The sequence below is a fragment of the Choristoneura fumiferana genome, chromosome 20 (genome assembly GCF_025370935.1).
Source record: "Choristoneura fumiferana chromosome 20, NRCan_CFum_1, whole genome shotgun sequence".
NCBI lineage: Eukaryota > Metazoa > Arthropoda > Insecta > Lepidoptera > Tortricidae > Choristoneura > Choristoneura fumiferana.
Genome location: NC_133491.1, coordinates 6,418,454 through 6,490,542, shown reverse-complemented (window position 1 = coordinate 6,490,542; position 72,089 = coordinate 6,418,454). Strand labels below are relative to the sequence as shown.

Sequence of the window (72,089 nt, the reverse complement as noted above, 5' to 3'; positions counted from 1 at the left end):
GCGAGATAAGTCCTGTGCGTGGTATTTTGACTATGAGTGAAAATCACGAAAGTTTCAGACATTATAATTTGTATTTGTAGTTTTTTAGTGACACATCAAAGTGAAGTTCAAATATTTGGAATTCAGTGAGTAGACCCAGCACTGTCCTCAGCATAAACTTAATGTTACGCTAGTAATATTAAGTTTATGGTCCTCAGCATTTAAAAAAATATATTAAACGTTACTTTGTCTTACGGACTGATATTTATTGTATAGCACGTTGCCGCGTCGCGTACGGTCAAAGACTTTAATTCATGAGCCACTATGGAACCTTTTCAAAGGAAGAGTCGTTACAATTTTCTTGTTGATTAATGCGATGTTACTATGATGTTTACTGTGAAATGTTTCCATAGTGGCTCATGACCACCTAGTCCAGTATAGTCCTTGACCGTACCTATCCACATACGTACGGTGCCGATCACTGTCACACACCCTGTAGTTTGCATCTTATGATATGACGCATCGTAACGATAACGTGCTGCACTTCAGACTCCACGCCGTTTGACGTTACGACGCCGCGCCATGGTGCTGTGACCAGGATCATAGGTACTGCAGAAAAATCTTGTATCGACAATAAAAAAAATAACTAGACCTTATGCGACGCCGCGCCGTGGTGATGTGACTAGAATCTCTTTCAGCAGAAAAAAAATAGAACGACAAGGATTTTTTAACAAAACCTAATTCTTGGAGCCGCGTAACTCTTCAAACTAAACGGAAATACTGAGTGAGTAAATGCCATTTCATCAATTATTAACAACATCCTTTTCATCATAGCCGAGGGTGGACATTATGTGAAGCACGTTGTTTTATTATTCAATTTAACACCGCACCTAGTGGCGTTGAATAAATCTCCTGTAAACACTTAGGTACAATGTTCACGCCTCCGACAAAGTAGGTTTATGGTTGACATTATCACATTATGTGGTGCATTAAATATTTTAATATCATATCCTCCGCAGTGCTTTATAAACTTTGAAGGTCTTTAGAAAGGGTTGTTCTTAGGGCTGTCTACTTTACCGGTTTTTCTCATTGCCTTTTCTCTTTGCGTATTAATTTTCACGGAGAAAACGCGTTTCAATGATACAGATTATTAAAAGCCTCTTTTTCTTTGGTTTGTTGGCATTTTTCTAGACTTTAGGTACGAATTTCCCAGCAGTAAGTAATCATCGTCCATAATCGTAATCTACGCTCCAAAACAATTTGTTTTCAACATAAAAAAAGGTTGAGTTATTGACTTGTTTATCGCAGGTGGTGCAATTTATAGCAATAAGACAGCAATAAAACAGTAATTGAAAGTGATAAGAAAAATAGACAAAAAAACATGTATATAATAACAATTATAAGTAAAATACACACATTTACAACAACTTTGTCGAATGAGAACAGTTTGTTTTAGAATTTTTCAGAATTAGGTACTACAAATTTCGTTTCAATTACCTACGCCATAAAAATGGTTAAAATAACTTTATAAATTCAATGTGACTCAAATGTCAAAGACAAATCGCCTAATTTAGAAGTTTACTTTAATACTTTACTCTTTCTACATTGCATTGCATTTGCCAACCTTATTCGCCGAACGTTCATTAACAAAGTAAGGATTCACCAGCGCGATAAACAAAATATGCTGCAATGAAGGATTTACTGTGTTATCAAAGTTATAACAACTGTTCATTAATACAAAACCAAACGTGAAACAAATGTAGGTAGACCTATTACTTATTAGACATGAGTCTGTGTTAAATTTAGGTATTTGTGATGCCAGTCGAACCAATCAGACGGAAACGTTATTATAGATATTTGTCACCTAAAAGTGGTGAAACAAGCCAAACCCTCACTGTAGGCACCAGTAACCTTGACAATAGTATGGCATAGACATGATGACATGACACTATATAGACTACTAGAAATGAACCCTTTTACCACAGATTAAAAATAACCTAAATCAATGCAGATTCCCACAGCAGGTTCCTCCTCACAACATAAAGCATGTTGATATTTTTTTTAATAAGCTAATTGTGAAAGATGCAGATTAAAATATGACTTCATTAAAAAGTATTTATCAATAATTCATTAAAAAATAAATTTGTGACTACTCTGAAAAAGTAGGGATTGGAAATTAATTTCAGATAATTGGGTTTACTGTGCAAAAAATATAATTATATTAAAAGTAAGCGAGTATTATATTGAGACGATCCCGATTGCTATGTTTTTTAAAGGACTTACTGCTTTGCTCTAAATGGTAAGCAGCACAAACAATGCAAACTTAGAAATTGCTCAATTTCGTCGACGTGCAAACTTAGTATTTTGCATGAATTGAAACTTTTATCGGGATCGGGGCTAGCTGGACGTTATTACAGATAATCGAGACGTCTAGACGTGCTGTAAGCGTTATTGCAATTGACAGAGCGCCCCTAGGGCCGAATGTGTTAGCAGAAAGATAATCATGTTAAAAGGTATAACAACTGCATTAATCCATGGTACAGACATAACTTAAAAATAACCAGTTGCTTTGAAAGAAACTCTCGATGCAAATGGTTAGTCCTTTTTGCTTATCAACGAATTTCGGGATGTATTTAAATAATGTCGTTGTGATCTATTGTGCGGTGTCAATAAAGGATATCTTGGAGAATTTAATAATTAATTCAACTCTTTAATTTCAAAATTTCAATTTACTCTGGGACCGGTGGTCATTGGTGTAAACGCATTCAACGGTCGTCTGTAAAAGATTAAGTACTTACAAAACTGTTTAAATATAAAAGTGTTTTGTTTAATAATAACCTGAGCATTAATAAGAAAATGTTTTCGTGTCGTTTCATTTCAGCCGCCATTTGTCGCTTCTTGCAACGCTATCGAAACGTTGACCGTAGGAAAAAGGGTAAGCCAATATTAATTTTGTTTATCTCTAGTTATTCGTGAATAGTCCTGTAGTTTAAATAATGATGTACTTAGGTGCAATTAAAACACTAAATCGAGTGTCAGAGTTTCCACTCTGCAACCCTGCACCCTATTATCTACCACTGCAAATACCATGTCGTCTTCATTGCGTCTCCCTAAGAAATAATTGCGAAATTGATTGTGATTGTGACAAGGCTCCACCCCAGTACGCAATTTAGTTCATGGCATTTGACAGTCCTATTCCTGCTGACAACATAAAGTCACATTCCTATTCAATTCCATGATATCAAAATTATAAACTAGTCATGCATGATTAATGACAGGATGTCAAAAGTAACTACTATCTGAAACTTAGTAATGAACTGTAACAAAGAAATGTGTGCTCATGCATTTCATTCACCTCCACACTTTAAGAACACACAAAAACCCATTTATCACCACCACCAAACTACACCGACGCGTTTCGAACTCAACCAGCGCTCATCTTCAAAGCATCACAACCGTTACCATTACCGTTATACTACCTGATGTTAGACATTATTCACATAACCGCGGGTGAGCAAAGTAATAGTTTCAGTTCATTGACATGGACCGCCGCAAAGTAACGCCTGGTTCAATAAATTATCTAAACTTGGTAAGTTTACGGCAGTACATAAAATAAGTTTGTGATAAATAAAAAATAGAAGCTTCTTTACTGACCGTTTTTTTGTAACTGTACTTGCATTTATCATACAACTCGCACATATACCGGGTAAAGCCTGTAATGTGAGGAAATAATTAAAACAGATCGTACTCGTCAAACTGAACAACATTAATCCAGCAACTTTTTAATAGTAGATTATTGTCGTGGCCTGGAAGTAGGCAATTGCTGGCTGAGTATGAGTATTAAACGGACGAGCTTGCGAGTCCGTTTAACTAATACGAAGCCAGCAATTGCTATTCCAGCCGAGACTAATATAAAGCTTTTCTCAAAAATGGTGAATAATTTTGAAATAGAATAAACTTTTTCTCAAAATATATTGTAAAATTTAATTTTATTCAATATTTTCTTATGCTTCCCGTCTTTTTTCATTAAAAAATAAACTGCAGGTGTATTTTTCCACCGAAAACACCACAAGCTATTTCAGACCCAATAGAAAAAGTCCGGAGTTCCAACAAAATATCTGATACGGCCATTAGACTTGGCTGTATGTATACGACTTGTGCCAATATTGCCATGGCCTTTTTAACTTAAAAAAAATGTGACTGATTGCAGGCGCGCTAATTCATTATTGTCGAGCTAGCGCGCCTGCAATCGTTTTAACTTTTTAATTTTTCGCTGACCATAAACTATGCACTTCACCTTCTGATATGTAAACAATAATGTCAACTTTTACGGTCATTTTTGAGAAAATAATTAGTTTTATTGTTTATTTTTATTACACTTTAAAGTTTTCGAAGAAGCAATGTAAAGCAAAATACTTGATGTTTGTGATGGCGTACATTGATAACAGTATATAATTTGTGTGAAAAAGGGAATTTCACACAAAAAGAAAAGGAAGGGAAGGGAAAGGGGAGGGGATTTTTTGTGAGAATAGGTAAAGGTGGCTCCGAAGCGGTAACGTTTCGTGTGCTCTGCCTACCCCATTTGGGAATACATTCGTGATGTTTGTGTGTGTGAAAATCTAAAGACAACATTAATTTTAAAGGTCGCTGAACTAATGTTGTTCAGTTTGAGGAATAAGATCTATGTTTTAATTATTTGCTCGTATTGCAGGCCACACCTGGTATACCAAAATTCAAGTCAATCCGACCACTGGAAGTCAAAATGAACTTGTAAGATTTCATCCAACAACAACAAACAAGGCAAGTTGTAACCAACTTTCTGAACCCAAAATAGAATCGAGAACATTTCCAGTACCTTTTTCTCTTGAGGGTATAAACTTCTAAATTTCATTTCCCGCAACCGATCATTAATCGGCACGTTAATTAATACTACCATTAGGGCATTAATAGGAAATACCACAACCGGCCGAAATTTGCCTTCAATAAAATATGAAGGGAACGACGTTTCCAAATATAAGTACTCTACATTTAAATGGAATCTGGCAATTTTCTAGACATTTAAAACATCCTAACGTGGGCACACTTAATTATGAATGTCCATGTTGATGTGATTATAATCTAAAAGTTACCAAAAAAAGAAAAATAGTCACATCACCAAGGCGAACCTGTGTTCATATTAGTTGGCTGGAAGTGTCCAGGATTGTTAGATTCTATTAAATGGAGTTTATTTTGGTAATGTAAAATTCATTAATATTCATTAATGATAGATTTTTTAGCCCCTGACGCAAAAACAGGGGTGTTAATTGTTTGACACCGATATTTTATCTGTGGCATCGTACAGCTCAATCAAACGGTTCGATTTCGATGTAATATTTTTCATGTGAAAGCAAGTTTTCTTGCGGAGGTTCTTACCTATGTTTCAATAAAATCGGTTCAGCTATTTTTGAGATATTGAACTTCGAAATTACAATGTTGGGGATTTTTCAACTTTTAGATTATTAATTATTGACGGAGAATAGGACGGAGTGGAGGAGATTAGGAGAGAGTTACCTACATCCAGCAGTGGATAGATAAAGTCTGAAAAAGAAGAAGAGAGAGATAATTAACTAAAAATAATAAAATGGTTAGCACTTTCCGAATTTGGTTAGCAACCAAAATCAATTATAAAGATTTAGTTAACAATAAATAAAATAGGCTACAACCCTTGTTCTGCAAACAATCTAAAAATGGTGAACAATTGAACCTATAATGCTGCCAGCTTATAACATTTGTATCAGCTTAACCGTTGCGCTCGCAAAATCACGAAAATTGCTAAAACTTATGAAAACACAAAGACTTGCGCGCATCAGAGAATCTGCTTTAAAGATTTAGGTAATCTTTCATTTACAAGAAAGTTCGTATACTTTACAGACTTTGAAGTAACAAAACCAAATATTTATAAACTAGATAAGTAGCCAAACTAGCTTGCTTACTCCAAAACTTCAGCCTCATTATCAATAAATAACCCCTTATGTAAAGTTGCTAAAGTTAGTACACTACCAGCGCCAAGAGCCATTTAGTATTTTATTAATATGTTTCCGTAGTATAAACAGCCGTATGTAGCGAGTGGCTATTCTTGAAACAAGCGCACTCGAGAGGTTCCGCGCAAAGTAACGGACTTGCTGAGTCAAAGTCGCACGGTCCGAGTCATGAGAATAGGTCCTTAACTCGCTTAAACTTCTTCGATATTTGATTTAACACGTTGACGCGAGTAGGCAGCAGACTTCAAACTAAAATAAAATCTCCACCAGGTGACGGTAGGAGCCTACAGTTGGGGTATGGCGGACTGACGTAACTAGTACTTTGTTGTATGGCAAGCAAGGTCAGTCGGCAGTTAAATTTTTAGGATTCCGTACCCGAATGGTGACAAACGGAACCCTAGGTACTATCGCTACGCTGTCTGCCGTCTGTACATCTGTCTGTCACAGGGCTATCTAAAGAACTGTAATACACAGTCAGTTGAATATCGGTTGCCGTTACAGCAACAAATAATAAAAATAAAGTATATTTCAATACTAAGAGAGGTCCCCAGCTCCATACAAGAAACGTACTTATTTTGTTTGTTTATACTCTTATTTATAGTTTAGTACCCGGGCGACCGAGCTTTGCTCGGGCTAAAACTCGATTATAAGCGTTTTCCCATAGATAAGACCCAGCTAGATCGATTTTTCATCCCCGAAAACCCCCACATACCAAATTTCATTGAAATCGTTGGAGCCGTTTCCGTGATTCTAATCACATATATATATATATATATATATATATATATATGGAATTACCGTTTAAAGGTTATAGATATAGATAGATACTCTATTGTATTAAAAGGAACAAAAAGTTATAAACAAAAGTGCTTAGTATAAAGGTGGATTTATCCCTGAGGAGATCTCTGCCAGTCAACCTCTTGAGTGGTAGAGAAGAGCAAATTTTCATTTTTTTGTTGATCTAGATAGGAAAATGAAGAAAAATAAGCTGGCTACAAAATTCTGCATTTTTGTATTACACAGCAAAGCTCTTGTGCCTCAGGCGACGCCTTAAAGTCACGCTGTGGCGAACACACTAGTTAGCACTTTGCGTTTGTTCGTCCCGCGCGAACACTCGTTGTATTGTATATTTAAATTCTTTAACTCGCAAATTGGGGTTAACTGCCGCCATCACCGCACACTACATTTGAATTTCATGTTTGCAAATCGTAGTCCGTAATGCAATGGAATAACTGCGCAAATCACTTCATATGTTTTAGTAATAACCTGACCAACTAAAAAAAAAACCACCGACATTGTGATTCCATAGTTCAATATCTCAAAAATGACTGAACCGATTTTTTGGTGAAACAGCTAAAACCCACCGCAAGGCTACTCGTTTTCACCTAAAAAAACTGCATCGAAATCAGTCCATCGACAAACTTATAACATCCCTCTTTTTGCGCCAGAGGTTAAAAAGCGTCCTATCCTACCAAATTATAAATGATAAATCCTCCCACGAAGAATAAACAAACTCTTCGTAGACGAAGTCGCGAACAACAGCTAGTCTTGTATAATCTTTCATTCATTGTCTCCACCGTGTAAATGTCCTTCTGCTATGCTAGACATAATAGGTGTCCTCTCATCTTAATGGTAATGGAGTTTGAGTGTTTGTATCGTTTGCTGTTTCATACTGTCAAAAATTGCGAAAATCTTTGCTATTATCGATAAAAAGAATCAGCGCCGCATTTTTAATGAGGTCAGAACCCCTTATTTTCATATTTTTTATCATCTGTCGGCAAAAACTACCTACTTACCTACTAACCAGCGTACAACCTAAAAATTTCGAGCTGGAGACTTGAAATTTGCCAAATATTTTTCTTAAGGATGACAGCAGTGCACTACGACGAAATTTTTCAAAATTTTCACGGTATACAGATTTAGCTCATTTTAACCGACTTCAAAAAAGGAGGTTATCAATTCGGTTGTATTTTTTTTATGTTTGTTTTCATGGTTTTTTGTAGTCGGTTCATTTTTTTGTTATATTTTTTTTATTATCTCACGGGAGCGATGCCGTGGGTTAAAGCTAGCCACAACCTGACGTAACCCTCGCAGCCATATTATTTAGCACCGCACCTCATCATCAACTGATACCCAACTTCAACTTTAAAACTCCACTAACAAATTAAGAAGAATGGTGGAAGTTAAATTAAAATCTTGGCCAGTTCGCCGGCGAATTTATGCTTGTTGTATACTTTTTAACCGGCCCAACTTGTTTGAAGCCTTTTGGTATTTAGGCTTGTTCCAGCCCTCTGACATAATAACTTACGGCCAAAGTTATTTTTTAACGCCCAAAACTTGGGGAAATGATAAAAGTTGCCGAGTTAATGCCGAGTTTCCTGTTTCGTGCCTTTTTAAATGTCTTGCGATGATCATGCTTAATTATGGCCAGTGACGGTCACCTTGAACTTCCTAAATATATTTTATTGTCCCCAGTGCTTATTTAAAATGTTATCTCTGGTATCTCTTTTTTCTTACAAGTGTTAATAAGTTAGCTCGTTTGAACATTTACTGCATCTATGACTCTGGTACAAACCTTTGTTTTATCATACAAGAGGCTGCTGCTACCGGGAATGAACCCAGGACCTCAAGCTTCTCGGTCAGGGTCAATAACCTGGTCACTATCCTGGTCGTTAAAATAACCACTAGTGGTTCGGACCACAGTCAATTTAGTAATACTTAACTACTCCGTAATATCTATAGAACATTTCCCTAACGTCTAGCAAAGTAATTTACTCTACTTACATGCTCGCACTTGTCCGCTTTCTTCAACCACCATGGCTTTGCTATTAAAAAAAAACTGAATCGAAACCAAAAGACGCCCACGGCTGGACATGGCTTCCTCCAAGGCTCTCCACTCAGACCGGTCGACATATTCCATTATAAATAATAATCGAGCCTTCTTATAAAATTTCACGAGAATCGGTTGCGAAAAGCAAACTGTAGAAGAAAGCAGTCGGACATCCGTCGGGACAGACGTACGAAACCATTTTAGCCCAAGCTGACACGGAGACGTTTCGCTAGCGCTTTGCGCTACTCGATCAATTAGCATTAGACTCTTTTATTTATTCCTATTTAAGTACCTACTCCTTTAACGTTGCCTCTGTAGAGCAAACGGATAGAATTAATGAAAGCTCTTTTTATTCTCAATGGCGACGGAAAGTTTATCAGCGTGATTGTGTCCGTGGTCCATTCATTTGGTCACGTTTTGTGGTTAATCGAAAACTTTTCTAGTTTCGCATCCAAAAGGGATTGGATTAAGCGGGAACGAACCGTGAGCGGGATTATCTGATGCAGTTCGGATGCGCTGTGTGCATTGCCTCGCGATCTATTGTCGGTGTATAATGCTGGTTCGTTAATATTGAACCTTACAATACGGCATCATCGTCATTATCCCAGCCTATATAATAAACGTCCCACTGCAGAGGCCTCCTCTCAATATACGGCTTGGGCCGTAGATCCCACGCGGGCCCAGTGCGGATTGGGAACTTCACACATACCATTGAAATACTTCGCAGATTTGTACAGCTTTCTTCATGATATTTTCCGTCGCCGTAAAGCTCGTTGTAAATTTTCGAATGTAATTTCGCACCTGAATTTTGCAAAACTCAGAGGTGCGAGCCCAGGTTTGAACCCACGATCCTCTGTTTGAGAGGCCAAAGATCAAACCACTAGGCCACTACGGCGGCTTCAATACAATACAATTAGGTATTAACTACTCTTAGATACCTACAAACTACTCTAATTAAAAAAAATTAAAGCACCCCTAAGAATTCCAAGTTACATTACAGAATTAAATAAATGTTCAGATACTGCAACGGTTGAAACTACAAGGTTTATTCTTAAATCTTGCTAAATATTAGCAGTATAGTCCAATTGCTTTAAAAGCTTACATACTCATTAAGCAGTTTCTTCCATCCAAAGGCTAGATTTGGAATTAATTAAGGTTCCTAGAAATCTTGAGCCTCAGGCAGTTTTCAGCCAGTTGGGTGAATTTTAATTGAACGCTACTGAAGGCGTAAACAACCGTCGTCCGATACCTCCTACCCAATTAGATAGAGCACTAGTGATGTCTACAGGAATATTTTTGCATATCGATTGTGTAGCTTTTTAGCTGTCTTTACTCGTGGGAATTCCCAGAAAAAAAACAGTTATCTATAAATATTCAGTGTTAGTAGCGCCCTTCTCCTAAGCAAAATATAGGTAGGGTCATGTGTCCAACAATGAAACTTAGGTACACAGTGAAACATTGCGATATTTCTAAAGTGCCACGTTACCAGATCGTGCACTATATCGCGTAAAAACACCCTTGAGAACCCCCCACTGTACTCCAGTTTGCATCGGCGTCACATGGAGGAACATATGTCACGAAAGTAAATATTATTAGCATTTTTTGTACATTTTTCATTAATTTATGGTTAGAATTTCAGTATATTTGGTACTTTCCTAATATTAAACATTTTTCGTAGATTATCGTGGACTTGATCACGTGTTAAAGTGGCATAATTTAGGAGGCAAAAATTCGAGGTTAATATAAAATACCTTAGGTAGTCAACAATGAAACATTTACGCATGGGACTTTTAATGAGGCTGATTAAAGTTAAAGTAATTAAAACTGTTTTGATTATATCCGTGCATTTACATAAATACGTATTACATAAATACGTCTAAAATTATTAAACAGCTTATATTACTTTTCACGTTTCATTGTTAAATATGTAATGCTTCATTCTGTACACCACTGTGGGTGGACACAGTGACACATTTCCCATTTTTTACTTTTTATTTTTTTGATGACTTACTACACATTCCTAATAAATACTGTATATGTCAACCTAAACCCAATAAAATTACCTAAGTACCTACTGTAAAAAAATCAGACTTCAATGTGTCAAAACAAAAGGTTTATGAGATTTTTAATTTTATTTATTTCATTGTTGGACACTTGATCCTACTCACTGTGTCGGACTCCACACAAATAAAACGATTGATTGATTGAATGATAATTTTATTTATCAAAACACAGGTAAATTATAGTGTCACTATGTTGCACCATGAGGCATACAGTAATACGCATAATAATAGCAGGCAGGCGTCATATATAGGCATTCAATAATACGTCATTCATTTCGTCATTTGAGATGGTTTTTTACAGACAGAAATAAAAAAAGATCTTCACATTTTTTTATTCTTTGTACTGTAAGAGCTACTTTCATACCATATAATAATAATAATGAAATTTCTAGGGCAATCAGAAGTACCCTATAAGTTTTTCAGTTACGGCAATTTCTATGAAAAAAGCCTTTTTAATAAAAACTATAACTTTCAATTGCGTAAACTTACCTAGAAGTTTGTTTTTTTTACTGTTATTTCACAATGTTGTTGCAACGTGCAACATTGATAGGGAGGGAGCCAACATCCTCTGCAACAAAATAGAAAATACCCATTTATTTATCGATATCTTAAACATTAATCGACTTACACAGCTCTACGTGGTATTGTGTTTCATTGCGACGAGAATAATAATTTCATTTTGAACGCAATACTGTAATACCTTCAGTTTAATTTAGTGGTACACTATTTAATATAATTCAATCGTAAGCAAACGGAGCAGCGTACGAACGGATATTGTTCGTGTATTTATAGTTTTTAAGGTGCACCGAGACCGCTGCAAAACTAAATGAAAAAAACGTGATACCTATCTCATGTTCCCAAGACACTATAATTTCCTGTTAAACTTTTTCACAGCAATGCAAACCTGCAAACTTTCATATTTTATTTTGTTCTTATTTACTCGATATTTCTTATTGTACTCGATGTTGTATCTCTTTTAAAAACATAAATGTTTCTCGGTGCCTTTCGGACAGACAGCGGAGAGTTACAACTGAAGTTTATTAATTCTAGGACTGCAAAAACTGTTGAAACAAAACATGATCAGTTAAAAGTTGTAGAGGTTACTTCAGCGTCGGAGCTACAAGTTAGTAGCTGCTGTCAGAGGCGACTCGCGAACGTCTTGCTGTATTTGTGTTTTTGGTCTCGGTTTAGATTAATCCTGCACTGTTGCATTTGTTTACATTTTGTTGATTTAGCGCGCTTTGCGTCGTGGGTATATAGAGTTGTTTGAGTTGGCTGCTATAGTTTGTTAAATACCTGAATCGACTGAAATCCATTAAGATATATATATCCATCTGCGTATCCCATATGTTCTCATTTTACTTTGATTAGCGTTTTGATGCTCTGAGTTTAGCGCGAGATGTACGCCTATAAGGATGCCTTTAGCGTATTCCTGATTTCAGCGCTAACAAAATCGCGGGCAAAACTAGCGTGAAAGTAATTCTTTTGAAAATGGTACCTGGTGACATTGCCACGACTTTCCGTCAGAGCCCTAGACGATGTTCTTTTAGTGTTATCCCTATTGTATCATACCCTACAGCAAAAACATTGTTGTAAAACCCTTGTAAATTGTCCACCCAATCACGACCAATCTAAAAAGGCTTCAGCCCAATCAAAAGCCGCTGATGTCCACCGCTGGGTTGAACCCATGATCCCGCGTTATTGTTCTAACTCGACCTTCATTGAAAACTCCGCGCGGGTTTATTGCCGATTGGGAATAGCCTCCAGCGACGCCGGTGATCGGAAGCTGTAAAAATCTTTACGACGAATAAAACTAGGGTTGAGTCGGGGTTAAGTGTGATTAAAGACCGTCTGAGCCTGGGCCGGCGCATATGGGTTTAAAGTTCATTCAAGTCCAGCTGATGACTTATCTTTTTCTGGCACGTTTGCAACTCGTACTATTGTTGCAGTTTTTTTCTCAGCTCTCGATATTCTTTCAATGAAAGAAAAAGAAGAGGATCTCTAGTTTGACTTCAAATAAGTTGCTTTTAAGAAGCTACAACTGTTGCTTTAACATTTTACTTAGACCTTGGCTGCTGTGTGCTGTTATGTTTTTTTTATCAAAGTTATGTACTTTGAACTGTTTTTTTCACACGTAGTTGGTAAGAAGTACCTGTATATTCTAATTATAATAATGTCTATTTCTGGATATAATGCTTTACATAATATATGTTGCTTTGGATTTGATGAGTCCGAAAATATATTTTCAATATGATGAATTCCTCTTTGACCTTAGTAACAATAGGTACAAACAACTGCAGCAAATTTTTTGTTGTCCTACAAGAAAATTGAGTTTGTAATTTTCGTAAAAACCGTTGCTAATAGGTCAAGTCCTTAACAAGACCGCTTCTTACTCGAGCGCTTCCCCGCCAAACTTTGGAGTCCTGAAGAAAACTGTAAAAACTCCGTCAAACTCTGAAAACGACATTCTCCAACGATGATGAATAAATGTATTTTTTATAAACAAAATCCGCGTCCGAAAACATTACAAGGTGAAGCTAAAATAATTTACGAGGGACAAGTTGCAAAATGTTGTTCCCATGTCGTCCTGCCGTAAATCTCTATATACCGCGCTAATGTTGTTTGGCCGACTTTGTGTCAATGTTGATTACGCCACTTTTGTAACATAGGTGTCCCTTTGCCGCTACAATTGGAACTCGCAAATGTGAACGGAATGAGTCATAGCATAGTAATGAACCATAAGCCAACTTTGTATAAGGTTGGTAAGCTTAGAGCGTGATCATTGTTTCCTTTACAAATTGCAGGTTTCCTTAACTCTATTGTTCTTCTCTTTCATTCTCTCCGTGCGCCAAACCTCGATGCTAAGGCACATAATTATCATGCCGTTTTTCCCTGTCAGCTGTTTGAATGGCGTCATAGATTGTTGGAGCAGACCAATCTGCTCCAACCGGGTTACCGTTGATTGGTACCGTGATATCTTTTTATTACCTAACTGATGCAAGATATTGAGACTTTTTCAATCAAATTGACCACATTTTATGACAAAACTTTCACGGAGTAGTTACTCTAAACATAAAAACCGGCCAAGAGCGTGTCGGACACACCCAAAATAGGGTTTCGTAGCCATTACCAAAAAATTAAGTAATATTTTTCTGAGGATTTCGTATTTTATACGGAATCTTACAAGTTTAGGTATATTTTATACCTTAGGCTGCTATTTACTCATAAACTACTAATAATTCTCAAGCAAACTTAGCCGTTATAGTTTTCCTTGAAAGTTTGATATATTTTCTACTATCCTGAATTTTTTCAAATTTTTCCACCCACCGGTTTAGATTTTAGAGGGGGGGGACGCTCGATTTTAATGAAAATTTGCAGTTTAAAATTGAATATTTCGCAAAAAAATCACTGAATCGAAAAATCGTCTGAGCAAACCCCTAATGGTTTTTTAACAGACCATAGAGACATACGCTATGCACGAGCATACGGACGGACGGACGACAGACAGACAGACAGACAGACAGACATGGACGGAACGGACTATAAAGGGTTCCGTTTTTGCCATTTTGGCTCCGGAACCCTAAAAACCATTTCATTAAACTTATAAATAGACGTTAAATTGTATTTATTATTTCGTTTTTGCAGACGATATGACAGACCTACAGAAAAGTCCCAAAAATCAGTCGAGTTATGAAACAGAGGTGATTGTTTGCGCAATTGAATGTCTTGGTAGGAGTGTTTTAGCTCATACCTTCATTTATACAATTTATGCCGGATGCGTTGACGATATATACCCATACCTTACATGCCCTCTAATGACGTTCACGTACAGAAAAAAAGCTTGTTTATTAACAGACTTCAAAAAAGTAGGTACGTGTTCATAGATTTCTCCTTTAAAAAATACTTTGACAGGGTAACACTTTTATTTAAGGTAGATGTCCGATTTCTAGCCACTGTCTTAGTAGTGGTCATCTTTAATTTTTGACTGTATGGAGGTAATTCGATGTCTCCTTTACGTTAACAGGGTAACAACACATACTTGCTCACTTTTGTTGAAGGTAAAATAAAACCGTTTATTACAAAGAAAATAGCGTTAGATTACAGTATTAACATGATATACTTAGTAATCTTTTAGTTAGTAGTCCGAGTACCTACTGGTCACTGTCGTAGTAGTTGTCATATTTAGTGTAATTTCATTAGCAATAGATGTAACAAAAGGTTATTTAGACGACCGGATGGCGGATGGATGGGGTTAGAGAATCTCAGAATGAAGCTTGAGGTCACTGGTTCGATTCCCGGCCGGGGCACATATTATTATGAATAAAACGAATGTTTGTTCTTGGGTCTTGGATGTTTAATATGTATTGATGTATGTATTTATTTATAAAAGTATGTTTATCCGTTGCCTAGTATCCATAGTACAAGCTTTGCTTAGTTTGGGACTAGGTCAATTGGTGTCAAGTGTGTGTGTAAGCTAAAGATAGCTTTAAAACTTATTTTTTTTTTTGTAACAAGAGTCCAGGACACAATTGAACTCTCACCAGACGTATGTTTGTGAAATACCGTATTCAGTTGAACTTACTCAACCACTGGCTGAGCTCATTTTCTGATCCATTGTGTACCTTCAATTGATTCCGATAAAAGTGATGAATTTGACTTAGTTAACTACTATGCAAATATTTTATCAGATCGACTGTACAATGCAAATTGAACGGATTTTGTACATGGCAACCCCCAAATAGGAAGCATCTGTTATTTATTTGGGGTCCAATCGACGATGATTGGGTAGTTTTCCATTATTATTTTGTTTGTTTGAACACGTCAAATATGCGTTTTGTTAGAAATTTTTAACTTTTGCGATGAATCTAATTCGCAGTTTTCTTATATTTACAAATACAGGTTTAGGTCTAATGATTCATGGTTAGTTACAGGTGGTACAGTTATGGCGTTAAATAAAAGTATGTTTTTCCGTTACCTAGTATCCATAGTAGTAGTTTTATCAGATTTTTAAGCTGTTGTTATACTAATATGATAATAATATGGATTCGGTGTTGGTAGGTTGGATAGGAAAGGAAAGGTAGGATAGTTAAGGTATACTTCAAATATACACATTACGTAAGAGTTGTTTTCGAGCTGCAGCGTGGCCCCATATCAACTTGTTTCCGACGTTTGCCATACTCAATAAATAATACATGATGTCAGTGATGACAATTATTGCAAAGAAGTGACTAACCTATGCTTCTCGAACTTCCTGCACTCGCCGCTCCAAATAAGTAAAAAATATAACCCTCCTTTGGGCAGTCGGGTAAAAAGGTCCAAGTAAAGGTAAGAGGGAGAGAGAGGGAGGGAGAGGGTCGTGGGTTCAAACCCCGGCTCGCACCTCTGAGTTTTTCGAAATTCATGTGCGGAATTATGTACATTTGAAATTTACCACGAGCTTTGCGGTGAAGGAAAACATCGTGAGGAAACCTGCACTAACCTGCGAAGCAATTCAATGGTGCGTGTGAAGTTCCCAATCCGCACTGGGCGTGGGAACTATGGCCCAAGCCCTCTTGTTCTGAGAGGAGGCCTGTGCCCAGCAGTGGGACGTATATAGACTGGGATGATGAAAGGTAAGTGTTTTTTCTTTTGTCTATTAAAAAAAAATCACCATGCCACCGTTGCGTTGTCAACGCCAACGGCTGCTGTACCTTTTTTATAGTTTTTTACTATGTTTTTTAGTGTCTATTTTTTTCTAATTTTTGTTTTAGTCTTATTATCAATTGTGTGTCGTCTTGTCAATTATATTAAGTACCTTTATTTAAAATTCTACACAATAAATCAATATTTATATGCTAAAATAGCATCGAATCCATCTGCCCAGAACAAATAGGTACGCCTCAACTTCACTGTAGGCTAGTTAGAAAAAGAAGAAAGGAGAGCGAAGAACCTGAGTCTGACCGACGAAAATATTTTTTTTAGTTTCAATTTTCGAATAGCCATTAACCGTTTAGAAATTAGAAATAGAGCTCTTTGTTCCGCTTTTAGTTCTAGTTACATTGTAATAACTCAGCTCTTTCTGACCAGAACCGCCATCAATATGCAGCGGTCGTAGTAACGATTTTGCGAACGTTATTTCTAGCGTCAACTTTATCCAAGCATACCCGGCTGAATCAAGCTTTAGTTTAAATCAAGTTTTAAATATACTGAAGCATTATAATGCTGCTTTAACGCTGTTTTTATTAGGGATTCTGAATTTGAAGGGTGCCAATAAGACTACATTAACATTACTAACGTATTACCCTCTACATACGTTTGATGGAAGCAAAATATTTGAATGCAAGCGTCTGCGTCCGGGGAACAGCGACTTATAAAAATAAGTATAAGTAAGTACTTATTTATAACTTAATAGTACTGTACAGTTAATTGCCTTCAAGGTGTATAAATTTAGATAAAATAAGATTACATGTCATTAATTTGATAACATCTCTTGCTCTCGGTTTCATGTTGATTTTGTGGTGGCAGTGTTTTTACGTTACATTGATCCAAAAAATATTTTCACGCTTCTATCTAAGTTGATATTTTTACGATAAGAAAGCGTTGGTGCACGGGGCACAGTGCCCGTAATATTTGCTTGCTACATGGCTAATCCGCCACATAAGAAAAGTTCGTTTAGTAATTCAATGGTGGTAACTAGCCCTGAATGTAACTGCCAAAATATGAATTAAACATGAGTTTTGTGACGACCACTCGAATGGCCACTATTGGCTTTTCAGCATTTAAGGCTACAAAAAGCATGTTGGATTTAAGCCATAAATCAACCAATTCAAAGTTCCTTTTACCTTTGACAATATTCATTGTATTGCACATTGTTTGGAGTGGGTTAAAGCAAATTATAAAAAACTTTTATTTTGACTGCTTCGTTTTTATTGATGTCCTAACGGACAATTCGATTGGTAGTGGTAAAAACAGTCAAACTCTGTAATCTTTCATAAGCTTTACCTATTTAGACAATGCGAGCATTCGTTTGAGTCGCGGGACTTGTAGATCACTGTCGTAGAACTTCTATCACCTACAAATCAGTTGCTGTACAACGTTTTTGCGCTTCGTGTAAATAAATAAGGATTTACGACCTACCTATAGTTGCTGGTTTGACTTGTTATTGACGAGTGGTCTTGTAATCAAATTTTGGCAATGGTCACTGAGAAGAACGAAAATCTGACCTAAACCTGCATCAGTGGTAAACAACGGGTTGAATACAACCAAACGAACCCTGAGCATGTCGGTTTTACTTTAGAGTTTTTCATAATTTACTTCCTCTTCCTAGAAGAGTCTGAAAATTTTCCAAACAAATTTTAAAGCCGGAGGGAATATTTCAAAAACCTAGTTTTTATAACAAATGCGCCATTAGGTAGAAATATCGCTCGCCGTGCTTCTGACGGTTGTGTAAGAAAACTGAATGTAAAGTGAAAGACATCAATTCTGTTCCCCTCATGGGGAAAAGACGGGTATAATGTACTTATACAGTACATTAACTATAAAGCTCATAGGCAAGTGTGATGTAAGTCTCTGATTGGAGGTCCATTTTTGAAAGTACGGCTTTTGAAGCACGAATACAGTATAACTCGATTAGTGATTTTGTAGCAATAGGCACAGAGATTTTCATCGCATAATGCCAATAGGCTTCCCGAAATAAATATTCAATAAGAATATTTTAATATTTGGCCTTATAAATAATAAATTGTGCGTATGACAAGTCATATATAATGTGAAAATGATAGCATAGTTAAATAACTGTGTATAACACACCGTAAAAAAGCGTTTGTCTGGTATAAATAAATCGGACATCAGTCTTGAACTTTGGTATTTGATCAGAAGCGACGTCGCTGTGATGTGACGTAAAGTCACGTGAAAATATGGCTAATTATGTATTTTATACGTAGACTAGCTGTTGCTCGCAACTTTGTCTGCACCCTGTAGGAAATTTACACGTTCTTGGGATAAAATGTAGTATATCGTCACTACTTTGAAAAAAGCCCGTATCTCAAAAGCGATAATTTTACTGAGTGAACTTTATGAACATTATTTCAAGAGTCAATTTTGTTGACGTATTGATTTGAGATACGAGATGTTTTCAAAGTAGTGACGATATGTTACTCGCTGATAACTTGCTTTAGGTGAGTTTTTAAAATCGGTTCTGTAGTTTTGTATTTATCCATTACTAACAAACAAATACCACACACAGTTAAGTAAGTATTTCCTTTTATGTTATAAGTTTAGATTTGTTAATTCTCAAACTATACGCATAGGTATTACAATCATAAGGTGTTCTAAAATTTATTTGGGATTTTTCTGCAAGTGATTGAACTAGGTAAGTAATATAAATGACCTATCACGTGTATCGACGGGTGATACTTTGAATATCTATCCTGGAAAGTGTGTCAACCCCCGTGAATTATTTTTAGAGGTTTTTTGTCAAACATGCCCAATCGACAACCTCACCTAAATCCATACATAACTTCCCTGTCGAAGGAGTCGTTTCTGGGGACACGGCAGTGCCCGCCAAGACGAACAAAAAAATCTACCTGCCTGCATGCCACATGAGCTTATTTATAATACCTCAGTTATAAGGGGCGTAGTTTGGTTTTCCTGTAGGTAAACGAAATGCTCAAAAAGTTCAATATCTCAAAAACGGCTGAACTGAATCTGATAAAACATGTCTAAGAACCATCGCTACAAAACCTGCTTTCATATTTAAAAAAACTCATTTAAATCGATCCAACCGTTTAAGAGTTACGGTACCACAGACAGACAGACACACCGACCCACATAGCGGTCAAACTTATAACAAACTATTTGCGTCGGGGGATAAAAAGATCACATTTTGTAGTTAAATAAGTTCCAAAGTAGTTCCTAGAAACAATGAAAATCCAGGCCGAGTCCCTTTGTCTACAAGTTATCCCACATGTTTTATTTTTATCTCGTAATTCGAGATGATCAGAATGCTCCTGAATATTCCAGGATGCCCGCCGGGAGAACCCTTTGGCACACATAATATGCCGTAACAATGTACCGACGGTAAAACGGCGACGAAAAAATTAAAAAGTTTGTACTTTTTTAACTCAGGGACGTGATTAAATTTTCATAACGCCTGCATGTTCGGTGAATTATTTTGTGTTTAGCTCGTGGGGTGCACACTGTATCGTGTGGGGGACGACGTGTAATAGGGATATTGTGGACGACTTGCATAATCAACGCGATGTTAGGGTCCTGATGTTTTTTTTTTATTTTGTTAAGAGGTCAATACAGTAGCTCTTAAAGAAGTTGGAGTGATTGTTGTCAATTTTTTTGATTCTATAGTGAAGTGATTCAAAAGATTTCGCAGAAACACATTTTTTTAGTTTTTAATGTATTCTTGTTTTTAATGTCTTCTTCTGTTTTTTCCAACTTATTTCTTTTGTATTAGCGGCTTAAGGCACGTACGTTTAGACGACCAGATGGCCTAGTGGTTAGAGAACCTGACTACGAAGCTTGAGGTCCCGGGTTCGATTCCCGTGTCGGGGCAGATATTTGTATGAAAAATACGAATGTTTGTTCTCGGGTCTTAGGTGTTTAATATGTATTTAAGTATGTATCTATCTATATAATTATATTAATCCGTTGCTTAGTACCCATAACACAAGCTTTGCTAAGCTTACTTTGGGACTAGGTTAATTGGTGTGAATTGTCCCGTGATATTTATTTATTTATTTACATACAGCGGTCCGTTTTCGTATCAATTTATTTTTTTGGCGATGGCGATACATAGTATACCTACACATACACTGTAATGCACACTCGCAAACTTTCTCATTTATAATATTAGTATTGCCTTACCTTAATGAGTCATCGCTTGCATCGCAAAACTGCACCACTACTTCTAAGTCCATTCGCTATAATATTTCAGAATATTATTCCCTCAATATAATCTTTGCGAGTAACATTTTGACGTAATCGAAGGAATTACTGTCAAAATGCATTACCGATATGCCTAGCGCTATGAATGCTAATGTAAATACCGTAAGCCATTAGACGCTTATTCATCGGGCATAATTCACGCTTCGGAAATTATAGTATTATTTTAAAAGGTTTTTCAGTTCTCATGCTCATAAAACTCCTATTTATTCTGGACATAGTACCTATGCTTTCGTGCATTAAGTAAAATCTTCGTCTAAGATAAAAACAATCTAGCGCCAACTGCTACGAATTAGAACTTTGCAGATTCTGGTTTACTAAATTAATAAAACTGGCCAATGGAAATAGTAGAAATGCACGAAAAATAAAATTTTGTAAACGAACATTACAAGATGCTGCTTAGAAAACAGAGGGTAACTATCATACAAAAACCCACTTTACTCTCAATATAACTATCCATTCTCGCCTACGGCTCGGGTGAAAAAGTCAAAGATTCAAGTTGACAGCCACGTCTTATTATCAACATTTGTTTTTCTACATGCAAACAACTGAGTGGTAGACCACAGATTTGGGTAGGTAATGGTACAATCTACCACATTTTAATGTGCGAGTAAAAAAGTATATTTACCGGTGACGCTGTTCTTAAAAATAACTGAATACGATTAATGTGGGCTAATAACAATAAGGTTAAGAAAAGAAAGCACTGATAATGGCACTTTCTCGTTCGCCACGCAAGGTAGGTAAATAACACTAAACAATAAACAATTATAAGTTTTTTTTTTGCGAAGTCTCCTAAATTTTTATCTTCAGATCATGATGTTGGCAAGTCGATAAAGGCCCTCAACCCGAACGAAGACGGCACTTGTACGCACTTACTTTATGCCTCTTAAAGATTGTCCGATGATAGCTGAGTACTTTTGTATTTAATTTTATAGACAGGTTACAGGATGGTTTTTACGCCATGATGTATTTTTTTGCCTTGCGCAGACCAGACTTGCACTTTTTTTAAGTTAAAGAAATAGTAGGCTAGTGGTTTGGCTTATAAATGGGCACTCAAACTTAGGATCGTGGCTTAAAACCATATCTTGCACCACTTAATTTTTCGAAATTGTATTGATTTCGGCATTCTGTCAAACCCCCAGGCTACCACGGCTTGTAAAAAACGACTTAGGAAAAAATAATAACAAGCAGGTAATTTTGAAACATAACGTACGTGTTCAGACTAAAATTTGACACTATATGTTGAAAGAATTTTACTGCCCGGCTATATACGCGACTGGAGACGCCGGGAGCGAATCTCTTTGCATTGTGCATTCGAAACTCCGATCTGATCCCTCAATGATTAATATTGTCTATTACAATGTATCAAAAAATCACAATCGTCGCCGCACTCTTTGTTTCTCCGGTACATGCACTTTAATCTGAACGACACAGACAGTCCCGTTTACAGCAAATAATGGAAATAATTCCCTCCGAGATGAAACTATTCAGTAACAATAATCGAGAGCTTTACCAGATTAAACTGCGGCCATAACTCGTTTCCTCTGTGTAGAAATAAAGTAAAACGGGACCAGCGACTTGCAGAGCAAACTCATTTTCGATTTCTTTGATCATTTCTAACAAATAGACCGAAGCGAGCTCAAAAGGATACGGCAAATTAAATGCATTTCAATGTGGCATCAAGGAACCGCTCAGCGTACGATATTTTTAGCCTTTTAATTTTGAAGATGGTTTGTATAGGATTAAGTGATTGCAACCTTGTTCAGAAAAGAAATTAATTAAATTTTATGCGTCCATAAATTCTTTTATTTCTTTATTTCCTTCCTTATCTTTCTTTATAGGTAACCGTGTCAGCTTTTTTGGCATGCCATTTAGATTTAGTTACCTATTCAACTAGTTTTAATTTTAGTCCTTGTTAGTTTTTTTTTATTAAAATTTAGTTTTAAATGACAAAACACCAGGCCACCACGGGTTATTATTACGAAATCATCGACTATACCGCTCTATGGCACATCACTAGATAGATAAGAAAAGTAAACGTTTCAGCGCGAAAAGTGAAAAAACGCTAACGCACGGATTTAAAAGTATTTTAAGTACTCCAAGCTTAAGCGATACTTTATATGAACACGAGTTGTTTATTTAGTAAACCCAAATCATAGCAATATCGACCAGTTATAAACTTATAAGCCTTTAATTACCTGACCACTATCGGCCAGACACGAGAAAACTACACCTGTCACTCATAAATATTTACGTATGAAAACACAGCGCGCAACGCACAACCGTCTGCCAACGCAAACTGAATAATTCATTATGAATTTAAAGACCTTAATTCGACAAAACTTATCTGGAATTAAAACAAACCGTGCAATTAAATTTCGCAATGCCGTGGATTAAATTTTGGTTAATTGTGCGGAATAATTTGTGAGCCGGTTTCATTGTTTATGATCTGTTCCTGCTGGCCCAAGGCCTAGTCATGGCGAATTGGAATGAAGAAAGACGCAGATTTTATCTCATCTGTTTTCAACTGATTTAAAAAAAGGAGGGTTCTCTAATGCCTTGCCATCCACAACAATTCGAAATACGACCACAGAGGCGGTATTGTCTAACGCGCTGAGGTTCGCGATCGCATTTAACCACCTCTTTCTACCCTCGTTTTATAGTCTGTGACGGAAAGTAGTGATGAAAACAATTGTGATTCCAAGTGTGTTAGACAATAAGGCCTAAGATTCGAATAACAGATCAACTGTCGTACGCACTCGTAATAAGACCAGAGACCATATTGCGTAACGTTTCTGTCTCTCGCGATCGCAATCAAATGACACATTTCGCAAACAAAAACTGTCATTTGATTGCGATCGCGAGCGTCAAGTTTCTGGCGTTTGTTAGGCAATACGGCCTCAGAGGCATTATCTATCTATATATATAAAATTCAAAGTCCTGACTGACTGACTGACTTATATACGCACAGCCCAAACCGCTGAAGCTAAGACTTGAAATTTGGCATACGTATAGGTACCTTAAGTGACATAGAGATACACTAAGAAGGAATTTTTAATAATTCCCACGGGATAGGAAATAGATGGGATTTACATTTTCACTTTAAAATTGCTCTATTTCAGTAACTATAGACTTCAAATTTGGCATGCAACTAGGTATAATACTAACAGCTAAAAACTATTTTCAGGATTTTCGAAATTCCCACGGGATAGGGAATAATGGTATTTACATTTTCGCTTCAAAGCGGCTTTAACTCCGTAATTATAAATTATTTGACCTCAAATTTGGCATTCAGGTAGGTAACACTAACAGGTAAAAACTCCCCAAAAATCCCACGGGATAAAACGTTTAAAGAGGATTTTATAAACTAACTGAATCATAAAATGCACAAGCTAAACTAATAAACCTAAGGACTATAGGATTTAGCATACTTATGTAAATCTGGTGACAATACAATAATCTGGCAGTGACATCCAGGTAGTCCGGCCAGGATCTTCTCCGCAAGAACGAACTCGTCAAAAATTAATGGCACATACAGGAAACTTTGCAACATTATTAAATTTCATTCAATGACAATTCCTTTATATGACAGACACCCACCTGATGCTATAGCCAAGGTCGTCTGCTCATGAGGGTACTCCTCATAGGTCGTACGTTCAGTTTTGATGATACACATGACTTAATGAATGACTGAAATAGCTATAAAGATAAAAAAACATTGTAGCTTTCTATAGTAAGTATATACTTATTATTATCTCGCGGGAATTATCTAATAACAATCGTGTACGAAGTTGCGGTCAAAAGAAACACGTGGGCACTTTAACGTTTTTCGAAAAACTACTCCTGGATATGTGAAACAGGAGTTCAAAGTTGGTATGAATTATGATTATGTAGGTAGATATTTTTTAATTCGAAAATTTGCAGCATCTGTCTGAAACGTCTGTCTGTATTTGTATTTCCATGTAGGTAATCCGCCGAAAACTCAATCAAAACACGAAAAAAAGATTCGTAAGTTTTTGTTATCTCAAATTTAACGCGAGCGAACCCGCGGGCAAAAGCTAGTTGTTTATATTTGGAATCACAATCGCTTTCACCACTTCTTTTACACTCTCATCCAAAATATGACGTAATGTATTTTTTTCGAACGACTTTTTTCCCTCTCCGGCAAACGGAAACACTCCACGCGCCAGGCGTGATTTCCGAACCAAAAACATAAACATAAGATAAACACATAATCAAAATAAGGGACGAAATTACTCATTCATTGCCCCAAATGGGGAAAAAACTTAGGGGGCTAATTCTAAACAGTGCGATAATCAGTGGTCATTCCCCCGCTGTCCAATATGCTATTTTGTTGTTATTACATTTATGATTTATGGCTTTTAGGGTGCGTTATGGAGTTACGAATATTAGATTTTTCTAATAATTATCCCCTTTTCCATCGAATTCGAGGCCCTCTGATTAAATGCATAAATCTTTTTTCTGTTTATGATGCTATTTTCATTTTCTATGAGCCCGATTACTATTTATTTATTTTTATTTTTATTTACTATGACAGTAGTATCTCTCTCCTTTTTCAATCCCTATTTTAACAGGTTTGAACAATCAGTTTTCTCAGTCATTATTAGTTATTCGTCAATATTATCCTGTATGTACCTAGTACCTAATGCACAAAATTTATGCAAATAAATTTATTAATTTATTTTTATTTATTTATGGGACTTGTGTCATTTTTTGAACATGGAATTTCGATTTCTCTATATAGACACGTTACTACTACCTACATACAACAGGTAGTACGTAATTCCTGAAGTTTTTCACCTGTACTTTTTTTGCTACTAATAGATTTTTTTCGGACGGACTGTTGCTGTTAGCCTCAGACGGCTTTTACGGCTTACCGGAGAGAGAGAGATCCGCCAGACGGGCCGCTCAATAGCTTTAAGCATGTTTACTATTGTATGTTACTATATTTAATGTGTTCTTAATTTTAATACTAAAACACCTCGGCTGCTGAGACAAAGTTCTATAGCAACTTATACCGAGATGCAAGAACTTAACATTAAAATATTTACATCGAGCATTCTAACTTCAATCCTTGCGTCACAAACTTTTAACTTTAACTACTTTTTTTATTTTTAAATACTCTGAAAAAAGTCGTAAAAAGGCTCACGCTTTCAGTATTAACTTACAAGTATAATTGAGTTGTCCAAATCTCATTTATTTCACGCACAGTGGGCACCAATAAACAAACATAAGAAACAAAAGTAAGAACATTCCCCGGATCACCGAAGACTATCGAGGACTGACTTTCGGCTAATCAAAACTTGGGCCCCAAGTGGCGATAGCTGATTTGTGCCCGTTTACCGAACAAACTGGAAGTTACGATTAGTTCTTGTATTGTTTGCTTATACAACAAACGGTCAATTTGTGTTTGACTAAGCTATTAGCGATCCGTGATGAATTAAACGCGGCCCGCTCTGATTGTATCAAGCGATACTAGAATACCCGCCAAACGGTATGCAATTCAAAAAAGGAAACGAACCATAGATTTTACCAGTGACCTTTTTTTACGTCGCTTATTGGTCCACATCACAGGGTACGATGCGTTTTAGCGGGAACATTCGAATTCCGAATGGAATGGAACGCTTTATTGCGCGTCACTTTGATGTGTCACCTCCTAGTTATTTCGGCGTTCGAATTTCAAAAAGCGTAAATTGTACAAACAGATTTCGATATTTCAATCGGGCCCAATGTGTTACTGTACATTAAAAAAAACACAAGCGGAAGCCTGAAATGACTAGAATTTCCTGTCACACTCGTCCACGAATAATTATGAGAGGAATGGGTCAAGTTATTTTTAACGGTAGTTTTATAAAGTTACTCACGTGAAAATGGTTTTAAATTTAAATGCAACTTCGTTTCTTAAATGTCGGGCGTCCATCGTCCGCTCCGGTTATTATTTTTTTAAGAGCGCACGCTCGCACTGGCTTTATTAGAAGCCCGACTGCATTCCTCTCACGCGCTACTTAATTCCCTTAACTATTTTCGTGTCCAAGACTGACGACATTTTCACAAGTTACAACCAAACCCCACACCCAGTCCCGTCCACTTCGCTTCACTTTATTTAACTTTTCCCGCTGTAATCGGGACATTGCTAAAAACTAGTCATCGTCGTGTTTCTTTACCTCGAGGATAATATTTCCGGATAGAAACAACGCAGTTACAAATGGGCCCATTTATTTCTGGTTCACGCATTCATCCACATTGTCATAATGCTTCAGCTCATCCAAGTTTGGTATTTCGTGCCAAAGCGTGGATATGTCTCACTTACAGACCTTACAGTAATGGCGCTGTTTTACTACTTCGGCTATAAATTTATCGCCAGCCGCAAAGTGGAATAAAATGTATATTAGTTGTCATTTTCACGATACGGCTATACTGCTAGTGGAATATTCTGTATTTATGTATTTTATTCGGGTTTAAATCAGATGATCGAATTTCCTTTTGTCGTAATGTATCGTTTGGTCGAATAGTTGTTTCACTAATTTAAATTCTAATTATAATTTGACTTGACCTTACATTGCCATTTCATGAAAACTAGATAATATAATAAATCAACTTATCCCACTATATGTAACATTATAAATGCGAATGTTTGTACGTCTGTTTGTTTGTTTGTTGCTTCATCATCATCACGTCTAAACCGCCTAACCAATTTAAATGAAATTCGGTATACAAATAGTTTAAGTCCCGAGGAAGGACATAGGATAGTTTTTATCCCGGATAATTGCATGGTTCCCCCGGGATAGCGACAACTGAATTCTACGCAGACGGAGTCGCGGGTAACAAGCTAGTTTTATATATTTTAAATTTTGACTGGAGAAAAATTGGATATGCCAAATGATCAATCGACTAAACATTACATTGGAGTAAAAAAATCGACCATAATTTACTCTCTAAATGATGAAGAGTACCAAATTGCAGGTTCCTAGGACAACTGGATATATCCTATATAAAAAATGCTCCATGGAGTAGCAGGCCTGAGTATTCGATACCACCACGCGTTCTTGAGAACAAGGGACTTGACTGTCGGACGGACGGACGGACAGACAAACAAACAGATAGACCAGCCGAAGAACAAAAAAGTGATACTATAACAGTTTATGGGACTCAAAAAAAGATCCGAAACGAAAAATATTTGTCATTTTGTAATGAGTTGTTCTAAACTTCAACCAAGCAAAAAATTAAAAATTATAAGAATACAAATTAAAAGTGGTCCGTCTTTCATTGTAACTGGCACATTTTTGAAATATGACGCTTAATTAAACATAGATACTATTTGGCTTAAAAAAAATCCTCTTTTATTCATTATCATTGTTTTTGCGTTTTTGCTAAATAAGCACGTAATGATTATTGTTACTGGCAGCATAAAATGTAAAACGAGTAGAAGAAAAGAAACTTGCACCAACGTTGCAATCACCACGTGAAATCTTCGCCTATACAAAGTAAGGCATTGTTTTATACGCCCGTAACAACAGTATCTGATGTGTAGCGCAGTCGTTGAAACTTTGCTCATTGGGCTGTGATCATAAAAAGGAATTAGAGTTGGTCCCGCTGTCGAAGAGAAGTTTCCAGCTAAATACTGAGACGATCTCAGAAAGCTTGAGCGGTTATAAGATTCTAACTCGCTTTGTTGCTATAACGGCCCGGTCACCAATATTTATTTATTTACAATACAATACAAAGACTCATTTTTGTACACCAGACATAGTAAGCGATACAGAAAACAGATACACAGAGAAAAAAATACAAGGTGAGCAATAGGCGGCCTTATCGCTTAAGAGCGATCTCTTCCAGGCAACCTTTTTTACAGAAAGAAGGAAGGACTAGTATACTAGTATTTATTTATTTTTCTCCACCACCAAGTTACAATGTATCAAACATATTTAATAAATTTAAGTGTGCAGTTTACAGATTTATGTGGGGGAGACTGGTGCGAGAACTAGGCAGAGCCTGTGTGTCAGGTCACCAGGTCTCCAACTCTCAGCTGCCTGTAGTTACTACTCTTACTATTAAGAAAGCAACGGCAAAGATTGAAAAATAAATAATATTATATCGGCTGCAGGGCGAGCGAGGAATGAGTTTTTCATAAACCTACAGAAATTCTTCAGTTACCTGTTCTCGTTTCGCTGAGCTGTTTCCACTGGAGCTGCGCAGAACGAGGATAGGGAAATGAAGCGTTACTATTTGTGCATGATAGACATATTCCTCGCAATGCATCTTCTCAAATCTCTAGTGGAAACGTAGCCTTAAGTCCAGTCAGTTTAGACATTGCGGGGCCATTAAGAGAACGAGTTTGAGTGGTCAATCGAGCGCCGCAGTGTATTTAACTTAGCTTAAGGACTGCCTAAGTATAATATTGTGGGATAAGTTGATTCATTATATTCTTCCACCGCACTTCATTATAAGTGCATTCGGCATCGCCGACACTAGGTCCTTGCTTTTATTTACTTGATTTTAGGTCTATTTTTCCGAGTGCGTTAGACAGTAAGGCAACAGGCACTGCACAGGAAAAAGTTTCTTAACGTTGGTGGATCGTTGACGGTTGACCCCGGGGCGTAAGCGACCACTTGCACAGGCACGATGATGATTATAATATATTCAACGATACATGTGTGTGTGTAATACAAGCCTGACTGGCAGCTATAAATATTAGATATTCTGCGCTATAAGGCTATTGATGATGTTCGGGGCTCGATCAACAGCTAAATATAAATGCACAATATCAAAGAGATCATTCCAGAATGCGCTGAGTGACACTTTGAGTGAGAGGACAGCGCAGATGTGGATTATTGGGTCTATTTATATGAGTGGGATACTGGACTATGCAGACGGAGGACTGACTATGGAGACTATTTACACGGACTTTAGAATTGGCAGCTGGACAGATGTACGAGTCGCTTCGAGAAAAAAAACCGGCCAAGAGCGAGTCGGACTCGCGCATCGACAGTTCTGTATAGATTTGAAGGTATTTATGAATATCCTTGTTAGCAGAACCCCTCTCCTAAGCAAAATGTAGGTACGCAATGTGAGGCCATTTTCGATAGTTTATTGACATAGATAGACAGTCAGACAGTTTTGTATTTGACAAAGATTTGGAAGCGGGGGCCCATGACGCACATCAAAAAGTGTCGCACAGCGTGACGTCACGCGGTACTTTAACTGGTCATAGCTTCATCATTTTTTGTTTAATTGACAGAAGAAAAAATACGTAAAAATATTACTATGTTATATATTACTCGTGTGTGTTAGCGTTATAATGATATGTCCCGTTTGTCGTATTTTGACTATGAAAAAATACATGTCCAATATTTTCTGATAGTTTTACTAACGGACTAGGTAAATAGACTTTTTTAGGCCTATTTCAAAAAATATTTTCTTTTTAGTATAAGTTTTTAAATAGTAAGTAGATAGTAGTTGTATTTTATTTAAATTTTGTATATGTGTTATAATAACTCTGTGCTTTTCTGTTATGAAATAAACAAAAATATTATATTGACTCATTTTATCCTATCCTTCCTACTAAAGGAGCGGACACACCGCAGCTTAAACAGCAACCGTGGCCGACACTCACTTGTTAATAGTAGTAACGTTGCAATAGCTTTTGAAATGGTGGCAACGGGCAGGCCATAGTTATAACTCGAAGAACAAATGGCCGTTGGAGCTGAAAGGTTCTCGAATGGAGGCCGCGAATCGACAAGCGCAGCGTAGGACGTCCACCAACGAGATGAACGGATGGTTAAAGCCGCGCGCCGGTCACGATGGATGCAGGCCAGAAACAGCTGGACACAACAGCGCCAACAGTGGAAGTCCTACGGCTAATAATAATATGATGATGATGATGATGATGATGATGAACTCTTTAAACTAGTATGTCGTTTAAAAGTCATTGGTTAACGGCATGCCGTCGCCGCCCGTCATCTAACCCCGCCGGTCACATGAGGCCCCCTTCGAAGGCCCACACGAAACAATGTTATTCCATAATAACGAAGCTTGTTAAAGCTGATGGGATTATCATAATCTGTATAACACGAGCACCGCCAACTTAAGCAAAATGTACGGTTAAATAAAAATGTTTCTATATAATTTTGTACGTGTGAAAATTCTCTGAAATTTTCTCTTGGTGTGGAATTTCTCTAGTATGATAACACAATAAAGGTGAAATTTATTTAAGAGGGTCGCGCACGCGGTTTATGTCTCGTAACCCGTCCACCTGCTGGGGAAATATTTATGTATAGGTACTAAGTTCCACGGTAGCGGTCGTAGTTGAGAGATTTTATCTGCCTTTTTTACTTGTAATGCTCCAAAAGTTTGTATTTTTACGTGATTTTGCGCATTAATGGACTTTTTATTATTTAGTGCATAAATTAACATATTTGTTTAGGATCATGGAAATCAGGCTCCACTTGAGCCAGGAAAACTAGAGCTTTACGAATCCCTTAATTTAATTAAATTAAAACTGGGCAACAATAACCTCCTGTTTCACCAACCATTGATTAAATTTATTTGACAGATAAATCTGATGCTGTCTCTGTTTGTTTTGTTCGAATAGACGGAGACGGCGCCACATTTATCCGTCAAATAAAATCAAGTGAAACAGCCCCCAGCCATAGAATGTCATTGAAAAATTAAACCTCAAATAAAAAAATAAGAAATAATAATAATTAAATATTTTATTTTAATTTAGTTCCCAGTAGATATTATGTAAATTTAATTTATGTTCCGTCTGTTTATCTGTCTGTAGCAGACAGATGGAGAGCGAAGTAACGGTAATAGGGTTCCGTTTATCACCCTTCGGTACTGAACGTTAAAAAGCAGGTTCAATGACAACGAATTTGATTAAAGATCAGTCTAGCAATAATTCAAACCAATAATAGTATTGGCTTTAGTAGGTATAGATCTACTTACATTTAATTGACAACTCGAAATTAAAAATTGCGAAATTAAAATTTTGACTGTATCTTGAAAGGTCATGACCTATAGGTATTAACCCCAGCGTACTCGTCTACTATGTAAATCTAATAATTTTCAGATACTAAGAACCTATCAATATTTGATGAAATTTAATTTTGATGGAAAATCTAATGAACTCGCTCCCAACTATGTAATATGATAGCGAGAACAAATAGTTATCTAGCTAATAACTGGAATTGATGGTCTGAAACAATTTTCATTGAACAATACGGACTAACAACCTAATTTTCATATCCATTGACGTGTTTAAATAAACTGAGGTAATTACTTTTGAGTTTATATTCTATTAGTCGGATTAGTAGGTAGTTACACTTCAGTTAAATGCAACTGTAACTAATTTCAGGATATTATAGGTAGAGTCATTCACGATGACGCGTGCCGTGGTTCTTATTACAATGTCATTAATGTCTAATTTTGATCAAATCACGCGTCTTCGTGGATGGCACTAGGTATACAATGATACCGTTTAGTTACTTGACTTGTATTGTTTAACCAAACACAGCACTGATGACAGTAATAAGATAAGATTTATTTATTAGCCAACATAAACAATACAATGTACAATCGAGGCCATAAATATTTATACAGTCAGGTTTCACTAATGTTTCGCAAGTAACGTTTGGCAACTTGATTCATTTCGGAACATTTCATTTCGCAACTGTTAAATATTTTGGAAACTGTACCTAATTATTTCATGATTTTTATAAAACTAACCTAACCTAACCTGAAGGGTTCTACACGATGGCCCTGAAAGAAATCCTGAAATATTTACAGTTTTAGAGTTGCGAAATGAATCAGGTTGCCAAACGTTAGTTGCGAAATGAACGGATACCTTACAGTCAGACATATGTATACATTGACCAAGGTTAGTGAGTGCCAGGACCTGGGTAGATTGTGCGCTTTCATCACTGGATGGGTGTTTGCCAATGCTCGCCATGCTTGGCAAACACGTTGTAAAGGTTGCCAAGAAGATGTTGCTACCCATCTGCTAGTATTATTCCTTAGCCGGTTTCTATGGCGCCCACGGGTAAAGAGGAGGGGGGGAGGGCAATATTCTAACGTCGTCGGCGCCCTACTTACCACATTACTTGTCATATTTAATCAATCCTGTAATTGGCTCTGTGTTGCTATACCTACTACATATATTGTGTTTTTATCTGTTGGTTCTGCTTAAATAAATAAATGTTTTTGTCTGTCTAGCACGGATAGAGGAGTTATACCTACCTATTCGGGATAAATTTTAAAACAACGCATCTGATGCATCGTTCCGCCTAACCGTGTTTGCCGGGCGACTCAAGCGCACGTAAATTAGCCGCTTATCCGCGCCGGGCTTAGAGTTTCAGCTGCTGTTAGGAGCTCGTAAAAACGCTGAACAGCCAGTTAGTTTTAATATAGGGATAGTGACATAAGCTTAAAGTCATCCCGAGAGCTTTTAATACGCAAGTTACGTAATCTGCTGTTAAAATATAAAATTGTCGTTGAAAATAGGCTATTTTGTTACGTTGGTGTCACAATGAAGCATTTTCTTTTGTTATTAATTTTCCTTTGTTACAAAAATATCAATAACGCGGATTAAAATTTAAACTGTAAAAAATTTTGCACTTATCATAGGCTGCCTATTGCTTGCCTTATGTACACTCTCTGTGTACATATTTTCTGTATCGTTTACTATTTGTGGTGTACAATAAAGAGTCATTGTATTGAATTGTAATCAGTGCCAAAATATATGATAACGAAGTTGCGAGAACAATCTTCAACCAGTTAATCACCTACAGCCAATTTAAAATAATATTTTGCCTAAATGCTATTACAAATAGCATGTTCAGAAAATACTGTTAAAATCCGATATACCTTCCAGCTATTCCCAAAAATAGTTACAAAAATAAAAGTATTATGAAAAGCGTAGTTTTAAAAACCGAATATCAAACAGGTTACGTGTATGTTGTATACCAACAAACATTCTGCTAGTACCTGCATGTACTCGTAGTTCTATTTTGATCGCGATAAAAAGCAAAAGGACCCTCAAAGGATCGGAAGGGTCTATCGAATGTCGTTGCGATAGTTTCCGTTCGGTGGGTGCTATTCTATAAGCGGTAGATAACGTTCGTATGTCTCGATAATCGACCTACTTGTGGTATTGATATCGTATTTGATTTTGAGAGTTTGTTGTTAAAAAACTTTTTCATTGATATACACGCTTAAACGATTTTATATTGGTTTCAACCTTTTACCGTGCTTCACCACGCCCACATGCGAAAGACATATCCGTCCGGGTGGGTTCACTAATATGTTGCATAAAATTGAATCTCATAATTTCGTTTCTCATAACGTCTTTGAGCAGAATCATCATATCACCGAATTACTTTTCGCATATTTTTTTCCCATACCATCATTTCTCATAATTTTGTAAAGCAGACTATTAACATCACATAATAACGATGAGAATAATATTTATATGTTCGAATAGTTGCTACGCAGAAAGACATATCTCATTTATTACTTTGCATAAGGATAATAAAAAACAGAATAAAATTTTACTTAACATTCCTTGCAATTAAATTAATTAGGAAGAACTAAGTAAAGAAACAAAATACATTTATTCACAACACAAGACAAAACAATATTATTATGTGTCATACTTAGGTGTTATGTTTTCATAAAGCTTAGATACCTGTCACCAACACTTACCATCTCTACCGCAATAAAGACTTGCCGAGTTTCGATCTCCAGTACATGCCATAATTGAAAGTAGAAGGATGACCGTTTACATTACTTACGATGCATGGTGTCCGTAACTTGACAAATTCAACGCATACAATGAAATTAAATTAAATTAATGGATTGTCACGCACGCAGTTCTTAAGAAATAGAAAAGCGTGCAATGTCCATTTATTTATTTTTGGTAATCTTTCGTCTCAATTAAGATTTCCACAGCTATTTGTAGTTAATATAATGTACAACACCTTCGACAACCGTGGATATCGTTTCCACGGTCAACGGATTTAAATCTCATGCGACGACTTTTAAAATAAGCCCCCGCGTCATCGGAAGGGCGCATAGTGGGTCTGGCACTGCTTAATTGGATCCAAGATTTCCCAAAGGCAGTCAGTTAGCACTTCGGGCGGGACAAACAACTAACCAACTTCTAATTATATTGCGGTTTTATATTTTGGAGTTCGATGAACTTCGAAAACTTTCTGTCGGGATCGTTACATAAAAAAGTGGAACAATCGTATCATCCAGGTTTAATATATGAAAAAAAATTGTAGGATGCCAAATATTTTGGTAGTTTTGCGTTGTTCAAGGCGTTTTTGGTGGAAAGTCAATAGTTTTTAGAAGTAAACGTGGCGATTTGTGTAGATAAATGGTCATTTATATATTTAAATTCGTTTTATCTGCGAGAGAAAAGCGTTTCGCAGCAAATTTACGTGTCGGAGCAAAAGATTATCTCGCTCGAGGTGTAGATTAGGGCAATTTTCGGTATTTCTTTTCTCTTCAAATATAATGTGCCTTTCCTTGGAGAGATATAACGAGCCGCCACGGGGGACGCGGGGTAAGGCTGGAACATGTCGATTATTTGACATTGTTCGATATAATCTGATACAACGCAGGGAGCTATTTGACATATGTCGACAGAAATTAAACCTAAGCCGTTATAATTAAAAAAAAATATATCACGGGACACTTGACACCAATTGACCTCGTCCCAAATCAAGCAAAGTTTAGGCAACGGATAAACATACTTAAATATATATATATATATTATACTTAATATACTATGCTAAACGTATACCATTCTTGCAAATATCTGCCCCGACTGGGAATCTAACCCAGGACCTCAAGCTTCGTAGTCATGTTGCTTAGCCACTGAGCGCACTGGTCGTCAAATTCCTTGCTCCACGCCATATTCAATAATTAGTAATCAGTTATCAGCAGTGGGCGGACGACGGATGCAATTTACGTCAAAATCATGTCGATCAATATACGTAATATGGATATGACTACAATTGGTTTAAAAAAAAGAGAACATAGTTGAAAAATAGTTGGATAATTTTATTGTTGTAGTAAATAATCGTATTGTTCTAAATTACATGTTTTCAGTGTCCTTTTATAGTTCACTATGCAGTTATGTAGGGGAAAATTACCTCTTTACATCTACAGATGTAAGTGGTACGTATTTATAAAGTGATACTTCACCATTATTAGGAAGATTATCACCATCACTCAAATTTCATTTTTACACAAAAATATTAATCGAAGTTTAAAAAAGTCTTACCCATCTTATGCTTTCGTCACCATATTGCATCCATCGTCCGCCCTTTAGTAATCAGTCATTTATTTGATCAAGCATGGTATACATACCGGTGTACAGATAGTTTTTACAGGTGTATCTATGGTGGTTCAGAGAATTTGACGAATTAATCGTCATCATCATCATCTCCAACTATAGTCATGCCCAATGCTGGGCACAGGCCTTTTTTGCAGATTGAGAGGGCTTAGGTTGGAGTTCTCCATGGACTCACCATAGAATCGCACTACAAGTGAATTCAGGTTCCCTCACCATGTTTTCTTGACAAATCAGAAACGTGACACAAAATGATACTTGTGATTGTTTCAATTTGTAGATGTTTGTATTTATTTGCATAAGATCGTTTTTGTTTTTGTTTATAAACTGCATTGCGTAGTGTCACATTTCTTTCTTTTTAGGTTTAATGTAGTTTATTCTATTCTATTCTTAGAATAAGAATCATTTTATAAAAAACAATACGTTTGACTTTTCGGCGGCCTTCGAAAATTTTCTCTACAAAATTAAAAAGTTACAAAGACGGTAAGAATAAGTAAATACTCTAGAGGACAGCAGATCATCATCATCATCCTTTCAGAATGAGAGGGCTTGGGCCGTAGTTCCCTCGCGGGCCCAGTGCGGATTGGGAACTTCACACATACACATACGGTATGTTATGTGACATACCATTGAATTACTTCACATGTGTGTACAGGTTTCCTCACTACGTTTTCCTTCACCGTAAAGCTCGTGGTAAATTTCAAATGTAATTTCGCACATGAATTTCGAAAAACTCAGAGGTGCGGGCCGGGGTTTGAACCCACGAACCTCTGCTTGAGAGGTGATAGGTCAAACCACTAGGCCACCACAGCTTTTTAACAGCAGATGCTCTCACCAGACGCCCTCTATCAATTATTGTGAAATAAAGCTTGTATAGTCTCCTCTATGGCTTCTGACATTTACACTAATGAACTATAACAACAATAGACAGTGGGCGTCTTCAAAATAATCGTTATCGAAACACCTCCGCGTCGTCCCGCCCTAGCGCCAGTAAATTGTCCGTGGGCAGATAACCGAGCTTTCTTTTTTATCGCAAAATCGAAAACATTAGACGCGTAATCGCCTAACGAGAACAGCTCCGCGTCCCCGGGGCTTCGGGGGCAATCAACAGGCAGCCACGGAATGGGGCTTCCCACTGTTGGGGTTGAGACATCGGTTAGGACGATAGGTTACTACTTATCATAGGCAGTAGCGGCCTGTTGTGCAGGGAATGGAATTCGCTCCCATCATCTGTGTTTCCGGATACATACAACCTAGAGCTCTTCGAGGCTAGAGTGAATAGGCTGTTACTGAACCAGTGAGATACATCTTTGGTCTCATCTGCACTTTATATCAGATTAGATAGTGGTCAATCACGGTCAGTTTTATGTAAAAAAAAAACTCGACGACTTAAGAGAAGTCTCTTCGTTGCATTCTCCATACAAACGTAGTCCCGGCCTCATTTGAAAACTAGGAAACAGAAATAGATGAAATTATGTAAGTGTGGACTAGACGTAATGAGGGCTATCGTTTTTTGTCTCACTAGATGGCGCACTGTTGCGTGAGGTTTTTAAGTATGGCTTTCAAAGTCTGTTATTACGGGCGTGAAAACAAAGTTTAGATTAAAATCATATTTAATACACTTTAAAACCGTATCATAAAAATATCGAGCATGCCACAGTGTTGCATAGTCCCCGTTTTATTCGGAAAAAGGGGAGGAAAAAGGTTTCCGAAAGACAAAACTGTCTCAAAACACAGACATTCATTGCCCCGGAACGCATATTTGCCATAATTAATTTCAGATATTGCAAAATATTCACAAAATTATTCTAATTCTAAATAAACCCGCGTAGCTCACCCAAAAACTATGAGATTTGACATTTCGGAGACCTCACGCTACACTAGCGCCTCTAGTGGCGAATTCATAAGCGATAGCCCTCATTATCTATGCCTGTGGTTTTTCAAATTTTCATATAAATGTGTAATATCAGAATTACAGGAGCTCAACTTTGCACGAGAAATACAGACTAACAAAGCATTTTTACAAAAATCGAAAAAACCACAGGCATAGAAAATATAATGAATATCTTGATTGTAAAATATCATTGATTTCTGTGCTATACTTTTCGTATAATATGAGGACAACGAAACCCAAAATTCAACCGCCCAAATCTTGAAAAGCCTACAGCTATCTCGATATAAATTACGGATGTCGTTGCGGAAGGCATGGGGTGGCCGGGAATATACAGGCCAACCAAACTCGTGGAGGAACCCTTAGCTGACTCTTCACATTGCCAATGACTTCCTGGAGTGACCCCAGTGACCTAAGGGAATTTCCAAATCAAAACTAGACTATGTGTTATTGTAAAGTTTTAGCTCTCATACCAAATTTCGTTGACATCCGTTCAGCCGTTTCACCGTGAACGAGTAACAAACACACAGACTTACAAACTTTCGGCAGTTGTAATACAAGTAGGATAAGTACTGTTTAAATTTCAATTATAAAAGAGTTGTCTCATCCCTACAACATAGACAACATAGATCAGCATCATTCTCTTAGGTGTACGAGTAAGTGAATAATAAAATATGCAAGAGCCGCTCGTGCAGTAAAAATCTTCATCACCTTTTTCTTTAAAGACGCTAAATCAGTGCATTTTAGATTTGCTGCCAGCGTACAGTTCGGAGCAAATAGGGGAACTTTAATTAAATTTAAAAAAAATAACTAATGTTGTAATTAGGTTTTTGTAACTTTTCTTTTATACCTACAATAAAGAGTAGGTAAATTCTTACAAACTTACTTCCTCTCTTATTGACCAGTTCGTTGTTAAACTTCAATGTTGGTGACAAAATCAATCAATGATGGTTTCTGTGACAGGCTAGATGGCGCTAGTAATAAGACTGCAACGTCAAACAGGCGTCACGATACAAACGCCATCTAGCGATATTTTGCCTGTTCAAAACCCACATTGAGTAACATTCCACAAGTCCACATCTCAAATTCCATAAGTTTCTTACAGAGATATTTGAGGGTCCATCCTTCACAAGAAGCCACATATATACCGGAACATACATAAGTGGTGTGTCCAATCAATTCTTGAAAATAAAACTGCATCGATACTACCGATAATCCGCCAATGTTAAAACGACACTACTTATCGGTTAGCGGTTGTTCGGTAGCCTTGGTTTGTTCGATGGCGAACGGAACCGAAAGCTGTCGAATGCACAGAACCTTTCTCGTATTCCTGCAAGCTGCACGAGCCACTTTGATACGAGTCCGAGTGCGAGTTTGGAACTGCCAAAGTCAAAACCGAATATGCTTATCTCTTAAAGGCAGAAAGAAATTGTAACTTGTCGAACATAATGAGATAAATCAATTAAATAAGTAAACCGTGCTTATTATTCTACTTTTGTTGTTGTTTCTTTATAAAGATATGGCTCTGTCCATCGAAGGACAATTTTGACAGTGTCTAGTAGTTTTTGCCGTTGTACGGTAAAAAAAATCTAGAAAACGAAATATGAGAGGTAATGGTGGATGAACGATGACAGCGCGAATCCGTATTCTACTTTTGATTATGTAAAAATTGGCAAGTGCCAGTTGACATCTCGTTTTTTTGTCTTCAAGAATGAAAGCTTAGTAACATGTCTGCCATTGCCGTCAATAATGTCATCTCAATAAAAAAAAAACATCCACTGTACGAGTGTACGATTGGGTAATGAAACTCCCAAATATTACATCTCAGTTTTCATCCGCATTGTATGATTAAAATCCGTACAAAATTTCGTGCCGTTCAGATAAAACATAGCCTAGATGCAGTATTGCAAACGTCCAGCTACAGCAAATAACTACCATCCACATCCGCCTAGCTGTTTTATCGTGACGAAGTCACAAACACATATTCACAAACTTTCACAAATATGATATTCAGTGGGCGTATGAGTATGACGGATGCAATTTACGTCAAAATCATGTCGAACGATATACGTAACCAATATGGATTTAAAAACATATAAAAATAGTTAGATAATTTTATTGTTGTAGTAAATAATCGTATGTTTTCTATATTACAAATTTTCAGTGCATTCCTTTTATAGTTCCTCTTATGTATGTAGGGAAAATTACCTCTTTACAACTACAGATGTCAGAGATGCGTATTCGTAGTGATGCTTCACCATGATTAGGTGTTCCTAATTTATCACCATCACTCAAATTTCTGTACAATTTTATACTAAAATATTAATCGAAGTTTAATAAAAAGTCTTATCCATCTTATGCTTACGTCACCATGTTCCATCCATCATCCGCCCTTTAATGATATTAATTTATTATCAGGTGCTCAGACACAAATCAGTGTGATAACAAGCAACGCCATCTATGATCTTTTGGTACAAGTCGATCAAAACAAGTGTGAACTTTTTCTCGCCACTGTACGTGGTTTACCGTAACCGTAGCATTGTTCGGTCGAAGAGAGCGTTTCCCTGTACTGCGATTGTAAAAAGAGATTTTTACGGTCTTTAAGGGGGGTGGGGGTCGTATGTCCTTATTTAGTCTTGCACGTGACCGCAGCTTTGCATTTTAGTTAAATGTATTTGGGATTAAACAATAGCGCAAGTTTATTCAGAAAAGGATTGTTTGTGGTTTTTTCCGGTTCAAATAAACTGATGATTTTTAAGATGTAGAGAATTTAGAACGACGTTGTAATCTTTGCGTTGAAAAAAGTATATCAAAATATACTTTTACGAAGTATTTTATTAGAAATTCGAACTTATTTAATTTGTATGATTGGGTTGCTTGAGACTGACTAAATGGGTTTTATTGGATTTAGAAAATTAATGTATAATCTAAAGACATCCAAAATATTTATATTTTATTAAATGAAACTCAACAATAACTTCACAAATAACATAATTAAATAAAGGAAACAATGTTTTGTTACAATTTAATGGACCATGCACCTTATAAACTAAACCTTGCAAAAGGTATTAATAATAACACATCCTGACTCGAGTTCGCGATTTATAAAATATAATAAGTTAATAAATTCGTACATAAATAAGTTAGTGTGTGAGTACAAAAATGCTTAGCCATTTTTCCGTGCAAGAAAAACGGGAAGTAAAATAAGTACCTGTACCTACAAATGAGCTAATGATAATGTTAACACTTGGCTTGGGTTCACTTTAGTACCCCAGAAACATTTAGCCGTCGTCTCCACGAGCGATCTTTGGCAAAGTTCATGTAAGAATAACCCTGTGAAGATCTGACCTTACATTTGTTCCTTTAGAAGTGTGGACGAAAATAAACGAGAGTATTAAGCGCATTAGCCATTTTCTTGCTTGTCTTTCAAGGATTAGTTATATAGGACTGCTCACTGCAATAAAATGATTGTGCACACATGTCCCAGCTGCTTAATGCAGCTAGCTTAAGAGGCCTGACTTGCTACTAAGCGTAATACAGGAAGAATAAATTGATCGAGAAAATAGCACGATTTACACGACTGCCCAAAAAAGTCGCATATTTTTGTTAGATTAATTGTTTAAGTATATTTATATTTAAAGTCAAGCCAAAATGCATTTGAAGATACGACGGTCAATAACAACTAACTAGCGAGTCGATGACGTAATGACTAGGTTAGCGAATACACGTATCACATTGCGTTTAGCGCTGATTAGAAGTTGTAGATAATATACATCGACTTTACATCTGCTACTATCACGCTCAAGAAAGTTCATGTTTGAGTTCATAATTAATATCTAGTAAGGTATCCAGGAAAGCAACACTTGAATAGTCAATAAAATCAGACGCTTGCTTGGCTTGCACGCTTTAGCAAAAGTTAGTGCAATGCAATAAGCAGCAACTGTAATATTGTGCAGACTTGGGTTTGATATTAAAAATGTAACGCCAGTTTGACATGTAATAATCAGTAAAGTATCTGCCAAGCACACATTACTTTAGTACGTATATTATATTAAATTCAGATCTAATTCATTGTTATAAAGGAAGAGAGAATTAAGTAAAAGTTTCTATTACAGTTAAGACTCTAACAGAGGCTACCTTAACTCTAAATTTACACCTCGGTCGTTTCGATTTTGTACATCTTACACGCGAAATAAATACAACTTCTACACGTGGCAGATTTCGTAAGCTTCATCGAGTAATAATTTCGATCGTGCTATCAATTTGTCTGGCATTGATTTCGCAATGCTACAAAATGCAATTCAGCCGCTTTTGAAATCTGCTACGTGTTCGCTTCATATTTTACATTTAAATTTACGATTAACTTAAATTCCTAGAGCTAGGTCTATTCTTCTGTGCCAGTGATCCACTGTAGGTATTTGAAGGACCTGGACTGCAGGGGACTGGCGCGGGAGTCCAAGGTGTAACGCGGCTGCTGGTATACTGGTTGCTCTCTGGAAATAGAGAAGTGTTGAGGTTAAGACATGCTAAGACATACTGGGCTACTCAAAAGTCGGGAATCTGATGTTGTAAATAGATTAAAAAACTTTTCAAATAATATAAGTGTTGTAAACATAGATAATATTATATTAACTATTTTCCCGTTAGATCGGTAACGCAAGAGGAAAAGCCAGATAATACGGGCTTGTTAGGATGAGATAGACAGAACAGAAGATTGTTATTATACACTGAACCTGTACAGGAGTTGACCTGTAGAAAGGGGCGAAGCTCAATGTTCTTGAATACGTGCCGACGGCTGTATTTTTTTTTGTTTTGCCTCAGTGTAACGCAAAATGGAGTTTTACTACTATTAAACCAGTTTGAAAACACGATTTACTTTCTTTAAAGGATAGAACTTTCTTTTAATATGAGTAAGTTTTTGCTTACCTAGGTTCAGCTGAGGCTCGTGCGTGGTAAGCAGGCACATTCGGGTTATGGTAGCCCTTTTGATGGGGCGCCGTTGCGGGAGTTAGGGTTTGTACCGGCGGCGGCGGGTGCTCCGAGGGGATCGGCGAGTAGTACTTGTTGGGGTTGTATCGGTCCACCGACACACCACGCGTTCTTTCAGGGGCCGGTGCTTCTGCGCTCTTCACATACGAACTCACTGGCCGGCTCCTACCTAGAGTGTTACTTTTTGCCCATTCTTGAGATTCAGACACTAACTCTGATTCAAAACTCCTCTCTCGCCAAGACTGCGGCCGCAGTGTCTGGCTCCAAGAAGGTGTTGGCGTGTATTTAACAGTTGGTGTCTTCTCATAATTAGGTTGAGATTCCCATGGAGGATTCACAGACGTCTGCTGAGTTTGATATTGGGTTTGAGAAGTTTTCTCTGTAAACTCCCTGAGTTCTTTACGCCACTGAGGTTCCACTTCGTCGGCAGGTTGCTCGTTGTTATCGTAATAGTATTGTGGCGAGGGATCAGGTTGCGCTTGGAACTTACTCTCTGCCGGCACGTAATTAGATTCTGGAACGGTGATGTAACGTCTTTCATATTCACTGTAGTAAGTTTTGCGGCCTGGTTGAGGTGGGGGTTCGGCGATGTTTACATTTTTAACAAAGGATTGGTTCGGTGCTGGAGGGACGTAGGCCTTCGGAGGGGGTTTGGAGAACTTTGTCTTCGGGAGGGTAGGTTTCCACCCTGGGTGCGTGTCGGGGCTGAATGTACTTGTAGCTGGTGGCGGCTGAGCCACGTCTGCCCGCGGTTGGAAGAAATTGGAAGTAGCGGGAGCTACATAACTGGCATCTTGTTCCCACGGAGGAGGGACGTAAGAAGAAGAATACTGCTGTGAGGACTTTTGATAGTTTTTTGTTTCATTACTGAGAGTGGAATACTGATTGGATTGAATGTTAATGCTGGGTATGGTGTCCACGGTGCTGAGATTATTACTTCCCCATGTTGTAGGTTGCGGAGTATAGCTCGGGTAACTATTCTGTTGGAAGGTGTTAGGTGAGACTTTGGAGTAATCTTGTGTACTTTGGGTATAGGAGGGCTGATATTGTTGTTGAGCCTGGGGTTGTTGGGGTTGGCTCCATAGTTGACTAGAGGGAGGGGCGGTGGAAGGCGTCAGGTTATTATAGAGAACATTCTCACTTCTGCTTTGCTGATACCACTGTGAGTTTGTGATAGTACTCGGTTTGACATTGCTAACATTGACGATTTCAGATTGTGGCTCTTGAGACCACTGCTTTTGCTGCTCAAAGGTCTGATTGCTGTATTGGTTGCTATAATTGTTTTGGTATACTTCTGAACCAGGCATTTGGCGTTCGGTGCTCAGTCTATCCAAAAGTAGGCTGTGTCTTCTCTCCGTCTTGGGTGGTTCAGGGGTATAAGCTGGCTGGTAGGGCTTTGATGGTTGAGGTGAAGTTGAAACCCTCTCGCGATTAGGTGCAAAGTAAGTCTTCATGGTAGGAATACCAGATTGAGTAATTTGTTCGTATGAGTTGTCTAAAGTCTTTGTTGTTCGGTTTACGGTTACGATGTTCTCAACCCTGTTATATTCAGTTTGTGTGCTTAGAGCCGTGCCTGTTGGTAAAGTGCTTGTAGTAATTTCAGTATTCTCTGTGCGAGACTTAGTCACTGTTTCCGCCGCACCGATTGGTTTGATTTCGATGTCTTCAACCTTTTCGAGAGGAATTGAAGGCTCTCTTAATGGCACCTTCTGTTCCGGTTTTGATTGGGGTTCCTCAGGTTTTTCTTCCTTTGGTTCTGGTTTTTCTTCCTTTGGTTCTGGTTTTTCTTCCTTTGGTTCTGGTTTTTCTTCCTTTGGTTCAGGTTTTTCTTCTTTGGGTTCTTCTTGTTTTTCTTGTTGTTTCTCGACAGTAACAGGTTTAGGAGCCTCTTCGTGTTCAGATTCGACTTCTTCCTCAGTGTACTCGGATTCCTCTTCTTCTTCCTTAGGCTTTGTTTCCTGAATTGGTTCTGGTTTTGGTTCAGGTTTTTTTACTTCGACTTTAACTTCTTCTTCAGCTTCTTCATACTCTTCCTCATCCTCTACGTCCTCTTCTTCTTCTTTTTTCGAAACTTCTTCCGGTTTTTTTTCAACTGGAGTAGCTTTTTTGACTACGACTACTTCTTCTTCCTCTTCCTCTTCTTCTTCTTCGACTTCTTCGGGTTCATTTTTAGCCGGTGTAGCTTTTTCTTCAGGCACTGCCACAGCTTTCTTTACAATAACCACCTCTTCTTCCTCTTCTTCTTCAGCTTCTTCTACTTCAATTTTCTTCGCTTCTTGTTTTGCACTCGGCTTTTCAACTGTTTTAGATTCCTTAACTGGTTCAATATCTTCTTCATCCATCTCTTCTTCAGATTCTTGATTATTCGATTCTTCAATGACGACATTTTTAGATGTTGTGGTTGCTGTAGTTTCAGCTTTCTTGAGAACGACTTCTTTTTGGGCACACTGTTTGACAACTACCGTCGTTGGCTCTTCTTCAACTTCTTCTTCAACATCTTCATTTTCTTCCTCCACCTCTTCCTCAGAGAATTCCTCTTTAGGGATAATCCTAGTTTCCGTTTTGGTTTTGATTGATGTTTTCCCATCAGTGATAGTCTTAGTAGTCGTTTTAGTAATTTCTTCCACTGAACCGTCTGGTAAACTTTTTTTGAGCACTTCAACTTTAGTTTCTGTTTTCGTTCCGGATTTTTTTGTTGGTAGTTTTACGACTAGTTCTGCGTCAGTGTTTCCATTTTGGTCTCCATTTTGTTGCTCCGCATTGTTTTCTGATTCTTCAACCTTTCTTTCTTTCTTAACTTGCTTCTTCACAACTTTTACTTGCTTCTGAAACAGAAAAAAATAATTATGAAGCTATTTGAAAGTGTAAGTAAATTTATCATGATTTAAAATTTGTTATTATTTTTTCTAACTTTAGTTGAAAAATAATATGTGTATTTAAGAACATTAAGTTAAATATCAAAACTGTGAAATATGCTCCTAAATATGAATAGTGTATAATGATTTATTTTCTAGACTGAATTTTTGCACATGGTTTCCAATATTTTGTCAATATTAAAGCCACAAAACATGCATTAATTCCTTTTTATCCTTGATATATAATCTTATTTTGTTTAATCCAACTTTTAAAATAAATGTTAAACTCACAATCTACCTGTTTCACTAGACTTCTTAAAAATCTTTAATATTGTATACTAAATAGGCATAGCAGACTAGATAAACACATAAATATATATAAATGTAATATGTATACAGTAATTTTACATCAACCTGTTCGTCACTGCTCTCCACTAAGTCTTCAGCAGGTTTACTTTCTATAGGCTCATGAGTAATTATATTATCATCAACAGATAAGTTTACTAAATAATCCGTACTTGAGGTTTCTATTACATCAAAGTTACTGTTTTCCACTTTTTTTGTTTCTAAATCTCTCGAGTCATCTTCAGTATTAACAGGTCTATGTATTTCTTTCTGATGAAAAATCACTGGGTCAATATCATATTCTGTACAACTAGCTTTAGAATTCAAATTTGTTGTTTGTAAGTTACTGTCATAAGCTGGTCTAGTTTCTGCTAATTTGCAAGGTGTTTCGTTATAATTTTCAACAAACAATGCTGCGCTGAAATCCGTATTTCTGTTACTCTGCTGCTCTTTTGGCTGCACAGTATTTTGAGCAAATGCAGGCGTTATAAGTCTCATGTCTTCTCTATTTTCATAGCTCTTTGGTTCTGCTCTCAAATATTCAGCGTCGTAACTGATTTCTGGCAATGGTGCTGTATGTCCGTTACTACCGTAACTCGTTTGAGGTAATTTGTTATTACTTGGTGAATATCCGTATTCAAACGTTGATGTAGGTCTGTTATTATAAGAACTGCTGTTTGGTTGAGGTAGCTGGGGCGTATATTTGTTTATGTTATTCTGCAATTGTTCGATGCGCGCTTGAGAAATAGCCTGTGGATTCTCGAATTGCGGCGCCTGTGACACTCTTTGAGGAGGTGCTCTATTGCGATCCGGGTTACTTCTAGACCTCAACAATGATTTCGGGTTTGCTGGCAATGAAAATCCGGGTGGCAAAACTTGCACTGGTAAACAGCTGAAGTTAGGTACAGCAACTGGGGTAGTGGGAGTGGTTGGCGACTGTATCTGCTGAACAGGAACCTCAGGCACCCCCTGGTTCATGGCGTTTCTCTTGAGCCGCTGCGCCATGCGCTCTGACTTGATCTGGGATAGGTCCAGGCCTCCCGGGAGGTACGAGAACGGCTTACGTTCGCGCCCCATGGCGCCAGCCAACGCCGACGGTGGATTCATGTCGCTGAAATAAGTTTTTCCAAATTACAATCGAACGTCGACGCATTTATTTCACGTAGTTTATGGACAGTATAAATATTCCAGTAAAAACGCCAGAGGCTTCGAATGGACGTACACAACGGCAACCATTTGGCAATTTGACAAAATAGTAGAAAATAGATATGAGTTACTCACGAGGTCCGATGCTAACCGCGCGATATTATATTTACTTCCTGTTTGCAGGGCGGGCGCACCTCGGACGCGGCTCGGGTGTAACACTGGGCACTCACGGGCGATCGATTCTCACATGTCTGGTCGGTTAATGTGACACGTCGCGTATATTTGAGGCGGAACATGCAGATATGAATGCGGCGGCAGCGGTTAATTTTAGCGCGGAGTTGTAAACGGGCCGGTACGAGTACGTTTGAATCCGGGAGCCGCGCGGTGGCGCGTGCGCCGCCTGCCGCCTACTGCCGTCTGTGCGGACCCGCCATGTATTTTGGTCGCGGCCCCAATATTATTGGGCGCCTCGTCTACAATTTGTCTTGAGCGAATCGTCACAACAACAGTCGATGCTTCCGACATCTTCATGATAACCATTTATTGCATTTCTGCGGCTCCATTCATTTCTTCCCCATCTGTCATCTTATTAGCACGTGCAGCCGGTGCAATAAAAGTGAAAACGGAGGACACGTGAGATATTTTCGTGCGAGTTCGATTTTCAGACGGTTGGTTGTATCGAACGCGGCTTTTGAACAGCTGCTTGTCTTAAATATGAGTATCTGCGTTTAATTAATTAGCTCGGTTGTCTACGGATGTTTCAATTTGTCATGATAAAAATATTAAGTTCTACGGACTTTGTAACAGTTAGCAATGTCAGGTTGAGCTTTAAAGCTTGTTTACAAGGTCATTGTATTTTAGAGCGTGCATTCGATTGATAATTTAAGACGCTTTCAACTCTAGAAAGAGCATGTTTGATGCCAAAAGCAAGTCTAGACCATCTAACAGTTCAACCACCTCGAAAACTGTGAATTCTGTTGATCCGTGCTAATAGTGTTGGAGTGAATTCTTTATTTAAAACCGGCTGAGATTTACTGCGGGCAGCGGCGAGTATCATCCCGCTATTACTCTTGGCTCCTCACCAAACATCTGATTCGAAGTTTCCTAGATTCATTGCACATTAAATGTTTGCATTAAACAATATCGAATCTGCTGAGTATCGAATTTCTCTTAGTAAAATAAATAAATAAATGAGAATGGCTAGTAAAAGTCGTAAATGTGTTTATTGGTTATACTCGTAACAATTTATGTAGAAAATTGAGCACTCTTCCAAATAGTTGCAGTACCTGATCGACCCTTTTCAGTCGATGGACGATAATTTTCAACGATAACTACTTTTCATCAATCAAGATAACTGCCTCTTTCTTTTATGATTTAACTAGCTGCGTCCCGCGGCTTTGTCTGCTATTACCGTTGAAAATATAGTAAACACTCTTACCGATTATCAATACAAATTATCTTTTAATGTTAATACAAGCCATAGTACAAGCTTTGCTTAGTTTGGGACTAGATTATTAGATTATTATTTTAATGACGTAAAGAACACTTACGACAAGATACACATAACATAAGACTGACATATAAAAAAGTAAAACAAAACTATGGATATAGTTATGATAGAAACTGGACTATGCACTTTTCCAGGATAAAAAGTAGCATATGTGTGAGGCTATGTATGTATTACTTATTTAATCCAGGTTGTAAACTATTTGTGGGATAAATTAATCCATTCAAATCAAAGCCTTTATTACGTGATTGAGTAACAAACATCTTCACAAACTTTCTAAGTTATAACTAGAAACCGGATTAAAGAACATAATTAACATGATTAGTAGATAGGACATGATTTATTACGATTTAAGTCAACATTAAAGCAATTTAAAGAAACAAACTTGTAGCTCTAACTTGCAAAATGGCTGAAATATATTTCTTACGCTGTATTTTTTCTAAAAACTGAATTTCCATCTATCTATAATACCTGCTCACTACATTTCGAGAATCGGTTGAGAAATCCGACCAGCACATCCGAACATCCGGACAGGTATACGACGGCACTTTTTCCAAGCAGAACAAGCAGAGTTTCTTTTTTTTTGCAGGTGGTAGGACCTTGTGCAAGGTCCGCCCGGATTGCTACCACCATCTTGCTCGCTAATCCTACCGTGAAGCAGCAGTGCTTGCACTGTTGTGTTTCGGCGTGGAGAGTAAGACAGCCGGTGAAATAACTGGCACTTGAGGTATCCCATCTTAGGCCTCTAGGTTGGCAACGCATCCGCAATACCCCTGGTGTTGCAGATGTTTATGGGCGGTGGTGATCTCTTACCACCAGGAGACCCACTTGCTCGTTTGCCATCCAGTCAAATAAAAAAAAAAAAAAATGGAGATACTTCAATCACGCTTCGCGCTATATATTCTTATTCCTCCATCTCCATTTTGCCAACGGAGTTCCAGGCGGGGGGAGCGTCTTCACCTTTATGTAGTTAGTGTGCCATTGGCTCGCACGAAGCGGTTTGCTTCATCTTCCATAATGTGAACTGCTAAGGAATGGAATTCGCCCTGTCGTCTGTTTTTCCGGATAAATACAATCTAGGGCTCTTCAAGGTTAGAGTGAGTAGGCTGTTACTGAACGAGTGAGACACACCTTTGGCCTTATCTGCACTTAATATAGGGGTCAGTCACGGTCAGTTTTATGTAGAAAAAATGTAATGTTTATTTATTTCCAACATCATTACTGATATTTTTACAAAAAATGTTATTATCTCTAACAAAAACAGTACGTAAAACAGTGTAAATACAACTAAAAATAATTCTGTTTACGTCGAGGTGAGTATAGCACTGCAAAACGATTGTTTACGCAAAACGGTACATAAAACTGCGCCTGAGCATGCATCGTTTCAACGCCCTTCCGCTCTTACGCACGTGGTCGCACCTTGCTGACAGCTTGGACTGAACTTTATAATAGTTTCAGCTTGTAGACAAGTTTTACCTGGTCGTAACTATAACATTTGTGTTTATTAGTATAGTCGTGCATTGCTGTATATTCTCAACAACTCATCGATCGTCTATATAAATTAACCGTCATGAACAGTGCAATATCTTATTATTTCCCGATCTGTAGCAAGAGATTAAATGTTGGTAACAATCCATACTCAAAAATTTTGTTATATCGACCTCTACTTACATGATACAAAATAAATATCAATTCATTTTTACGTCATTTTCATACATAATTCAGTTTTCAGAGAGGAGGCAACGCTGCCAGTATCTTCGGAACATTGGCTAAGGCGACTATTTTTAGGGTTCCGTACCCAAAGGGTAAAACGGGACCCTGTTACTAAGACTCCGCTGTGCATCCGTCCGTCTGTCTGTCACCAGGCTGTAGAGGTCTCAGGTCTCATGAAAATAGTTGAAATTATGCGCCGCTATACTATAACAACAAATACTAAAAACAGAATAAAAATATTTAAGGGGGCTCTCATACATCTAACGTGTTTTTTTGCTAATAATATACTGGGTGACTTCTAAGTCGTAAACATAAATTAGTAGTTAATGCCGGACAATATAATGCTTTGCCCCTTTTGTTGAAAATAATCTGAAAAAATTTGCGGTTTCCATACATCCGACAAATTTCAATAAATGGGTCAATGGATTATATTGTCCGGCATTAACTGAGCATGAAAGACTAATGAACCCTTCGTGCGCGAATCCGACTCGTATTTGGCCGGTTTTTTATATAGTTTGAATTTAAGTGTTTTTTTATATACCTACTCGAGAAAAAGTAAATAAATTTGTCGTCGTGGCCTAATGGTTTGACATAATTGTTTAAAATACTTAATTATATATCTATTAATAGTTGCAATTTCATAATTTTTTCGTTGTACTAGTTATTTTTAATTAAAAGTATTATGCGTAGTTATTAAATGGACAAAAAATTATCAAAGTTTCCTTTAACTTACCCTAAATAATATAATAATGTTATAGGGTATTGCTCTGTTTTAGCATTACAAATTGTAATAAATATGATATAACATTTCTAGAAGTTTCGCTTTCACCTGTAATTGAAGACTGCGAGATACATAAAATATTTACGATGACATTTCGTCTTCAATTCTAATGTCTTATTGAAAGGGAAACTTTGACGCGGGTTGAACCCTGATTGTAAATTAAAGAAATACCCAAGATGGCCTCGGAGATTGGAGTTTCTTCTTTGTTTCTTCATTCAGCTAAATGAACAGTAACTCTAGACTTTATGGTGATGGAAACAAATTTTCAGGAGGCTGCATTCTGTGTAGTTACGCCGCCTTTTGACGACTTCGGAAAAGGAGGAGGGTCTTAATTCAGGTTTTTTTTATTATTAAACAATCTCGTTTAGTTTGGAAGCGTAAGACTTCCCGTTTGTTAGCAATAAATCGTAAAAATATTTAGCACCGCTAAAGAAATTCTTTATTCTATTTTTGTATTGAAATCAATAAAGCAAGCATTTATTAATTGCCTGCAACAGTTCATACATATTTTAGTTAGTAATATACGAGTAGACAATTAGTAAGTACATTTGATTAGTTAATTGCTTCAAATCCGTTGAATTATGAATGACGCACTTTTAGTCATAAAGAAGCTTGTTTTTGATGTTTCTAACATTATTAATCAAGCACGGGTGTAACTACAAAATTTCGGCAGCAAAATTTAAATTAAAAACAGATTTTAATAAAAAAAAACTCTGAACTCTTCCAAACACATATTACATAATTGTTTTCCAACTGTAATCTTATTTCATCATCCCAGCCTATATTCTCAGAATGAGATGACTTGGTCATACACCATTGAACTGCTGTTTTCCTTCACCGCAAAGATCGTGGTAAATTTCGGATATAATGGATGCGAGCCCGGGATTGAACTCATGATCCTCTACATGTCAAACTACTAGGCGAGCGGTTAACTTATTTACCTTGCTGAATATTTATAAGACATTATTCATTTAATATTGGTTTTCTCGAGATAAGGGGTTTTCCGGGGTCAGGTATACTAAGAAGTGCAAAATTCGAACATCGTATCTTGCCGTCCCACTGATGCTAATATTATTTAATACTAGAGTGAGAGGGACGATACGATACGAACTACGGATACGAACTTCGATTCTCGAATGTCGTAGTAGCCCCCCTGATCCGGTGACCTGCTGAATATGCTTTAATAATTTATAAGAACTCTTAGAAGGGCCTACAAAGGGCAGGGATTAAACGTTCCTTTGATTTTGTCCTTGACGTCAGATGTTGGGAAATTAAGTACAGTTTAAGATTTAAAGGGTGTTAGCCTCGTTGAAGTTGTTGACAGTGCGGGGCGCCTAATCCTGCTAATATTATAAAAGCGAAATTTTATGACAATGTGTGCGTGTGATTCTTACTGCTTCACGCTAAAACCATTGACGTTCATCATCATCATCATCATCCCAGCCTATACCTATACGTCCCACAGCAGACAAGTCAGTCTCTAAGAATGAGAGGGCTTAGGCCATAGTGCCTACGCGGGCCCAGTGCGGATTAGGAACTTTACACACACTATTGAATTGCTTCGCAAGTTTGTGCCGGTTTCCTCACGATGTTTTCCTTCACCGTCAAGCTCGTGGTAAATTTCAAATGTAATTTGCACATAAATTTCGTAAATCAACAATGGTGTGAGCCAGGGTTTGTACCCAAATTCCTCTGTTTGGGAGGCCATAGGTCTACGCCTATTTTTCAATTTGGTGAGTAAATAGCGTGATATCTGAGATAAATCTTATTATCCTGTGTTATGTTATTTTCATGTGTTTTTATGTACAATAAAAAGTTTTACAATACAATAAGTACAATACAAAACTTTTAATTGGATAATTGGGATTATCCATTGGGATTGGGATCGCGGCTCGGTAAGCGCAGCGTAGGACGTCCACCAACGAGAAGGTTGGATGGCCTGGTTAAAGCCGCGGGCTTACGGTGGATGCATGCCGCTTCCGACCGAAGCGACTGGAGGTCTATGGGGGAGGGCTATGTCCAGCAGTGGACGTCCTACGGCTGATATGATGATAATGACGATGACGATGATGATTGGGAGTGCGCGAGCCCGACTGGTTTTTTTCTAATCTGGTACGTCAACTGGTCTACATACGAGCACAGGGAGTCTCTGAACATTGGGGCTTTAAATCCAAGGTTTGATTCTACTCGCATAACAGAGCTTCTGTTGTTCTGCAACTTTTTAAATTATGAGCACTGTTAATAAAAAAATCATACAGATTAAATCGCACCTGTAAAATTAAAATGAAAAAATTATTTTTTTTTTTTTTTCATTTTAAAATTCAACCAGATTGTGTTTTATTTAACGTTTATTTTGGAAATGTGAATAATGGTTTCACTTTAATTTTAAAGGTGCGAAATGTAATTTTCAATGTATGCGATACAATACTAAATTAACGGCACATTGGTAAATGTTTATCTTAGAGATGTCAAATAAATGACAAAAATTATTTAAGGCCCCTGTACTAAGAGACAGTGATAACATACCGCCATGTCTGACTGATCTAACGATTAAACTTTTGAATACCAACAAATGATCTAAATTTGAGTTTTTTGTAAATGTTACAAAACAAAAGTAGCTTAGTTTTGTAGTAGAATCGAACCTTGAATTTAAAGCTCCATGTCAGAGACACTCTGTATACGGACCTGAGGGGCTACTACGAAATTAGAAAATCGAAGTTCGTATCGTACTGTCCCTCTCACTCTCGTTTTGAATAGTATAAGCTTCAGCACGTCAATTTTGCACTTCGTAGTGTAGGGCCAGTTGCTGAGTGTCTAGTAGCCTTCCTTTTGTTTTTAACCGACTTGAAAAAAAATGATTAAGCTTTATGTTCCCCTGTACGTGTTTTTTATTTCAATACTTACTTTAATCTCTGTAGTTGCGGATTCTTCATTAGAAGACATTCTGTAAACAAAAAAAAAACATCAGTTATTTAGGTTTATACTTAGGTTAGGTTTTAAAACCTTAGGTTTAGGTTTGAACTAGGGAAATCTGATTAGCTCTGTAATGCTTTATTTTTATTTTCGTGTGCATGGTAAAGATTATACTTATAGGTATGTACCTAAATTGTAGATACAAAAGTACCGTGATTGGCCCCTATCTCACCTGATGCAAAGTGCAGTTTGTATGTGTGCGCGTATGATGCATGTTTGTTTATTTACGGAAGTTAAAATAAAATAATCATATTAAAAAATTAAGGCTTCGAAATATTGCAAAATCTTAACTGCTAAGTTTAGAGATGTGAAATTTCGCACGGGTGCTATTCATGCAATGTTGACCGTGTTGTATTTTATGGGACTTCAATAAAATCCCGAAGTTGCAAGTCAATTGCAGATAATGGTTTGATCGAGCGAAGCTGCAGGTAAATGCTAGTCTTCATCAGCCGGAAGACGGCCTCCCTCCTAGAACGCCGCCAAGAACAATGACTCGCCACTTACATTACGTTACCCATAACTATCCCGATATCATCAGCCCACCTAGTTGGAAGCCTGCCCACGTTTCAACTTCCGGTTCGTGGTCGCCACTCGAGGATCTTTCTCCCCCAATAGTTATCCGTTCTTCAAGCGATGTAGCCCACCCATTGCCACTTCAACTTGCAAATATACATCGAGCTATGTTGGTGAGTTTGGGTTCTTCGGCGAATTTCATTATTTCAGATTCTCGCGCAAAGAAACTCCGAGCATAGCTGTCTCCATAGCTCGTTGCGTGGCTCTTAGCGTCTCTAAAAGGGCTACAGTAAAGGACCACGTCTCAGAGCACAAGGGAATTTTTACTTTAGATGAATGGCGCAAAAACTTTTTTTTTTCAAAATTAGGCAATTCTGGATTTTACTCAGAATCACAGAAGAAAAAACGTGTCCCTAATTTTTTTGTCTGATTTATGACTTTATTTTATACAGTTTATATAGGTCGTTACGTAAGGAAAACTCAGAATTACCTATAATTAAAAAAAAATTGCGTCATTTGAAGTAAAAATGCCTACAAACTGGCAAATGCAAGTAATTACGCTCTAAACAGTTAAAACGAGTTCACGGCCATGGCATAAAACAAAAATTGGTCCTATTTTACGCGATTAGAACAGTATCTCAATAGCATTTCAATATCTAAGCACGTTTTCTGTTTAAGCAGATGGCTAAGACCATAAAAATGAATCCATGATGTAACATTTCACCATTTTTATCTATAATAAAACAACCAAATGAACATAAATCTAAATGAGCGTAAAACTGCTCCGTAAATAACGCATGCTTCTTTTGGGTTTTGTTTTACAGACAAGAATAATATTAGATGGTATCGAAATATTTAGTAGTAGTGGCAATTGGCGGGCCACAGATCAACAGATCGCAGATCAGCAGATGGCACTCGAAGAACAGATAACCGTTGGGGGAGAAAAGTTCTCGAGTGGCGACCGCAAACCGGATGACGAAGCGTTGGCAGGCCTCCCTCCGGGTGGACTGACGACATCGTGAGAATTGCGAGTAACCGGTGAATGCAAGTGGCGAGTTGTCGTTCATTGTGGCGTCCTAAGGGGGAGGCCTTTGTTCTGCAGTGGATGTCTTTTGGCTGATGATGATGATGATCGAAATATTTAATACTAGCTCTTTACACGCAGCTTTGCTCGTGTAAATCATTAGATCTGGCGGTCGAATTAAAATTCCGGAATCGCACTAATGTCCCATGGGAATCCCATAAAAATCGATGAAGGATGAACAATACCTACAAGTAAAAAAAGTTGAGCACAACAAATTACTAAACAATAGGTGTATAAAAGTCAAAATGTTGGGTAGATAATTGGCGGTCTTATCGCTTAAATGCGATGTCTTCCAGACAGCTATTTATTTGTAACATACTTAATACAAATGCGTCAAAATAGGTGGCGGGAACGGAAAATTTGCCTTGAGCGTTTTACTTCAAATAATGTATGATTCATGGTAAAAAGGCGGCGCTCTTATTAAATTTCTTGTCTCTTATCGCTTTAAGGCCAACATCGCTAACTTTATATTGCTCTATGCATTGAATGACCATAAACCGAGCACATTGTAGCCGCAATCTGCTTAGCTGGATTTATGATCGCAACTACTGCGGAACGAAGCGGGCGATAGGGGTAAAATTGTAGTGGTGATTATCCATTTTCAGGGTTCTTTCCCTAAACAGTACGTCATCATCATCATCATCAGCCGGAAGACGTGCTGAACAAAGGCCTCACACTTGGAACGCCACAATAAACGACAACGGTGTTGTCACAACACGCCACTTGCATCCACCGGTAAAGAGTATGTACAGGACCTTATTACTAAGCTTTTGCTGTCCGTCTATCTGTCTGTATAAATCATGGCTGTGTCTTTTGAACTATAGGTAAATAAGCACTTGAAGTATCCACAGAATTTTTATTTCATTTGGGTTTGGGCATTTGAAGTATTCACAGAGGTATTGGTTATGTTTGTGGCAATGAACGTTATGTTATTTCTTTCAGAATCCATACTAATATTATAAATGCGAAAGTGTGTGTGTTTGTATGTTTGTCCGTCTTTCACGTCGAAAGGGAGCGATGGATTGACGTGATTTTTGGCATAGAGATAATATATGGGCCAAAGAGTGACATAGGCTACTTTTTATCCCGGAAAATGCACAGTTCCCGAGGGAACAGCGCGCGGTAACCGGACTCCAAACGGGCGAAGCCCAAATTCCAAATTTCCATACCATCCTTACTAATATTATAAATACGAAGGTATATCTGTCTGTCTGTTACCTGTTCACGCATAAACTGCTGAGCCTGTTTAATTAAATCCAGTTTGAAACCCTGGGAAGAACATAGGATAGTTTTTTATCCCGGATAATTGCATAGTTCCCGGGGAATAGCGATATAAATGAATTACCGGCTACACTAACAAACGAAAAAAGCTAGTGACAAATAAAATAGTAAAAGAAAAACAATTTGTAAATGAACAGAGGTCTTCGTAAAAGAACGTGATTTGTTTGATCTTAACATTAGGCATGTATCTTTTTACCAACACACGGCGTCTGGCAAGACGCCACGGTAATTGTTAATTTGAAGATTCAAACAATTTTATATATTTGTCCCACCATACCTAAAGACGCTAATGCAAGTAGCTAAGAGAAGAGTGGAGTAGCTTTCAAAAAGCACGTAAGAATAAACATTGTGCGTAAGTACGTTAAAAGTGCATCGAACACAATACTATATATAATGAATTAATGAGTCTTTTAAATAACCTGGAATACTTCTAATGGTTAGGTTAGTTTGATTGAAAAAACCTGTTAATATTTATTTATGTTCAAAGTAGAGTGCAGAGCAGTCAAAGATAAACAGTAACTGTTTCTAAGTGGTAAAGTCTTTTTTTGAATTATACTATTTAGAAGAGCTTTATTTTTGATATGATAAGACGAAGAAATTATTTCAAATATCCATACTAATGTTAGAACTAAATGTGAAAGTGCATATAGATATGCGGTATTAAACTTCGCAACCGATAATCATAAAATTTTGTATATCCAAAGTGTTGACTTAATAACATAAAAATTTACGGTAGATTATTTATTTCAATAGAGAGTAAAATCGATTGCACTAATTTTAAAGTAGGTTGTAAAAGTGTCTTGTAATATGTTTGTAATGTAAATTTGGATCCCTTTTTACTGACCCAATCCAAAATATAGGCTAACTTTCCACCAGAGATGTGCGATGCGAGGATGCGTTGCGAGGAATGTGTTTATTATCAACCAATAGAAACGCTTGATTTGAACCTATCCTCGCTCCGCTGAGGCATTTCCGCTATTACGAAATTCAAAACTCGAAGTTCGTGTCGTTCAGTCGCTCGACACTTGTACTATTTAATACGAGAGCGAGAGGGACGATACGACACGAACTTCGAGTTTTGTAGTAGCTCTGTTACAATCAAGTAGAATTATAAACTTAGCAAAACATACGATTATATTTCGAAATAATAAATTTTAAATTTAATTGTGTTTGTAAAGTTAGAAAACTCACAATGAAAAGCGCAAGCCCACTCATTTTGAATGGATGACTGTGCTCTGCAGTGGGACCGTACGTAGGCGCCGCGATGACGAATAATAATGTACCTATGTACCTACCTATTTGTAAATATTTTATACTCATGAAACTAATTAGAATCTGATATTTAAATGTATTGGTGTTCAATAAAGACTCAATGTATTATATTATAATAACATATAAAAAAACTGTGAAAATGTCTGATTTTTTTTTCAGTATAAAAAAAATACAATATATAGTGATTTCACGCGGGCGAGGCCGTAAGCATGATATCTAGATTTTTAATTGAACTTCTGTACTAAGTACCTAGGTATATTTATTATATTGGCAAGCTTGTCATCTCCACTGGTATCCCTGGTGGGCGCGTAAATCTGACTTTACTGCCGCACAGACAATGCGTAGTCGCAATAACGCAGATGTAATAACATATAGCCGGCTCGTAAAGGTCCGCCCAGACCGACGCTATGTCCTCGAACTATAAGATGTAACGGTCTTAAATTGGTATGTTAGGTTGTTAATACATTATGTGAAGTCGACTTGGCCTATATACGAATATGTCCCGACTGCAGCCACTGCAGGGGACAATCTCTTTTCTCAGAATGACACTAAGGCTTGGTCCGTAGTTCCTAGTCGGGCCTGGTGCAGATTAGGAATTTCATACACGAAAGTGTTTTCCTTTTCCGCAAAGCTCATGGTAAATTTCAAATGTAATTTTGTGTGTAAAAACTCGGAGTTGAGAGCCCGGGCATGAACCCACTACATACAGCTATGTCATTTTAAACTCAAAAGTACTATTATGGGATAAGTTAGGACGCTCGCAGGCGACACGATCTAGCTGTTTTTAACCTCCAACGTAAAAGAGAGGTGTTGGACACCATTCTCTGTCTGTCTGTGACATCAAAGCTTTCAAACTGCTTGGATGGATGGTTACGATGCGGTTTTTTTACGTGAAAGCGAGTTTATTTACAGCTTTTCCTAGGAAATTTTGATAAAAATCGGTTCCGTCGTTTTGAGATATTGAACTTTGAAATAACAATGGGAGTTTATCAACTTTTCTAAGTTGGCTAAGTTATTAAAATTGATTTGGACCACAGGAACATGTTTAATGGGCTACATGCAGCTTACGAACCGCCTGTTTAACACGGTGTTGTCGTAAATTAAATTAATATTTAAAGCTTTTTTCATGCACTTGTCTCAATTACGAACAACTTGACTGTGTTCTAAAACAAATGCGCATCATGACCAGGAATAGCCTCACAACTAGATCAACGATCTCGCAGGATCGACTACCTTTCCTCTCCAGTTTAAACCCCATATGTCAAGAGCATTAGGCACGAATCCAACCGAGCATTAACCCCGATATCACCGCAAGAGATCTATGTCATAATAAACTATTTTTTTGCGAAACAAATATAGAACGTTCCAATAAATCCAGACCACAATTTATGTTGAAATAGTGGGCTTTAAATAGCGTTTTTTGCTTCCTATCGCGCTTAATGTATCTGATATCACTAAAAGAGTCTAGCAATCGTCTTGCGCGTCCGTCAGGCCGCGTACTAAGTACCAACAGGTAGCAGGGCGGGCGGTGAGCGACTATCATTTTCTCTTTTCATTGCGTATCACTGTTCGACGAGGTGTCTGCCGCGTAATGAACAGAGAACACGTCTTTCACTACGCTGCTCGCTAGCTGACCAATCCACGGCCATCAAAGACACGAAGAGAAGAGTCCGAGCGAAGCTTGGTCGCACAGTTACTAAACTAGTCTAACCAGCAGAAGGAACAGAGAAAAATATTATGCCACAGTTGCCTTACATCTCATTTAATTCAAATTTCTTAATAATTTTACACGTTTTACATTATTATTATTTGTGATTGTTTTGTCTGGTTATTTTATGCGATTATTTATTTGTAGAAATTTACAACGCATTGATATCAACTGTTATGCTGTAAATCTTAGTTGATTAATAAAAAATAAAAAAGGAGCAACAAACTGATAAATTCACTGCCACGCGGCCCGGAAATCTAGCTCACGTAGGCATTATTCCACTGTGGGTAACTAACCTAGTATGAATATTAAGCGGAAATACAGGTATTTGATAGATTTATTTGTCGCGCCGTCTAAATAAGGATATAGTCAGTTTATAAACAAACGTTTGCAAATCCAACGGCCCTTAGACGTGACCCGATAAAATACTATAAAGAAAACACCAGCGGTTGTGCAGTAACTTGTGCAAAATAATGCGCAAGCCAGAAAAGGCTGCCAATTCGAAAGGAAAATTGTGTTCATACGAGATAGCGCCCGAGATTCTCCGAGATAGCGGCTCGCATAATGCGATCACTTGTTTACGTTACTGCTAACGCCATCTATTTATACTTATCGGAACTAGGAGTTTCAGTTTGCCTACGGGAGATGGCTGTAGTAAGAGTATTTGCGGTAATTTTATTGTATTGTGTTTTATTATATTGTACTCTTTATTGTACATAAAAACAAATGGAGTTAACAAATAACAAGATACCAAGATGTACAAAGGCGAACTTATCCCTTAAAGCGAGGAAGGGAGTAGGTAGAGAAATATGTACATGTAAGACGTACGTATGTAGACACTTTTAGTAAATATAACACAAAGCTAACCTACTATGAGCAAATTACATATTTTTCTTTGTCACATCTGTCACAGTAGGTAGGTGTATGTAATGTAGATACATCTATTCTAAGCCGTACAATACAATGCAATGACTCTTCATTGAAAACCAAATAAATAGTTACATGGTGTAGTTAATTGTATGTAGCGCCACAGTTACGTTCAGAAAATTTTACAAGGAAAGCAAGAAAAATCTTAAAGCAATATTGAAACTTTGTTTCCAGAGTTACACTAGGCATAATATTTATTTAGCTATTCAGATAAATAACGGAAAGATAATAATATAAACATAAATAATGTTTTATTTATACTTTCTTTGCAATCAGCTCCGTTCATTGCACCAATAAATTCACATTAAATTTCAGTTGTATTATCTAAATCTCAAGTAAAGACGAACAGCCACGATCCAGGTCTATTAATAGGAAAGGCCAGTCGATGCCCACGTCATATCTGACTGGATGCTATCAGCAACATCTTTGATGGAAACTAAGCTTCCAACGCTGATTTATAAGTCTTAATATAATAGACTTTATGTACCTTGTTTTTAATAAAATTGAAGCTCTCGATATGAATGTAATTGTAATGTACCTATTTCCATATCAACACGTCTAAGTGTGATTCACACATGTGTGTCCGTAGTTGCTATCGGTGCCACCCGTCACGCATACAAAGACATCTTGTGCAGAACAAGCTACGCTTTTATTATTTGCACACCGGTTATTTGCTGAGAAGGGGCTTCTTCGCAAGTGACACATCTATACTCAAGTATAAAGTACTTAGTGCCTAGGATAAAAACTGTTTCTACAACTTCTACGAGCATACCGTTATGCAAAACACAAAATAAAAATGGCTTTCCTCGGAATTCGTCATCATTCATCAACATTCATTCATTGTGCGATCGGTTCCCTAGCTTATTAGTATATCGATTTTTTTCATACTAGTTGCATAGAAATCGATTGTACAGTCATATATAGCCATAGCGTCAAAATATGTATACATCAACCTTATGTTTGGTGGCAAAAAGGTGTATAGATATTTTTGACGTCTTTGTTAACGCGTACGTATATATTGCCCTTGAACGTACCGCAAATGCTTACAACATGAAGTCAAAACTACGGTGATGAGATGACACTGCAAGCGGCATCTAGTGATTATAGCAAAACTTGAAAAGTTTTTAATTTTTAAATACATGACTTTTAAATCACTATTGGAATCCAAATCCGATAATAAATACTAAACAACAAGTCATACAATATTTTATATTAAACAAACTTTTCAATAAAATAAAAATAATATGTATCTGCAAACACCTCATAATAATATAAAAGCACTCACTATGTCCTTGCAATTTAAATTTAAATGATAAACCTTAAATCTTCAACAAGAGTTCCAATTTTACAAAAAATACTCAACCGCGTAGCTGCAGGACGGGCTCTTCCAAACTTGGTCAAACTTGAAACAACTACAAACGTTCCTAATTTTTTCATGGCTTCGGCCGAAAGTCTGCTTGTAAATCTTTCGAAATAAGTTTTCGCTTTATTTTGCGAGAAATTGTACTTTGTTATATATAAATTGTTCGGTGTTTTTATGGGAACATTTATAATTATTTATGCTTTCTCGTGTTATGTATAGGATGCAAGTATGTCCAAAAAGTTTTACTGTGATGTTTAATAACAATCAAAGAGGTTCTGTTTTAAAAAAGTAATGATTCAAATAGCAACAGAGCTACAGTTTATTCAGACTAAAGCGGTTAGGCGGATTTTAATGAAATTTAGTAGTTCTTATGCTAGTGAATTTTAAATTCTTAACCCGTCACGCATCCTAGAGACTACATTTGTCCCTAACTTTTTTTGTGTTTTTTGTCTTACACTATTAGTCCTTAAGACTATTCTAGTACTAGTAGTCTCTAGGACGCGTGACGGGTTAATGAGAATAAAGGATCTTTAAATCGAAATCAATATAAATTAGATGCTGCTTGTATAATTTTATAATGATAGTAAATTATTATTCGTCGTAAATACAATATCAACGAAAGGCGATACGATACGAAGACGATTCGAGACGGAGACGATTTATGTTCTAGCTGAATTGATAGCAGAATGCAAGCCAAACCACTTATGTTTCCTGTAGCAAACGATGCCAATGCAAAATATATCAGACAAAAACCAGACGCTAAAGGCCACATATTAACTAGAGGTAGAGGTCATAAATCATAAATAAGTAACTACTTAAATACATATTGTTGATCATTATATAATCCATTGATCTTTGTAACGAGATTACCGGATTAAATATAATTATAGTAAGTAATTAGAAATATAATAAGACTGAATGAAAGTAGCGTTGGATAGCATGAAATAAAGAGCGCGTGTGAATCTATAGAGGTGAGCGCGACAAAAAAAATAAACTGCTGGCTGTTGCCCGCAAATCTGCCTGCGATTCATGCCTGCGAGAACTATGCTATTTTCCGGGATAAAAACTATCCTATGTACTTCCTATACTTAACAGGAATATTCATACCACTATTTTCCTAAGAAAATGTAATGAATGAAGGTAACCTCAGCAGATGACCACGTACGCTCTATCGAGAGTGTACCTAGTTACTTACGAGTAGAAGAAGAGAAAGAAGTAGAGTTAAAGTTAAATGAAACTAAACAAGGTTAGTTATAGTTTCGGTAAAGAAATAATTTCTAATATAAACATACTTAGCTGTGTTAATTATGTTATTTATTGTGATTTATTTATCTGCACGAAATTTCAAGTTAATTCGGTTACTAGATGTGGGTAAAATTTGACTGGCAAAGTTTGACCAAAACACACCAAGCTGATCTTTTTACTACTTTTCTCTGTATATCTGTATTTTTATTTTTATTTATTATGTGCGATAGTTTACATACAAATATACATTGCAAGTTAAGTTAAACTTTGTAAATTCAGGAAAATTACAAAAATATACATTTTGCAATGACCTCAGGAGAACTTAAAGCTCACGCCAATCGGTAGCCAGATGGTGTTTCCGGCAGATATCGGTCAGATGCCAACGCGCACGCAAGGCCACTGCATCGATCATGATGACATGATCCACTATCAACTATAGATAAATAACAACTTTGATAGTTTTATTAGATCATTAATCATCATACTTTTGTTTGTCGACAGACAGACTACCTAGCAACTGATACACTAGATAGACCGAACACGTGGACCAAATGAGCGTTCAAATACAATTGGGACGAAAACCGTATTGGACCTAGCTAACAAATCCACTAGATATACGAGGTTTTACTACAAGACGTAGACCGTAATTAACTTACGATACTCCGGCGCAGAAATGAGAAATGCGAATCAGAAATGAGGAGATACGTAGAAGAACAAGAGTCACCGACATAGCCAAGCGAATTAGCTCGTTGAAGTGGCAATGGGAAGGCCATATAGCACGGAGAACAGATGGTCGTTGGGGCCGAAAGGATCTCGAGTGGCGACCGAGGATCGGCAAGCGCAGCGTAAGACGAGATGGACGGATGACTTAAATTCGCGGGTTCACGGTGGATGCAAGCCGCTTCCAACCGAGGCAACTGGAGGTCTATGGGGGAGGCCTATGTCCAACAGTGAACGTCCTATGGCTGATATGATAATGATGACTCCGACACAGTTGAAAGAAAGAAAGAAAAATGGTTTATTAAGTTGCATCATGAGTCTAAAGAACCGTGGGTAGATTGAACAAAATTTCGGATGGATGTTGAAATATCGGAAGCTCATCAAAGATAACCTTCCTTGCTTACAGGACTGCGACTCTTAAATGGACTTTCAACCAAAAAAACCTGTGAGCTTTGGAATCTCTTTAAAATCAGACTCTACTATGACCTATAAAACTGAAATCGCCTGTGTTGGAAAGTCACTCTCATAATATAATTTGACCTTAACCCATGTATTGGAATACAATACGCTCAGTTATGTATTTTGGAACTTTGTCAAACGGTATAAGCAGCTATTAATACATGTTTTAATGACTTTCGATGTCTGTAAAAGTTAGTAATTTTATTAGCAGATTTGTTGGAGGTGGACCAAAAACAATAGAGGACAGAGAACTTCAAAAACTCCGTCTGATGTGGTGCTCTTGGTTTAATAGTTAAAGGGTTATAAAGTGTATTTATAGTGTATAAAGAATTAATGAAGACCACAAATGTTAAATCATGGTTAGAAAATTTAATTAACGATTGATACTGAATTATCAACTAAAACTAATACCTCTAGAACCTCCTAGAACAAATATAACCTTGGGCTCCCGACTTGCTACACGTAAAAAATTTTTAGCTAAAGATTTATGTTAATTAGGGATATAAATGTCTATTTCAAATTACACCCAAATCAATCCATCCGTTTCAGCGATAAGGAGTTATAAACATTGTCACATACTCACAAACTTTCACATTTGTAGAATTAGTAGGAAAAGAAACATCGCGCATTTTTTGTCTTTCTTTAAATTGATACAATTTCTCAATGTGAAGCTTTATTGAAGGGCACTTGGAATCACGATTGTTTTCCTCACTTCTTTCTGTCACATAATATTGGATGAGGGCAGAAAACGTCACGACGTAATTTCTAAGAATTCAACTAGCATTATGGTTCACAAGAGCACAAAGGCACAACTGGTCATGGATAATTAATTTCTTTTCATAAGAGTTTGAACCGTCCTTTGAATATCGCAAGGGTGCAAATTCTTGGTCCCAGACACATTCCTAGACCGGTCCGGTCAATTACTAGACGTAGTTACCTATTAAATTTACCGAGCCGTATTCGATGTTTAAGTTTTCGCAAGATATTTGGGGAGATATATTATTAAAACTTTTTAATTAAACTATCTCTACGAGATCGAATCAGAAATGAGGAGATACATAGAAGAACGAAGGTCACCGACATAGCCAAGCGAGTTAACCCTGCAACTCTAGTTTCATTAGTTTCCTTCAAGTAGTTCAATTTTAGTCGGTAAGAGTTTAATGATTATACTGAAATGTGTTCAATAGATTTTCATAGACAGAATGGAGTTCCTACTAAATAACACAAAATTCAATGTAGATAATAAATCAAAATAACTACCAAGAAATACTTACGAACACCAGGCTTTTTTACCAATAAAGTTTGAGTTATTTATATATTCTTTTCCAATAATCATTAGTCTCATTCAGAAAAAATCTTCAACTATCCTATACTACAGGCACTCTACCGTTTTTCATTCCTAGAACCTTCGATACCATAAGTTCGTAACTGATGTTCTAATAGGGTTGAATTCTTCGAATTCTAGAGTATTCTAGATTCCACGCTATTAACTTTTAAGCTGAAGCAATAATAAGCGGACAGATAATAGCTGGTGTACGTACACTACACATTTCACTTGGCGCGCTGCCGGGCGCTAGAATGATATTCCAATATAAGCTCGTGTTTAAGGGGAGTGTACAATCGTGGATTAAATTAATTTTAGAAATAAACACAATTAAGTATTTTTAATTTAATTTGTGAAAAGTAGAAGTCGGAGTCAGCTACCTATTTTGTACCGCTTAAAGCTGTAGTTGGAATAAATTAGGTAATAATACAGTAATAGTAGTAATTTAACAAAAAGCTTTAACTTTAAGCTTTAATTTAAATTGAATATTAATTTCTTGAAATAGAGACAACAAAGTTATTAAAACTTAAATCATTGGTGAAATTTTGTGCTAGTAGTGAGAAGGTTTAATTAAGAAGAGAAATGTTAATTTTATTTTAGAGAGAATTGCTCAATAGTGACAGAAAATAAGGAATCTGATGGTGATACAGAACTTTTTGGACTTTGATTATTAATTACCTAGAAACAGGCAAGTGGTACAAGAATCTATGCCTATTTCAATTAATTATAAAAAGTAGTCTACTACTTTCACTGGCTCTAGCCATGCGGGGTAGGTAGGCGGGGTAGAGTTTCATAGTTGTCAAAATCCAATAGCTTAATTTTTAGATTTAATGATATTTAATATTACAGGTAGTTTCGAAAATTAATATTAAACGTATTTTGTCAGTGATAGTCCACAGGCACATTACGTTATTCAGCGGTGTATGCAGTTACTGCATCGCTGCAATATGCTTCAAAATACGACTATATCAACTCACAAATATGTGACCTTGGTTATTAAATAACAGTGTACAATACAATTATAGCGCCACGTGTTTTCCTTTTGGCTACGGTATGCACGTTTCTGTTTATGAGCCTCTTAATTTGATTATGTCGCATAAATTAAGTATAAATATGATATGTTCAGTCATAAGTTGTGGATTAAGAAGAGAAAATAATGTCAAATACAGATTTGTATTGTTGCTGTCTAATAGTTTTTTTACAGTTGCTATCGCACAGATAGTTTATGAAATTGTGGCTACTGCTACTAAATAAATGTTTACACCTCACTCATTAATACTCCTTATTTGTAATATATTATTATGTAAGTTTAATTTCCTTTAGCTATACTTACGTAGGGAGAAATGTGTCAAATGCGTGAGAAAATATCTAAAAATCGTTAAAAAGATAAAACTTGTTTGTTATAAAACTATATTGATGCAAAATTTATATTAGGAAAATTCTAAGAAAAATTCTGGTTTATCAATATGTTCATATTTGTTTGTAAATTAAAATTATATGCTACCGGCAAACTGAGGCAACGTGACATATAAAAGTACCGTCTGTCACTCGTCACCTCTACTCTCCAAACTTTCACTGACACATCAAGGAAACAGTAGTTCACGCACCTCTAAGTTCATTAACTCTTGGCAGTTCCTACCTGTGTCACGTGGCTGGCGAGCCGCCAACCCAAGCAATAATATCGCAGGTGATAACGAAACATGGACAAAAACTTACTTTTAAATGGGAAAACAATTTGTGATAAAAAAATTGGCATTAAAATAGCGCGATTTTTGCTGTAAGTTTTCTCTAGCGGGTGCATCACAGCTCGTGGCAGGTTTTGATGAATAACCATTTTCAAACTTTTAGAAAAGTTGCATATGCAATTGGGTGTGTCCAATGTCCAATTGAAGTCATCGTTGACATCAAGAAAAGGGTCGAGACAAACTCTCAATTTGTTGACTTTGGTTTGTTTGTTATAGAAATATACCTAACCTACATGTAAATACTTTAGACGGAATTTAACTGACAGGATTATCGATAGTCGGTCGGGTCGTAGTCACTTGTCGGTAATACACTTGACCTTGCCATGACCTTGCAACAGTGACGTAACTGTTTTAGGTAATAAGTAGACAAGATCAATCGTTATGCAGTTTTCAAATTGAATTTCTCTTTGTTAAGTTACGCATGGAAAATGTGATCATTTCTGAGAACACTTTCGACGCCAAGAATTTCTCTTTATAAATATAAACTAGTTCTCATCTATTCAGTGCGTAACCAATGAGAAAATTTCACAGCAGAATCACTTTTTATTAGCTTTTATTTAATTTCACCTACGTGTAGGGAGGAATTTTAAGTAGAAGCCGTTTGAGGCAGTTCCGGTGATTGGATTCCCTTGAAATTTTGTACGCGTATGTAGTTAGGATAACATTGCACGTATAGTTAACGAAAAGTAGCGTGTGCAAAAAAACATTGTCATATTTTATTAAACGTAATTATTTTACCTAGGGATTTTGGAGCACGCATGATTCAACATTTTGTCTATAACTCGTACGAGTCTGACAAAGATCCCGCTCCAGTGGCGGCCATTACTCGCGTCACGGCTCCGCTAATTTGAATGTGAAATATCCAATTTCCATCGAATTTGAAGCATTTGCCCAATCAGGCATTTGTTCCAATTACGCGTGACACACAGCGCGTGATTTATATCGTTTATAGACTTTTTCATTTCCACCGATTTTTGGGTTGCACTTTATCATTGTGTTTTCAATGTTGAAATTATGTCATGAAATATGAATGACTTTATTAATAAAAGAAGAAAAGTTTTGGGACAATATTTTGCGTAAGTTTAAACATCTTGCTTCTCATGAGTTCTTTGGATTTGAACAAACTATGTTTTGAAGCGAGCACCGAATCATTATTTTGTGGTTTTCTTCCAATAAACCGAGATTAATTTGAATGTCAAGATGAGGTCGCTCGAAATAGATTTAAAATTAAACCAACATTGCAAAATAGCGTGTCATAGAAAGTTACAGCACCGCCCACTCTGCAGCCAGAATATCTTATAAAACAACACGGAGTCCGGATTACGAAACTAATATTAATGTCTGTCATCGAAAATAATTAAATTTATGCTTTAAAAATATTCGAGAATAGATGATATCATAGTCGTAAAGATAGGTAGACACGTCTACTCGTATCTTTACTTGGTTTCAATTCGCCAGGTTAGGTTTCCTTGCAATATTATGAAGCCACATTAAATTAACTTTAAAACGCATGAAATCTCGTAAACAGATTAGTAAGTGTCCAAATGGAAAATGAGATCAAGTACACTTATTTTCGGAGCGGTAAACAAAATTACATATTTTATTCCAGCCAAATTCGGACGTGACGCATTTTTTCATTAATCCTGTAAACTGATTCCAGCACTTGTCGTTTAATGAATAAAATATCCTTATACGTTAAAGCTGATGCTGTAGGGACACGAGTGAAACTGGGCACGGAAGCATGTTTGCGCAGAGGACGATGACTGATAAGCGTATAATGGTGATAATGACACTGTAGGTAGCACAGGTGAACAGACCTGACAGTCGGCAGCCGCTGCGCGTGCGCTCCGCACGTCGCCTCCAGATCACTACTCTACGCAGTTCCCAGCTCAGCGGCAACCGTCGCTATTTTTAAATTCGCTTATAATTTTATTGTTTGACGAAATTCTAGAGACGAGAAGTGCGCACGCCGGTCGCAAGACAAATGCCAACTGCCAATAGTATCGCGATCTCTCCGCGGACCCTTGCTTCTGACTAGAGTGCCCAGTGCCCAGCGCCCGACCCTCGCGCTCTTTTACTGATCATGTAGCCCTCTAGTTTCACCACTAAATTTGTTTTAAAATGTTTATCAAGTGTTTTCAATTAGCTTTCATTAATGAATAAACATCGAAAAACGAAGAATCCTCATAAACATTTATTAGTTGAAATGTAGCTCAAACCTTCGACTACAAAATATTTTGAGCTAGACAAATATGTGTGGCACGACGAACGAGACATCGTAAGAAAGTTTTTTTTTTTATAAAACCGTTTAAAATCCCTCATCCAATATTAAACTCAAGATTTTATAACGGATTTTCCATTATAAAATCTTGAGTTTAATATACATACAAATAATAATAGTTTATTAAAAAAATATATCACCAGGAACGAAACATTCATCAGGCCACAAATTAAGCGAAGCTCGTATCTTAAATAGGCATAATCTAATTAATAGAACATTAACTATTTTAGAACATTAATCAGTTGTAAATTGATTAATTCAAGTGCTTGCCGTATAATAATACCGAAGCCCATACAATGGACAACAAGCTTATTATCTTGCTCCTCCTCTTCGATTGCTGATATTGCTGGTGCTGCAGCAACGTTATACTTACATATAATAAGGAACTTCATTTTGTCAGTGATCACTTTGTGTTGTTGCTCAGAGTCCTGTTTGCGATACTAGTGTTGCCGAAAAATCGATTGCAAAATCGATAGTTTAAATCGGAAAAAGGCCATGATATCGATAGGCCTATCTAGATAGTAGATCTAGTATCTAGATAGTATCGATATTATTGCTGTCTAATAATACAAAACTATCGATACTATCGATAGTGTATCGACACTAGTACTATAGTATCGACTATCGATTGTGCCCTATATTTCAATACTGTCAAAGTCAAAGTAAAAATATCTTTATTCAATTTAGGCTATAACAAGCACTTATGAATGTCAAAAAAATCTACCCCCGGTTCGGAAAAACCTCTGTTGAGAAGAATCCGGCAAGAAACTCAACGAGGTATATTCTATACATCACAAGTATTTAACACAACTTTATTTTTAACACAGTAGGTTCACTATTTGAAGGGATCGCTAATGCGGATCGGAATTATTGCCAATTCAAATATCCCTGTCCATGATATAATCATTAACTTTATAATACGCCTTAGATATTAATGTCTTCTTGACAATAGATCTGAATTTTGTATCTGTTTCATTTACATTTACTGTCGGATTATAAGCAAGATTGCAAGATGTAAGAGTTTCATGTAAGGTAGGAAAAGGCTTTCGACTTACTTAACGATCTACCAAACCTAACCAACTTACTTTTAGGGCTTAGAAGATTCAGTTGGTGCAACTTCTGTTCTGCCAACCTCCCCGTGTACATGCCACCGATACTATTGAAATAACGGTAACAATCGATTGTTCAAAAGTATCGATAGTATTTCGTAATTTTCTGTTCAATACTATCGATAGTTTTGCATTATAAGACTTCAAAAATATCGATAACTATCGATTACTATCGTTTTTGCTCAAACTATCGATAGTCTATCGAACGAAACACTATCGATAGTGGACTATCGATCGGCAACACTATGCGATACTGTCGTTAAATATTCATCATTAATAGCTACACAAGTGTATGTGTGTATGCGACTGTCTTGTAAGTACATACGTATACATAAACAAAGATTTATTTTTATCCCAGAACATACAACTATAGACGTATAAACTGCGGTTTAATTTTAATATTTCTCGGAGCCATGTAACCAAACATTGTACCGCTACTATTTACGTTACATTTTACAAAGTAGTCTCGTGGCACATGTTCTGTAGCATAAACAGAATGTCACATTTGATATTTAGTGCGGATTTGACGCATAATTTACAGCTAAGATTAGATCATTGGTCTCGAAAATCTGTTGGAATAGCGACGAGCCAAACAGATTGGGATTAGCATTGCAATTATGCATGTTGGAATAAATGTATCTGGAATTTACATAT

General features: G+C 37.0%; 1 protein-coding gene across 3 annotated transcripts; it reads right to left on the bottom strand.

Annotated features, from left to right (window-relative positions):
* Window positions 1–41,035: 41,035 nt before the first annotated feature.
* Window positions 41,036–70,048, bottom strand: LOC141439299 (uncharacterized). 3 transcript variants are annotated; one of them, XM_074103561.1, is made up of 4 exons: window positions 69,863–70,048; window positions 54,336–54,375; window positions 43,022–45,909; window positions 41,036–42,588 (listed from the first exon to the last, which is right to left on the bottom strand). In XM_074103561.1, the coding sequence occupies exons 2-4, from the start codon at window positions 54,372–54,374 to the stop codon at window positions 42,480–42,482; spliced, it is 3,036 nt and encodes a 1,011-aa protein (XP_073959662.1). In that variant the 5' UTR covers window position 54,375; window positions 69,863–70,048; the 3' UTR covers window positions 41,036–42,479. The 3 variants fall into 3 exon arrangements, with proteins under 3 accessions (XP_073959662.1, XP_073959660.1, XP_073959661.1); XM_074103559.1 differs by lacking the exons at window positions 54,336–54,375; window positions 69,863–70,048 and adding exons at window positions 46,348–47,395; window positions 47,566–47,860; XM_074103560.1 differs by lacking the exons at window positions 54,336–54,375; window positions 69,863–70,048 and adding exons at window positions 46,354–47,395; window positions 47,566–47,860.
* Window positions 70,049–72,089: the final 2,041 nt, after the last annotated feature.

Coding starts and splice junctions, on each gene's coding strand:
- LOC141439299 (XM_074103559.1), bottom strand. CDS start 47,391: ATGAATCCACCGTCGGCGTTGGCTGGCGCCATGGGGCGCGAACGTAAG. Junction 45,910..46,347: donor GCAGTGACGAACAGGTTGAT/GTAAAATTACTG, acceptor TTTCTGTTTCAG/AAGCAAGTAAAAGTTGTGAA. Junction 42,589..43,021: donor CGAGCCTCAGCTGAACCTAG/GTAAGCAAAAAC, acceptor CTCTATTTCCAG/AGAGCAACCAGTATACCAGC.